At 35.0% G+C, this 72,089-nt stretch overlaps 1 pseudogene; it reads left to right on the forward strand.

Moving 5' to 3' along the window:
* The first annotated feature begins 3,126 nt into the window (after positions 1-3,126).
* LOC123591866 lies at positions 3,127-24,559 on the forward strand (annotated as a pseudogene).
* Positions 24,560-72,089: the final 47,530 nt, after the last annotated feature.

Raw genomic sequence — 72,089 nt, forward strand, 5'->3', positions numbered from 1 at the left:
AAATGTCTCTTGATAAAAATATATGCATATTATCTAATAGAAGAATTTCCCCAGTGTCCTTGTTCACAGATTATAGATTTACACTTTGAATTGCATTCAGACCAGCACTATAAAACAGAATGTTTATGGGGGGCCTGGGTGGTTCAGTCAGTTAAGCATCCAACTTTGGCTCAGGTCATGATCTCACAGTTCATGAGTTTGAGCACCGCATGGGGCTCTGTGCTGGCAGCTCAGAGCCTGGAGCCTGCTTTGGATTCTGTGTCTCCCTCTCTCTCTGCCCCTTGTCTCACTCATGCTGTGTCTTCCTCTCTCTCAAAAATGAATAAACATTAAAAAAAACAGAAAATTTAGGAAATAAAGTTAACCTCCAAGTATTTCTGCCTTTCCAGATTTTTTCTTGTGGTTGATTTTGAGTTTCATAGCGTTGTGGTCTGAAAATATGCAAGGTGTGATCTCGATCTTTTTGTATTTGTTGAGGGCAGATTTGTGTCTCAGAGTGTGATCTATTCTAGAGAATGTTCCATGTGAACTCAAGAAAAATGTTTATTCTGCTGCTTTAGGATGAAATGTTAATGTGTCTGTTAAGTCCACCTGGTGCAGTGTGTCATTCAGAGCCCTTAATTCCTTATTGATTTTCTGCTTAGATGATCTGTCCTTTGTCATAGGTCGGGTATTGAAATCCCCTACTATTATGGTATTATTATCAATGAATTTCTATATGTTTGTGATTAATTGATTTATATATTTGGGTTCACTCACGTTGGTATCATAAATGTTTACAATTATTAGATCTTCTTGGTGGCTAGACCCCTTAATTATGAGATAATGTCCTTCCTCATCTCTTATTATATATAGTCTTTATTTTAAAATCTAGTTTGTCTAATATAAGTATGGCTATTCCAGCTTTCTTTTGACAACCATTAGCATGATAGATGGTTCTCCATCCCCTTAGTTTCAATCTGAAAGTGTCTTTAGGTCTAAAATGAGTCTCTTGTAAGCAGCACATAGATTGGTCTTGTTTTCTTATCCAATCTCACACCCTATATTTTTTGATTGGAGCAGTTAGTCCATTGACATTTAGAGTGAGTACTGAAAGATGAATTTAGTGCCATTGTATTGCCTGTAGAAATGGAGTTTCTGGTGGTGTTCTCTGGTCCTTTCTAGTCTTTGTTCCTTTTGGTCTCTATTTTTTTCTTTTTCTTTTTTTTTTTTTTTTTTTCATCTTTTCTCCCCTCAGAGAGTCCCCTTTAAAATTTCTTGAAGTGCTGGTTTAGTGGTCACAAATTCCTTAGTTTTTGATTATCTGGGAAACTTTTATCTCTCCTATTTTGAATGACAGCCTTGTTGGATAGAGAATTCTTGGCTGCATGTTTTTCCAATTCAGCACACTGAACATATCCTGCCACTGCTTTCTGGCTTGCCAAGTTTCTGTGGATAGGTCTGCTGCGAACCTGATCTGTTTTCCCTTATAGGTTATGGATATTTTTTCTCTTGCTGCTTTCATAATCCTTTCTTTGTCTGTGTATTTTGTGAAATTGATTATGATATGCCTTGGTGATGGTTGTTTTTTGTTGAATCTAATTGGAGTTCTCTGTGCTTCTTGGATTTTGATGTCTGTGTCCTTCCCACATGAGGAAAGTTTTCTGCTCTAATTTGCTCACATAACACTTCTCTTTTTTATATCTCTCTTCATCTTCTGGGACTCCTGTGATTCATATGTTATTCCTTTTTAATAAGTCACTGCATACTCTAAGTCTTCTATCATGATCTTTTGGCTTTGTTTCCTTCTTTTTTTCTGCTTCAGTATTCTCCATAATTTTGTCTTCTAATTACTGATTCAGTGCTGTGCTTCATCCATCCTTGCTGTCATGAAATCTATTCTAGATTGTATCTCATAGCATTTTTAATTTCGACTAACCAGATTTTATTTCTTTTATCTCTGCAGAAATTGATTCTCTGGTGTCTTTTATGCTTTCTTCAACCCCAGCTAGTATTCTTGTTATTGTGCTTCTAAATTCTCGTTCAGACATCTTACTTATATCTGTGTTAAGTCCCTGGCTGTCATTTCTTCCTGTTCTTTCTTTTGAGGTGAATTCCTTCATTTTGTCATTTTGGAAGAAGAAAAAAAATTAATAAAATAAAAATTATAAAAATTAAAATAAAACAAAAAGGATCAAATTTGGAAGCTAGATCCTAGGTGTGTTTCAGTCTGTTTGTTGAAAGTAGCTTGACAGAATAGAGGGGAAAAAAGGAAATGAAAGAAAAAAAAATGTAAGAAAAACTTTTAAAATTAATATATATATATATAATAGAATAACATAGAAAATGAAATAGAAGTAAACATTTTAAAAAGAAAATAACAAAAAAATAAATGTTTCTCTTTCTGTGTCCAAGAAAGAGAAAGAAAAAAAGAAAATAATTTAAGCAAAAACAGAAGCAAAAAACAAAACAAACCAAACAAACAAACAAAAAACCCAACAATGAATAAATGAACCAGCAAACAGAATGACACCTGAATGAAGTTACATCCATTTTCCCTTAGAACTGAAACTATGAAGCCCTCTATAGTCCATAATGCTAAACAAGTGGAGTGACTTGTGTTGGTCTTCTGGGGGATGTGCTTGGAGTGCACAGTTGGGCAGGGCTTGGTGTAATGGCTCCACTCTCCACTAGGTGGCACTGCTTAGCTTACTGGGGTGGATCAGTGTGCTCATGTGCATGCGCATGTGTGGGAGAGGTGGAAAGGGCTTTTACCCAGCTCCCCAGTGTCCTTTGCCCTCTCACCAATCAGCAATCAAGCACACCTCGTTCATCTCAGGTCTCCATCCACTCCCTTCATTTACCCTCGGTCCAAATTTTCCACCTGCTACGTGGCACCTCTCTCCATAGTTTTGTCTCAGATGGGGTGGTGTTTCAACACCCCAGATTTCAGAGACCCTTGTGGCTTGGACCTGCACCGACTCTCTGGGGGAGGATATCATGAGCAATAACCAGGTGCCAGCTTGCCCCAGAAAGTGTTCGTGCAATCCCCCACCAGCAGAGGTTCAGAGAGTATGACAAATCACAACACACAGCCAACACCAGGTTTCACCACACTCTGGCATGTTTGTCCTAATACCCGCAAACATGGCTGCTCTCCGACCTTTACCTGTGGGCAGGCTGTATGGCCTCCGATGAGTGTTTTCATTGTTTCTCCCTCTTTCTCTCCAGCTACTTTGGGGGGAGTGCTTTTCTTGCACGATCCCAATGTGCCGCACTCTCCCCCATTCTCTTTCTCTGTCCTCTTTCCGTGAAAAGAACTCTCTACCCTCCACAGATTTTCTCTCATAGAGTTTACATCTCCATACCGCATACCTGTCATATTCTGTGGCTCAAGTTATGCGATTGTGATGTTAATCTTCAGATCAATTTCCTAGGTGCTCAAAATGGTTTGGTGCTGATCTAGCTGCATTTTAGGAATGATACAAGCTCAGGGTCTTCTTGCTGCTCTGTAATCTTAACTCCTCTCCTAGGAAATAAATTTAGAAAACATTGTTTGCCAATCTAAGTCAGGTTAATAATGGTTATTGGCAAAGAACTAAATAAAACTCCTATTTTTTATGTTTAAAAATACAACTGCTATTTTAAAATCTCTAAGTATCTGAGTGATTTATTGGATTTATTGTAATCAGCTGTTTTATTTCATCAAAACCTAACATTTCAGAAAGTTTATTTTGTTTTCCAGTAGTCACATAACACTGTTTTTTTTTGTTTTTCTTATGTTTTCCAAAACTGACCTGAAGTAGATAAATGGACAGATTATAAGACAAGTTATAATATAGCTAAATTAAAATTACCAAGTTTTCTTTCTCATGATATTGAGAAAAATATGATTCAGAAAACACAATAAATATCACCTGTTTTCTCCTAGTAAATAACTTTTATTATAAACATTAAAGACTAAAATTTAGGCTGTATCCCTATAACACAAAAATACCTTCTGCTGTCTTCAGACTAAAAATTTGGTAAAAAGCTTTTTATAAAGCTGGTTAAATTCTATAAAATGTAACACTGTTTTAATTGTTAAAATCATTGGCATTATATAAAATTTGCAGCCACAAATAGAGTGATTCAATCATAAATATAAGTTTCTCTTCTTTTAAATTGAATCTGAAATTAGAGTAGTTGCCACCAAACTAGCCTTTATTTAGATTAGTGTCCATAGTAATATACCCAGCATCTCTACTTAGTTAATAAAAAATTTAGTTAAAAAAATAAATTGATGTTAGAATATTCATAAAGGTAAGGTTGTTTAAATAAGGCTAGCCTTTCTTCAGATGATAATTTTAAAGTCTTGACAGAGTTTCACATTTGAATTTTAAACATATAGAAATACTTAAAAGTACTAAACAGTGAATAAAATTAAGCTGAAAAGGGAGGGGGTTTGACCTCTAAATGAAGGAAAATGCATTGGTTGAAATTAACATGCATATGTTTTCCCCTGAGGGTACTATCCTCTGTTTATAGCAGAGGGCAGGAAGCCACAGACTAATTGGTTTAAGTTATAATATGATGGATGATATAGCTATCAAAGCAACTGGAGATTGAGGTAGGAAATACTAGAAAGGGGCAAGTAAATAGAGAATGATGAATAAAATGTGAAAGAAAAGCCAAAGTGAGCAAAATGAAGAATGAAAAAGGGTATATTCAGAGGTAGAATGAAAGAAAGATAGGAAGGTAGAATGTGGAGGGCATATATTTAAAAAGTAGTACAAGCTGGGTGCTTGTGGCACCCAGTTGGTTGAGTGCTTGGTGGCTCAGTTGGTTGAGTGTCCAACTCTTGATTTCGGCTCAAGTCGTGATCCAATGGGTCATGGGATAGAGCCCTGCACTGGGCTCCATGCTGAACATTAAGCCTGCTTGAGATTCTTTCTCTCACTCCCTCTGCCTCTCTCCCCTTCTTACATTCTCTCTAAAATTAAATAACAATAATAACAAAAAAATAAAAATGAGTTAGAAGCAAATAAATATACACATCAAAACATGGAGTCATCTAAAGCCAGGGTTTAGTGAATCAAATTTAGAACCCAGAGGTATTCTATAGCTTAGTACTTACTAGATGGAAAACACACAGACAAGCAGTGTGGATGGATGGATGGACGGATGGATGGATGGATTTTAGGGATCATATATCAAATATATTATAGAAAATCCTTGTTTTAAAGAGCATGAAAAGAAGTAAAAGTTAAAACAAGCATAAAATAAAATCAGGAGGAGGGCTAACATGATTATAATCCCTGTGCACTGATGCATAGGAGTAGCCCAAATCCCAGATAATGAGACTATAGTATAAAATAAATGATATTTCAAATCAAATTTAAATTATTATTTCGCTGGGCAGTAACCCTATGTTTTCCCCGAACCCTTACAACCACACTGTAAGGTAATTATTGTATGTAGTCTCACCAGGGTGTTTTTTTAGACATCCATGTGTTAGAAGGTGGAGAAGGGACAGTAAAGTATTCTCCCCCACCCCCCCACCCCCTGTGCCACTGAGGAGGCATTTTAAGATTAGAAAACAAAGATGTGACTCCACACAGTTTACTCAGGGTAATTTACTGATAGGATCAGGTGGACAGTGATTCAGCTGTGCATTTATTCTTCACAAATCTAGAACACAGTCCACAGATTTTACAGAGCAAGGGGACACATGGAGGGGTACTGTAGTGAGATCAAAGGATTCACATGCATTTCAAAGGGCTTGCATGTGACTGATTGACAGCTAACCTGTAATTAGATCTTGTGGAACCACCACCTATGCATCAGGAAGGGGAAAGACTGTTTTCTCTCACAGATTTATGGGAGTCCAAAACATGCCTCCCCCCATCCTGGCCTTGGCAGGCATTTCTAAGGTATATGTATTAATGTCCACGGGGACTGGAACACATAGACCCAAGAGAGGTCATCTGCTGAACATGAGTAAGATGGAGAGCCAAAGATAGAGTCATTACTGTCAGCAGCCCTACAAATGTAACCAAGATTTAACATGCCAGAACTGGTGTTTTACTTGTTATTATTATTATATGGATAATGTGCAAATGCATGTACCATTTATGAATTTCCTAGACAAAGCTCTATTTATTATATTTAATGATTATTATATTGCTGAATATGTTTGGATAATTTAACTTTTAAGCCAGCTAGCTCTGCCTATTTTTGTTTCCGCCATAACATTTGGTAAATAAAACTTTGTAGAAGGAAAGGAAATGTTTTCTCTTTGGTGGTCAACATATTCACGATAATGTCATTTAGGAAGCAGGTTAACTTATATGAGATATGGATACTTTGAGTCCGCAGCCTAGGAGGAACTAAACTACTGGTTCATGTGATTGACACCATTAATAATTTTTATTGTGTTTCCTTATTCAGACTCTCATAATGCTACTTTGTACTGCATGCTTTCTTTCCTTTACAGTGCCCAATATAGAAAAAAATCAGGTGAGTTCAAAAGCCCAGTACTAATTAGAACAATTTCCCTATAGCATTTGTTGGCTGGAGATTCAATACTACATTTTCAAATATGTTTCCAGTCTCATGTGAAGGAATACAATAATCTAATTTTAAATTTTACATATAAAAATATACATCAATGCTTTTAATATAAAGTGTATTAGTTATAAAACAATCAGATATGTTTAAAGAATAAATGGTATATACTAATGATGATGGTATATACTAATGTGCATTGATGTACTTAATATAAATATACTTATTTTGGGTGGATATACACAGAAAACTGTATTATTTTTGTCTGTTTTCTCATATATTTCAAGCACTGTCACATTACCTACTTCTATAGACTGCAAACCTCAAGACCTAAGTGTACAAAATTCTACAATAATTCCTACAATAGTAGGGATAGTAATAAATGTATACCAGTGGTATGCACGAAAAATATAATACTCAAACTGCATGTTAAAATGCTGAAGTATGTGAAAATACTTAAAAATTAAGTACGAACATGACATACGTACCTATATTATTCAAATTAGCAAAACACATCAAAAAAGTTAAAGATATATAATTATAGTTCTAAGTATTTTGTTGGGTAGCCATTCACAAAGATCACATTCTTTTTGATATAGTAAAACAAGCAGCATTAGATCTATAAATATTCACAATTATTTTTAAAATACAGTTAATTTTTACAAAGTTTGTGTTCCTTCTTTATTTATGAAACCACTCCGTAAATTCACTTTCCACTTGCACCTTACTTGCTACTTCACTAAGGCATATTAATATGCAACTATTGTTTTTTTGTTAAGTACCTGCCTTTTTTTTAAATTAAGGCTAATTTTTAGAGCATGTTTAGGTTCTCTACAAAACTGAGAGGAAGGTACAGAGATTTCCCATATATCTCCTGTTCCCACATACGCATACTCTCCCCATATTCAACATCCCCCACGACAGTGGTACATTTTGTAAACCTACATTGACTCATCACAGTCACCCAAAGGCCAAAGCTTACATTATAGTTCACTCATGGTGGCGTATATTCTGTGGGTTTAGACAAATGAATAATGAGATATATCCATCATTATAGAATCATACAGAGTACTTCATTGCCCTAAAAATCCTCTGTGCTCTGCCTATTCATTCACCCTCCTCAAGAGCCTGCCTTTTAAAATGTTTCATTTTTTTTTTCAGAGCCAGGAATGTCCTAGTAATAAACAATATAACTACTATTTATTAGCTAGTAATTTGTCTCAAACAGTATGCTCAGTAAATTCCATGCAGTAACTTTTTTTTTCACAATATCCCTGTGAGGCCGGTTGTCATTGCCATCATCGTCGTCGTCATCGTCATCATCATCATCACCATTATCACTTACATTTATTTAATTTAAAATCAAGATAGTTAATATTCAGTGTAGTCTTGGTTTCAGGACTAGAACCTAGTGATTCATCTCTTACGTGTGACATCCAGTGTTCAGCCTCAGATATACCCTTCTTAATGACCATCACTCATTTGAAACATTCCCCTACCCATCTCCCCTCTAGCAATGCTATTCGTTCTCTGTATTTAAGAATCTATTATGGTTTGCCTCCTTCTCTTGTTTTGTATCTTATTTTTCCTTCCATTCCTCCATACTCATCTGTTGTGTTTCTCAAATTCCACATATGAATGAAATCATGTATCTGTCTTTCTCTAACTGATGAAATGGAGCCATTTGAAGATTTTTTTATAACATGCACAAAACCAAATTAGCTTAAAAGCAACTGAGCCAAGATTTGAATTAATTTTCTCAATTCCAATGTTAAGCTTTTAGCCATTACACCTACTTCCATGCCAAAGCACAGTATAAACATTTATCTTGCCTAGACAGTGAGGCAAAGTCTGATGCTGTAGTAACTACTCATCCATCTCTAAGGTTAGAAGACAAAGGGATTTATTAATTAAGAGCTTTTTACCTAGCAGGAGTACCCTATCTTCATGGAAGCCTTTGAGTTTAACTTTTGATGTAATATTCCTAACCCACTCTAGCTAATAATGCATATATTTGCCAAGTACTGTGAAGTTACATTTAAGTAAAGTACTTTCAGAAACTTTCCATCCAGTTTGTTTTATAATTTTTTTAAATATATTGAATGGACAGTGTTGGGAGAACAACCTACAGAATGGAGTTATTAGTAGCCTCTCCATCCAGTTTTTAAGAAACTGGAAAATTAAATAAACTTAATTTGAGCATAAACACATGTTCTTTTTAAAGCTATGTTACAAGAAGGTATTAATAAAACTCTCAACCAACTTAATTTCATATCTTGTAGGTTGTGATAAAGTTTGTACATTTAACACTGTTCTAGGAATAAATTAGAGATTCCACTTCTTTTGTAATTGCCGAAAAATTGAAGAGGAAACTGCAAAGAAACATCAATGCTATAACAGTATAATCTTAAGGAATCAGAGTAAAAACTAAACAAAGGAAGGGCAGTAGTTGAGGAGTTTGCATAAAGTCTGTGGGGCATTTCATATTGAAATGAATTATTAAAGATATGATGGAAATAACTTTTTTTTAATTATATAGAGATAGTATGTGTGTGTATGTATGTGTGTGTATGTATATGTGTGTGTGTGCGTGTGTGTGTGTGTGTGTGTGTGTGTGTGTGTATATATATATATATATATATATATATATATATATATATATTTCTTTATCAACCAAAGGACACTTTTGAGAATGAAAGGGGGCACTATTAAGAATTACATTGGAATGACAGGCATGCAGTGAGAGTGGTCCTAGGTAACCCTGGATCTTTGATCATTCTACTTGAATGTAAACGTACCTCTCTTGTATAGTTGGAGGTCTCTATCTGGAGTCTCTTCTATGTTCTGGTTGTGTGGAGTATTTGAAGTACACCACACCAGTGATCTTTACATTTCTGTAAATGTTTTTTTCTTTGTAATCCATGCATTGTAAGGATAAGCCTTCTAAGAATTCCCAACATAATTCCAAAATTAAGCCTCTTTGTTGTAAGTTACAGAGAAAAGCAACAATTTCATGCTCCATATAAAATCCCATGTGTTACCCTAGGAGCAGAGGAGAACTAATTAACCACTTGGTATGTCTTTTGTTGGGGTAACCAAGAGGAAGCTTATATGCATTTGCACTGAATTGTCACCTAAATAATATGCACTTGAAAGATTATTTATAGCAGTGAAAAAAAAATCAAGTCAGTAGTATCAAATGTTTATGATAAATTTTTAACAAGGGGCCTAGAATTTCAGAGTAAAAATGTATCTTAAAGCCAGGCTAACAGTATTAATTTATAAGTAAGTAAGTAAACTAAAGTGTTTTTTTTAAGTTTACTTTATTTAAGAGAGAGAAAGCAAGTGTGTGAGAGAGTGAGAGAAGGGCAGAGAGAGAGGGAGAGAGAGAATCCCAGGCAGGATCCACAATGTCAGTGTGGAGCCTGATGCAGGGCTCAATCTCACACATCGTGAGATCATGGCTTGAGTCAAAATCGAGAGATGGATGCTTGCCCAACTAGGTCACCAGGCATCCCAAACAAACTAAAGTTTTAGTCAGTTAAGCGATGTACCAAAATGAAGCAAAAAATTGGTGAAGAGCCTACTAATCTCGACATCGCACATTCAGTGCTTTTTCTACTACAGAAGATTATTCCTAATTAAGTGTATTGACTATAGTCTTAATTTGCTTTTGTCTTATTTCATCATGAGGAAGTATTAAATATCTAAGGATCTGAATGTTCCATACTGTATATTTTGTTAGTCCCTTCCATGTCCTTTTGTAAATAAAGGCATTAGCTCACTATGATCCAAAACAGAATTTCCTTCCATTTTATGGTCTCTATAAGTAGAAAGGGTTAACTTTTAAAATTCTACAAGGATCTGAATAACATTGGTATGTTTCCAGAATTAATAATTCCACAAATTATAATGATAGAATACAGAGTACAATACAGCAGAATTAAAGGTTAAAGCTCAAATGCTGTAATTTCAAGGTATTGATCAATGGTAATTTTTGGCACCTTTGGGTTGGTTCACTGGCATATGGCAAACAAGCATGGTAGGTTAAATATGAATGATTAATATTAAAGTAACTCAGTTACATAAAAAAGTAACTCAATTATTTTAATTTTCATAGATTTACTAAGCCAATATTTTCTTATTCCCCCATGGTTGGTCTACACTTCTAAGCAACCCATTCATTTGTTTGTTTTTGGAAAATGATATTGCCTCTAATTAGGGCAGAACTAGAAGACGATTTAATTAGGACAGCTAGAAAAAGAACTATCTTTAAATGAACCACTTGCTGAAAAAAAAATAGATCAAATTTCATTTTTCCAAAGGTTTGATTAACCATCAAATAATACTATTTTAATAATCTTTAATAAGACATTATAGTAAAAACAGTATATTTTGACCACTTTTCAATTCTCAAAGACAAGTATGTTGTACTTTCACCTGCCACTTTGAAACATTATAAAATAAAGTTAACAATGAATTAAAATATATTCATATTCTTTAGTTCAAATGTCATAGTCTTTTGCATGTAAAAGTCTATATTTACACTGTGTGTGTGTGTGTGTGTATGAATACAAAATAAAATGACCTAATATTTGAAAAGTGATTTGGGAGCATTTTAAAGATAATTTCCTTATAGCTTTAAAAATTGTCAGTTACATTGGTTTTTGATATATTTTTCATGATAGTTCAGCAGTATTGGATATTGCATATTTTATTTCTAACTGTAGTGAGATAAAAACGTCAGTATTGAAATTGAACTTACGGGAATACTTGGGGCACTTGGGTGGCTCAGTCAGTTAAGCATCATACTCTTGATTTTGGCTCAGGATATGGTCTCATGGTTCATGAGTTCAAGCCCTGCATAGGGCTCTGCACTGAAGGCACAGAAACTGCTTGGGATTTTCTGTCTCCCTGCCTCTCCCTCATGCTTGTGCACACTATCTCTCTCTCTCTCAAAATAAATAAATAAACTTAAAACATTTTTTTAAATAAAAAACTTAAGGGAATACAAATATGGGTTAACAAATGAATCCATTTATTTTGAAGTTGGAAATGAAGGCAAAAATCTTTTTTTTTTTTTCACCTAACCTAGCCCTGTTTATGAAGTCCAAGGTAACTTAAACAGGTTTCATGTAAGTATGAGGGACTCACCCAACTGCTACTTTATTTCAAATCCACAGTCGTGGGCCACCTAGATGGCTCAGTTGGTTGAGCATCTAACTCTTGATTTCAGCTCAGGTCATGATCCCATGATGGTGGGATCAGGTTCCTCCTGTGCTCGCTCACTCTCTCCTCTAAAAAAAAAAAAAAAACAAACGGGGGGGTGGGGGGGTGCCTGGGGGGCTCAGTAGGTTAAGCATCTGACTACAGCTCAGGTCATGATCTCGTGGTCTGTGAGTTCAAGCCCCTCATTGGGCTCTGTGCTGACAGCTCCGAGCCTGGAGCCTGCTTCTGATTCTGTGTCTCCCTCTCTCTCTGCCCCTTCCCTGCTTGCTCTCTGTATCTCTCTCTCTCTCTCAAATATAATAAACATTAAAAAATAAATTTAAAAAAAAGTGTGTTTCACATCCACAGTGGAGGCTTCACTGAAGATTTTAGTGCTTCTGTTCTTCCTTTTACTACCTTTTTTGTTGTTGTTGTTGTTGTTTTTTCCTGGAGATGTCCCTGGAGGAAAGTTATCTGCAAGAGTAGGGAATTAGACAAGCGCCTTCCAAATGGACCTCTTGGGAAACAAAGTCTTTGACCTTCAGGAATGTTCTATGATCACAAATCCACCACACTTCAAGGTAAATCTTTTTTTGCATTTGATAGATTTGTAAATTTATTGAAACAAATCACATGTTAACAAGTAATCAGACTTCATTAGGATTCTTCACTAGGATTCACAATGCTCTGAATGTGTAACCCCTTTTATAAAGATTTTGACATTTTAAACAAAGGGATAATCAGATATCTTGGCGAGAAATGTTTTCTTGTTTTATGTGTTGAATAGTTGTTACCAGTACCAATTTCCATTCTGTCATTACTTCCCTAAACCTTTACATGTAAATACATACACGCACACATACACAAATGGATAACCCGCAAACATGGTTGTGTATCATTTGACCCTTCCCTAGGTTCCTGGGAGAAAGAGTATTGACAAAGAAAAGATTTAGTTCACAGTAACTAATTTTTTTTAAAAATCTCATCATCTAAAGTTCAGCTCAAAGAAAGAACAATTACAATGATGTACTACAGGGGCCACTGTTTATATGTTGATTCCTTCTTCAGTAACTAACCAAATTCGTCCATCACCATAAATAGCACATATCCCACAAAATAAGATATTAGAAAGAATAGATTTGAATACTTATCTTTTGAAGCATATCATATTTAAATCAATATCTTCATCTTAAAGTGTTTGATTTTCCCTGATCTTCGAAAATTTCTGTTAAGAAGCACAGGTGTAAGTGTCCAGTCATTCCTGATTCAGTTGAAAAGGGGCATATATTCTTTCTCCACAGTGCCCATCTTATGTATGTCAGAGTCCCCAGAACACTCATATTGTGTTGGATAAATTTGGATAATTACAGCTTTATATTTAATTGTAAATGTGGACTATAACCTGAGAAAATGAAATTACATAGTAAGAGTGGGGGTTAATTTTTATCACAAAATGGCATGATTAGAGAAGCAGAAGTACCCAAAAAGGACTAAATACCAAAACCAAAACAAAACAAAAACAAAAACCAACCAAACAATAAAAACCCTGCCTTATTGGGTCTTGGTAAATCACTATTTATTATGCAACCCTCTGATCATTCTAAAAAGAAAATAGCTAAAATAAGAAAATTCAAAATTCAAAAGTCTTCTATATTACTTCTATATAAATTATATAGTCATAGTCTTTTGTTCTAACGTCATAGTTGAGAGAGAGAGAGAGAGAGAGAGAGAGAGAGAGAGAGAAAGAGAGAGAGAGAGAGAGAGAGAGAGAGAGAACTGTATTTCTCCTACTGATACTTGATAAATTCTCCACACATGGGAATTTTGCCACAGAATCTTCAAGTAGGTATCCTTGAGTCTCTATTTTAGCATCTGTTTTCCTAAGTGGCCATGGCTAGTAATTTTAATTCTATCCTGAAGAATGCAGGTACTATATTTTAATTTTGTTGCATCCATCTAAAAATTGTATCAAGTTTTATTCTAGCAAAAGGCAGATCAGCTGATGCCAGCAAACCTTGGTTTCAGGCAGTTAGGCAGGATCAAGTCTATTCTTTACTTAAGGGCTAGAGATGCCCTACTTCTAAAACCCCCTTCTCAGGTTCCAGTAGAATGTCCTGATGTTCAATGAGGTGTCTCCACTTTGGCTATTCCCATGTCCATAATCTCCCCACAAGATGATGCCTCCAGAATAAGCATTCATCACACTGCCCTCGTTAGCTCTTCACTGCCTAGCCTCCCAAATCTCCCTCAGTGCACGCACAGGTTAGTATCTAGGCAGTGCCTTAAAGGAGACCCTGTGCAGTGCTCTAGATCTGCTTATCTGCCCAACTCCTTCACCTCTGGTGTCCTTTCTTCCAAATTCCAGCACAGTCAGCAGCTCCAGCCCCTGAGCATCTACTAGTTAGACTTGACTTTTAGGCTCCAATCCCCATGTCACAATTTGGGTGGTGACCCCTCACAGAAAGCAAGGGTGTTGTCCAATGCCTGATAAACTGGTGGTTCATGTGTGCTTACAGTCTTTGCTTTTCAGATATTATGGCAGAAGGATATGTGTAATACCTGCCACTCTAACAAGTCTCCACCTGAAGTTGTCTGCCTTTGAGGCTTCTTTGCTTCCTTTTATCCTCCTCTGATTTGTGTCTTTAGCAAAAATTTGGAAACCATGCATGTGTTTGTATTATTAAAATCTGTGATTTTATAACCATGATTTCCCAAACCACTTTAAAAAGTGCATTACTCCTGATAACTTCCATTTTAGATAAAATATTTAACATGATTTTACTTTTTCTTTTTCTCTTCACCAATGGAAGAGTTTGTTTTACAAGCAAAACTAATATAGCTTTTATTAATGGAATTAATGGAATTTCCTCCAGGGATTATCTATAGCATTTGTATTGTCTCACTTTTTAAGAGATTTAGATATTGTTTTATCTTCATAATCAAAATCATTCCTTCCTACCATATTTTCCCATTGGTGAATGGTCTGTCACATGAGATAAAGTATGAGAAAGCCTGGCCTAGCACAAGCATTTCTTGAACAATATCCATTGTTACTGTTGTCATAATCATTGTCATCATCATTAAATGGCACCACAATCATCAGCAACATCAAACTTTCTCGAGCTGCAAATTGCCTTTTGAATTCATTTATCAATTACAAAGATGATAGATCTAACTCTTTTGGAAGAAACTGATTTTTCTCTCCCCTTGTCTTTCTGTCTCTCTGTCTCTCAGAACGTTTTGACAATTAGTTGGATATACAAATAAATAATAGTAGTAGAGGAACAGACAAGTTGTATATATATTTTTTGCAATACTGTGATTCTAAGGACTCAAAGTTTCTGTAAGGTTATCTGATTTATGACCTACTTTAGAAAATTTAAGAAGCATCAAGTGTCACTATAAAGTCACTATCTAATTCTGTTGCAGAGATAATTCACAGCATCTATAAATCACTGTGATTAGTTTAAAATAAAAACACAGGTCTTCTATTCAAAGAGAAATACTGCCTAAAATAGGAAGCAATCTTATATACTTATAGTGACTTTGACCATAACACCAAGGACTTTGAACCTAAATTATCATTAAGAACTTTTCCTGACCCAATTCTCTCAAAAAGCGTTGCAGTTATGAGTGTGTAAGTGATTTACAGCTGGATTCCAATCTGGTTTTATGTCAAATACCAACCTTAATTAATGGGAATAATGAGTTTCAAGATTCCTAGAATTGGAATGCCATGTCCTACCTACCTTTCCGTAGTACTCATTCCATGTATAGGCTGGAGGAAACAAGGAATAAGTTTTAGACTTGTTATCAGTGATATGAGGAAGACTAAGACAAAAAAGTGTGTTGATAACCATTTGTCTTTTCATTGTTCTTCTATAAAGATTTTATTATATGTCAAAGATGATTTACTAAGCTCTTTTCCCATATATGTAAGTTTCCTGGAGATGCATTTGTGTATCCAACAACAAAACTGTACCACTTATATAAAATAAGTATGGAAATTCCATAAATAAAGGTTCAAAAGAAAATAGAAACAGTTTAGAAGTCCAAGTCAGGGGTGGAATATATGTGCAGACTTAAAGTTATGAATGCATTTACATTTTTAAAGAAGCTTAAATCAATTCTCTTTATACCTACCTGTCACAATTTGGGTTTAAGGTTTCTAAAATATAGTGTGAGGAGTGCTGGCCATGTATCCCTTGTAATACATGTTGTTGTTCCCATCTTAGTGATGATATAATGAATCATGTTCATAATAAATCATTAAAATAGCTTTCTCTGGTGGAGCTCAGGTTCACACTTTAGCATTTGATTCTTTAAACAGCCTATGGATTCATGGGCGGAGAAGACCCTTTTGAGGTTGGTGTTGTAGTTCTCAATATAACCTGATAATAGAATATAAACAAATATGGACACCAAAGAAAAGTAGATTTTTGAATGTGAAAACTTATCCCAAAATCTTTCGTCAAATTGGAAAAAACTAAAGCTTACATGTACAATACAAATTGTACCCTCTGCACCCTCATATATAACTTTAAAGAGATGATTATGATTATCTTCAAGTTTGCCTCTAGCTCAAACATTCTATAATTTTATGAAAAATTTAATTATACAAAATTGAAATCCTTTTTTACTGAGATGTAAGATTTTTTTTTCTTCTTTTTTTTTAAGTTTTATTTATTTATTTTGAGAGGGAGAGAGAGAGAGAAAGAGAATGAGCGGGGGGAGGGGGGGTCAGAGAGGGAGAGAGAGAGAGATGATCCCAAGCAGGTACCACACTGTCAGTGCAGAGCCCAATGTGGAGCTCGAACTCACGAGCTGTGAGATCATGACCTGAGCCGAAATCAAGAGTCGGATGCTTAACCAACTGAGCCACCTAGGCACTCCTCTTCTTCTTTTTTAATGTTTGTTTATTTATTTTGAGAGAGAGAGAGAGAGAGAGAGAGAGAGAGAGAGAGAGAGAGAAAATCCCAAGCAGACACCACACTGTCTGCACACAGCCCCAAGTAGGCCTCAATCTCATGAACCATGAAATCATGACCTGAGCTAAAATCAAGGGTCGGAAGCTTAACCTACTGAGCCACCCAGGGGCCCCCAGACTTAAGATTTTCTAATAAGAATTTTATCTCCTAGAATATATTAGTTGACACAGAGTTGGAATCTGTTTTCCAAAGAGTCTTAAAAACCATGATGAATACTTGTCATTCTGGGATTTTTCAGATGTAACTGCCATTTTCCAGCTATGTTATATGTAAAAATCTCTCCTAACATATCTAAGATATAATACCTTACAAATAAAAGGGACACAGGGGTGCCTGGGTGGCTCAGTTGGTTAAGCGTCTGACTTTGGCTCAGGTCATGATCTCATGGTTCGTGACTTTGAGCCCCACATTGAGCTCTGTGCTGACAGCTCAAATTCTGTGTCTCCCTCTCTCTCCTCCTCCCCCACTCGCACTCTGTCTCTGTCTCTCTCCCTCTCTCTCTCTCTCTCAAAAATAAATAAACATTAAAAAAATTTAGAAGGGACACATAATTTTCTTGTGTAGGTACAGAGATTCTTTTCAAATGATGTATTAGTTTTGTGTTGCTGGCATAATAAATTATCACCAATTCAGGGGCTTAAAACAATGCAATTTTTTTTTAAATAATTGTTTAGGTCAGAAGTCAGACATGGGTTAAAAGCAAATGTGTTAGATGGCTACATTCTTTTCTGGAAGCTCTAGGGGAAGGTGTGTTTCTTTGTTCATTCAAATTATTGGCAGAATTCAGTTCTTTGCTGTTACAGAACTGAAGTCCCTGTTTCCTTGTAGAAGCATCATTCTCTGTTGTCCACCAGATGCCTTAGCTTGTGCCCTCCTTCCACCATCTTCAAGGCCATCAAACCCTGGCCAAATTCATCTCAAGCTTTGAATCTCTACAGTTTCTTGTCTTATCATCTCTTTCTGACTCTATATGTGAAAGTTTTTCTCATTTTAAGGGTTCATGAGATTAGACTGGGCACACTTGGATAATCCAGGATATATCCCTATCTCAATATCTAAATTCTTAATCACACATCTACAGCGTCCCTTTTGGCAAGTAATATAATATATTGACAGGTTCCAGGAATAAGGGCATGGGCAGCTTTTAAAGGCCATTTTTGTACCTACTACAGGTAGTCTTTCAAAGATCTTACAGTTCTAATAACTGTGATCGTACAATATTGCTCCCTTAATAATCTCTCAACTTGCTGAAGAAACTCATTCTGTACCCCAACTTCTTGAAGCTCCTTTCAGTAATGTTCAAAGAGATGTTTTCTTTTTGCTCTAAATTCCATTTGGACTAAACTTTTAATGCCTGTTTTTCATTTATTGCATTAAACTTTTTTTGTTTTTTCTTACATCTCCACACAAGTATAATAACACCTATGTTTTTTTTTTTTCACATTTCATACAGAATAAATATTGTAGCTATGTAGTGATTAAGTCTTTCAGCTGTGATATTTGTCTATGTTCAAATCTAGCTCGCTCAGGTGACTTAGTTTCCCTTGACCCCAGTTCATTCATCTGTCATATGAGGGTAATAATCATATTTATCTTATAAATTATGCTTTTGGTTAATAATAAATAAAATTAAGTGTAATAGACAATTAGCAAGATTTGGAAGAAACTTGGGGAAATCCTTATACCTAATGAGAGCAAATTAATTGTTAATTGATTAGCATATGCAATTAACTGAAAAGTTATATAAAATGTATACATTCCATTTGATAAAATAGGTTTTTATAATTTGTGGCCTAGAGAGGTCATGCTCTTTAAATTATTACATATAAAACCAGTGAAAGAGAAATAATTAAATCACAGTCCTCTTAACTTCTGTGGTGATAGAGCTTTCTATCATAAATCATCCTGCGTCTTTGATTTAAATATATATTCATGTAGTTTCAAAATGTTAATGCCTAAGGTTATGAGAAGTCTAAATTTTCAGTAGTTTTTATTTAGTTTGATTCTCCAATATTGCTCACACTGATTTTTGTTTGTATATTTTAGTTCACCATGTTTCATAAAGAATTTAAACAGTCCACAATATACAAGAAGCATTTTAAGATAATATTGCTTACAATGGTGTTAATAATAAAGAGAAATAGGAATGAAAAATATTTAGAACTAGTAGAAATATCAACTTATGTATAATAATCTGTTTTCCATAGTCGAAATGAGACAATAAATCCATAACCTTATGTAATTGTCCATGTACGTGAAAAATATAGTTATTACATCTTCTAGAATGTAACTCTCTAAAGGTAGGGTTGGGTGTCTGTTTTGCTCTTAGTTGAGCATCCTGCACTTCAAACAGTTCTTGACACATAATATGTGCTCAATATACGTTTGTTGAATAAATGTTTGAAAAGGTTTTTCTTCTCTGAAAAACACCTATAAGAAAGAACAAATCTTAAATTGATATGTGTGGCTTAGGCCAAATACACAGTGGAAAGTTTTCTAATACCTGAGAAAGTGTGTTACCTGTCATCTCTTGATAAATAACATCCACAAATGTTATTTATCTCAATTGAATTTCTGAGGAATTTTGTGTTGCAGTTAGCTTAAGTTTGTTTTCTTGGTCAGTTACATACAAGGCAGTTACTTTTTGGTGTCCTTCTCTCCCATTCTGGTTTTACTGAGCTTTATTCCCTGATGGCTCTGGAGTACAGGATTGGAAAAATTGACTGTTAAATTTAAGGTATCGTTTATGACATATGGTAATATTGTTATTAGCAGTAAAATTATATCCCTTAGGTTTATTAATAAACGATGTTGCCTCTTCACTTTAGGAATTTTCTAACCCAAAATAAAATGAGTTTTTATACACAGTTTAAAAAATTGTTTTAAAAGAGGACATACCTCTCTAGGCATAATATTTGAGTGAATTATGAGTTACTATTTACTTATTTATTTATTAACGATCTTTCTCTTCAATCATGATGGTACAATTTATTTGTTCCTACAGGTGCTAAAACTCTAGACTTGCAAAAATTTGGGAGTAAAAATAGTTGTGGTGAGGAAGGAAGATATGGTGAGAAACGTAGAACATGAGGCAATAATGTTTCAATAATTCTGAGCAAAGCCATTAACTTTTCTTTTTATTTTACCAGCCCAATTAAAGGAATCAAAGGGTTGGGCTGTCATACCAGAACTCTTACAGAAAATGGACAGTATCTTCTCTGTTGCAAGTGCAGGAAGCTTGTGTGGTTCATTTTGGTTTTCTGGTCTCTATAGATAAGTTGCCTTGTAATACTAGTTCAACTAGTGCAAAGAGAAGAAAAGAATATAAAAACAAAAGCAACAGGAAACCCTCTGTCTTGCCTGTTTAGTCTCCCAGTAAAAAATCATCACATCTATTCATAAACTAACGCCGTCCCTGGGCCTAAACGACTTGTAACTTCACCACTAGATGAGATTACAGTGTAAATCATACCAATTTGAATCCCACAATTTAATCGCAATCTCTCAGAAAGGCCCCTGTCTGAGGAGAAGGGCCTAAAATCTAGAAGTCTGAAGTAAGGGCATATTTGGAGTCTCCAGGTAGACCATGGTTAAGAAACAAACAAACTTTACTATCTCTGTTTTTCTTTTCTGAAAAGCAAGAGGCCTCCAAGGAGTACAATGGGAGTAATTCTGTCTATGATAGTTTACAGTCATCCAGAAGCCTAAGGTTTTACAATAAAAGATGACTCCCTCGCCTTCATTGATGAATGGCTATAATTTTCTATCGGACACTCTGAATCGGCTACCCTGCCAGAACAGGGAAAAAAGCTCTCTAACTCTGAATTGAAGGTATAATTCTAAAATATAAGACTTTACTGTGCAACAATAACGTATTTTCTAGGAACCCTTGACATACAAGGAGCTGTAGAGAAAAATAACAAGATAGGTATTTACAGAGCGCAGGCATTTAGATAAATTTATAAATCCCATTATAAAGAACAAAATGATAACGAGATAAGGAAATAAATATTCAAAACACAGTAGTAAGAAATTCAGTAAGAAGTGACCTCCAAACAAAGCTGTGGTGTCCTGAGACACAATCAGTCAAAGCATCTTAAGTGTCTATTGTTTTCTCAATCTTGTAATAAAAAAATATGGTGATGGAGGGCATGCTCCGACTTCTACACAGCCCCAAATCTCACATTCTATTTTAAAGAACGTACAGCATACAGTAGGTGGATATTTGATAAATGCCTAAGTATGAGCATGGTTATTTTACCATAGGATAAATAATACCTCTTATTTTGGTGCTAATAAATTGTCTTTTTTGGTTATTGTTGTTCCTTCTCCATGTCATGGTGCCCCTGAGTGTAGTTATTTCTTCCTATTTTAAGGCATCCCAACTTAATTTATTCATTCCTTTTATTCTGAGAGGTCAGCAGCAAAGCTGTTTTTTAAAGTAACATAGCATGAACATTAGTAACTGCATTGCATTTAAGAGATCTATATTAATTTTTTTAATTCAAAAGTTAGAAATTTGGTCTAATTAATGTCGTCATCTTGCAATTTGGATATGACTATTACATTGTAATGCATCAATATTGGCAGCTACTGAATAATTTGCCCATTCAGTGAACAGAAAGAAGCAATATTAACTCCATTTGATAATATACATATTTCCAAGACAGTTCTAATGCTGAATAAACAATAATGTAACTGAGATGAGTAATCAAGAAAAATGACTGAGTTTCTGTCCATAAATTGCTTTTTTAATAGTACTTTTGTGTAGAAAGTGTCAAGGCTTCTATGTTTCTGCTCAATGAATCCTTTCAACTTGGATTCCAGTAAAAAAATTTTTTTCCCAGAAAAATCGGAAGTGACGGAAACGAGCTAACACATTGAAGATACCTCTATGGTTTTCCTCCTGTGCTTGAGTTGGGAAATGGCCACTGTGTAGTTACAGTGGAGATAAGGCCCCGGGAACCGTGCTTTTGGCGTTTCAGGAATTTGAATTCAGAGTTTAATTTCTCAGAACGTTTTCTCCAGGAAGAATTTTAACATCTCAAAGACTTCACCTGAGTGCTTAATCCTGCATAAAACCCAAGAAGAAAAGAAAGTGTGGCTGCAAATCTAGATCACATTCTTTGAGATCAAAGTCTAGATCACATTCTAGTTCTCGATCAAGATCAAGATCACATTCTAGAAAGAAGAGATACAGTTCTAAGTCTCGTTCCAGGACATACTCAAGATTTCATAGTAGAGATCATATTTATTCTAGAGATTATCGTCGGGATTACAGAAATAATAGAGGAATGAGACGGCCTTATGGGTACAGAGGAAGGGGCAGAGGGTATTATCAAGGAGGAGTTAGATACCATCGAGGTGGTTATAGACCTGTCTGGAATAGAAGACACTCTAGGAGTCCTAGATGAGTTCATTCACGTTCCAGGAGTCCAAATAAAAAAGATCCATTTCTTCTCAAAGATCCTGAGCATATCTCACTAGTCATATAGATCTTCTAGGTCTCCAAGATCATCCTCTTCTTGTTCTTCATCCCCATATAGCAAATCTCCTATCTCTAAAAGACAAGGGTCTCGGGAAAAACAAACCAAAAAAGCTGAAGGGGAGCCCCAAGATGAGAATCCTTTGAAAAGTAAATCACAGGAGGAACCAAAAAATACATTTGAACATGATCCATCTGAATCTATTGATAAGTTTCGCAAATCATCAGCCACATCTGGTGATATTTGGCTTGGCCTTTCAGCTTATGATAATAGTCCCAGATCTCCTCATAGTCCTTCAACGATCACTACACCACCTAGTCAGAGTTCATCTTGCTCTGATGCTCCCATGTTCAGTACAGTTCACTCTGAAAAAAAAAAAAAAAAAAAAAAACACCCCCTCTCAGCATTCACATTCCATTCAGCATAGTCCTGAAAGGTCTGGGTCTGGTTCTGTTGGAAATGGATCTAGTTGGTACAGTCCTTCTCAGCATAGTCCAATTCATCATATCTCTTCACGAAGAAGCCCTGCAAGGACAATCACACCACAGAATGCTCTAAGAGATGAAGCTAGGGGACGTTCTTCATTTTATCCTGATGGTGTAGATCAGGAAACTGAAAAGACAGGAAAATTCTTAAAAAGGTTCACAGATGAAGAGTCTATAGTATTCCTTCTTGATAGGGGTAATACCAGGGATAAAGAGGCTCCAAAGGAGAAAGGATCAGAGAAAGGGAGGGCAGAGGGAGAATGGGAAGATCAGGAAGCTCTAGATTACTTTAGTGGTAAAGAGTCTGGAAAACAAAAGTTTAATGATTCAGAAGGGGATGACATAGAGGAGACAGAGGACTATAGACAGTTGAGGACATCAGTCCTTGCAGATCAGGGTAAAAAAATTGCTACTACATCTCACCAGAATACTGAAGAGGAAGGACCCAAGTACAAGTCCACAGTTTCACTGAAAGGCAATAGGGAAAGTGTTGGATTTACAGAAGAAAAAAAACTATAAACTTAAAGAGACTGGCTACACATTGGAAAGGCCTAGAGCTGCAAAAGATAAGCACAAGGAAGACGACAAAAATGCTGAGAGAACAACAGTAAAAGAAAGAAACTCAGTCACTTGAGCAGGTAAAGTCTGAAAAGCTCAAAGACCTCTTTGATTACAATCCCCCTGTACACAAGAATCTGGATGCATGAGAAAAGTCTACCTTCAGAGAGGAGAGCCCACTTAGGATCAAAATGATAGCCAGTGATTCTCATCGACCTGAAGTCAAACTCAAAATGGCACCCGTTCCACTTGATGATTCTAACAGACCTGCTTCCTTGACTAAAGAAAGGCTACTTGCTAGTACACTAGTGCATTCTGTCAAGAAAGAACAAGAATTCCAAACCATCTTTGACCACATTAAGTTGCCACAGGCTATCAAAAGCACTTCAGAGTCATTTATTCAACACATTGTGTCCTTGGTTCATCATGTTAAAAAGCAATACTTCAAATCAGCTGCAGTGACTCTAAACGAGAGGTTCACTTCATATCAGAAAGCCACTGAAGAATATAGTGCCAGGCAAAAGAGCCCTGAGATACACAGGAGAATTGACATCTCTCCAAGTGCCCTGAGGAAGCATACTCATTTAGCAGGAGAAGATAGAGTTTTTAAAGAAGAAAATCAAAAGGGAGATAAAAAATTAAGGTGTGATTCTACTGATCTTTGGCATGACATTGATCGTTGGAGAAAAGAAAGAAGCAAAGAACAGGGGATTCCAAGGACTCCAGGGAATCCAGTGGATCAAGAAAGCAGGAAAAAATTCCAAAAGATTACAAGGAATACAAATCTTACAAAGATGAAAGTAAACATAAAAGTAGAAAGCAATATCATTCTCGATCCTCATCATCTTCAGTATCACCTTCTCCCAGTTTTCAAGAAGAAAAGGAGAGTAAGAAGGAAAGAGAAGAAGAATATAAAACTCACCATGAACTGAAAGAATACTCAGATTTTGGAGGAGTTAGCCGACCACGAGGAACCTTTCATGATGACAGAGATGATGGTGTGGATTATTGGGCCAAAAGAGGAAGAGGTCATGGTACTTTTCAACATGGCAGAGGGTGCTTTAACTTCAAAAAATCAGGTAGCAGTCCAAAGTGGACTCATGACAAATACCAAGGGGATGGGATTGTTGAAGATGAAGAAGAGACTATGGAAAATAATGAAGAAAAGAAGGACAGATGCAAAGAAGAAAAGGAATAGTAAATCTGAAGTGAGATTGCAACAGAGAGCAGAACTTGCACCCACCATTTATTTTTACCTGATTTTTGTTTTCAAATAAGAATGTAAGCATTTTACTTAAATTTTACTGTTTGCAAGGAGTCAATAGAAATTTTGTTTTAAGTCTTCAAATATGTTGAAAAGTAGTAGACTGTATGTTGAAAGTTGTACTGAAATAAAGTAGAAAATTGTTATGTACCATAAAAAAAATTATTTTTCCCCTACACAAAAGCAGAATATTACTATACCAGTGAATAAAACACATGGTTCTCTAATAAAATAGATGAACAGTTGAGCCCATATACAGGATTTATGGGAGTTTATATGGGGCACATAGGGAGATCCTATGTTTATATAGAGAAACAGGCCGGTGATAGATAACCAGGGACACTCACTGCAATCAGAGGTATTTGCTTCGATTGTGTGCTTATGAGGAGTAGCTTGTGGTACAAGAAAGATTATTCCCAAGATGTGCTTTGATGTCCACTTACCACATCACCACATAAAGAAGGCAGGCAATTTGTTCCTAATGTAACTAATAAAAAAGGCATCAAAATTTTAAGATTTTTGAATAAGCGCTACTTAACAATGTAATAGTGCAGTGTACTTAAATTCACCTTTGAACAAATTCATTGAGAAAAATTAAGAATGTGAACCCTAACAAGGAGACATGAAAGTATAAATTCTTAGAATAGAAAATCTCTATCAAACATAGATAAAAATCATATTAACCATATTTAGTTTGCGTCTCTATTGTTGTGTTAAGAGACTATATTTTATCCTTGGGGTTAGGTGATTTACTCACTTTACCAGTCATTGACAGGAAATTAAGACCTTACAACAAAATCTTAATCTTTAGTATTTAAAAACAGATATTTATACTTAAAGTAAATTTACAATAGTTAAATGTAGTTTTCATTCAATAAAGTTAATTCATTGTCAAAAACATTTTTTTTTCATAAAATTATCACTTGATCTGACCTAAGCAAACATCTATTTCATCCTGGTTCCTATCACAGGATGGATCCTGTATGGAATATGTAACAGGAATGTCAAATTGTTCAGTAACCCAGCTTAATTAGACTCAGTTTTTAAGCCACTGTGGTGCTGTTTCACATGTCAGTGCCTTCAGTTTGCTGTTCCTTCTCTTGGAACTTTCTCCTTGTTTTTGTTCCATGTTTACAACTCAGTTCATCCTCAAAAATTTTATTAAAACTCGTGTTTATTTTTTTGCTACTCTGCTCTCCTATGTATAATTGACCAACATTCAGCCTCTGTATTTCTGTTCTTCAAAAGTGCTACCTATTATTTCAGATTTCAAGCATTAATATATGTGTGTTCGATATATAACAAATGCAATGTATGCTATATTATAATATTTGTATTATGTTTTGTATTATTTGTTGCATATTATACATTTTATGTTTAAACATCATGTATTCTATATTGCATGAACATTTACATATGAATTTCTAATATTTAGAGAGAGTCATAAGTAAATACCAGAAAGTAAACACCAGAAACAGACAATTTCAAAGTGGGACACAGTAAATTGAGTGATTTGTTTTGTCTTGCTCAGATGAAAAATTTGAAATCCAAATGTAAATGGAAGTACTAAATATGGAGAAAAAATGAATTTATCTGTTATCTTCTATGTTGAAGTTAGTATCCAGTGCTGGTCAGATGCATTTGTTTTGGAACACATGTAATGTGCACAAGAATAGAAGGAAATCACATGGAGAACTGCCACAATTACAGTGATTGTTCGTTCGCTATCGAAGCACCTTGAGAGTTTTGTGTTAAGCCCAAATACTAAAATGACTCCTGTATCCAAAATACATATCCAAAGCAAGAAGAAAGAAAACTTAAAGGCATTCTTCAATAAGGAATGAAAAATGAGGCCTGGGGCTCTCTTTGAGGGAAGGATAGTTTCTTCTCTAAAATACTGCTCAACTACCAGATAGATCACATAGTAGGATTACCTAAAAGCTACTGAAAACCGGACTCACATCAGTGAGGCTCAGGAACTAAAGCTCCTGAGATTGATAGGTAATCAAGCACAGCAAGCCTTAGACTTGGAGTGGAGGGACATTTTTCTTTTCTTGTTGTGCTAAAAATTACCCCAGGGAAGAATAGGGCCTCTTGAGAAACAGTATAGGAAAGTAAAAACAAAACACCACATTCCACAATCAAGTGGAAATATTATGTACCTAGAACTACAGAATATTTCGGGATTGTACTTTTTCTGTTGCCTTGGATTTATATAGCCACTATTTGCAGTAAATTTTTACAAAATGAATAACTTTGTTTTAATGGGAAAACTATATTCTTAAAAGTATAATGCAATGCTTGGAGCTTACTCTTTATAGCCAGTATACTTTAAAAATAAAATGTTCCTGCAAAAATAAGTTAAGTTATAAATCATTATGCAAATTTAGAGAATTCAAAGCTGTTACACCCAAAACTGCATGTGAAGAGCAATGAGTGATGGGGGGGATTTGGGGAGGAATACATAAACCTAAATTCTTCCTCTTCCCTTACCGTGTTAGAGACATACAGACTATGATAAGCCACTGGTGGAAACTGGAAAAAAAAAACAGGATAGTGCTGAAGTTCTGACTCTTTAGGTGATAAATGATGGTCTTGGGGACAAATGTGGATATAAGGGGTAGAGAGGCCAGAGAGGAGAAACAAAGCTGAATATAGATAAAAGTCCTGAATGGAGCCAGATGGGTAAAGCACTAATCCATCCATTGAGGAAATAACTCAGATGACTATGGTTATGCCCTTGGGTTGGGCTGGGCTGGCACTGCTAATTTGTTTATGTCCTCCTGTACTGTTTCTACGAATGCTGACAGGATTGGAGATGGGTATAGTTTGTACTGAGGAGTCTTCCTCCCTTCTTATTTCTGTGTATATCCATGTTGTCCCCTATGAGCCTCAAACCAGAGGTCAGAGCTTCCCAAGCTGAATTCTATAAAATTTAAGAACAAAGAAGGCTCCCTCCTCTTCTACTACTGCTTACTAATCCACAACTAACTATAGATCTCATCAGGCAGACTCACCTGATGATGGAGCAATCCCTCACTGAACTTAAATAGTCAAAAAATGAATACAAGACATTTATGAAGGAGGATCAAGAAACACAGTCCAGAGACTGAGTATCGCTGTGGTCAAGGAACACAGACTCCAAAACCTGAAAAATAACATGTTTAAATTTCTTTTCCTACTGTTTACTAATTTAGGAGCTTTAGAAAATTACTTAATGTCTCAGTGTCTCAATTTTTTATCTATAAAAAATGAATTGCTATGTCTAGCTGAGAGAGCATTTTTAAAGAATTAAATGAATTGATTTTTATAGAAAGCCTTTATAACACTCTGTGCATACAAAGTATTCTATATGCTAGATTTTGTGGTGCCCTAGCAAAATAGTTGAAGTGGAGAATCAATAAAAATAAAAGCCAAAGCCTCTAGATAGACAACAACATGATATACTCAGGAAAGAGAATTAGAAAATCATCAGTCTTTTCAGATGCAATATTGAAAATAACAAAAATCACTGAACCAATATTGGACTATTGTAACAAATTGCCATTGATTTAAAAATAAATTACCTAGCTGTGATGTCATTCAAAAGAGGGTAAAATACATTTTTGGATACTCAAGTATTCAGAAAACAAAGCATTCTTGTAGTATTTTTGGGAATAATCTCAATAAATGATTTTTTTTTCAATAAATGCTTCTTAAAAAATAAATTTAAATTTATAAAAATGTTATCCCAGAAATTGTGGAAATAAAGTAGATGAATAACATGAAAGAACAATATATAGTGGAAAATATTACAACATAGTAAAATGATGAAATTTGAACTCTAATATATGCTAAAGGTTGGATTATTAAATTTTTTTTGAAGATTCATGGAAGACACAGACACAATAACAACAACAACTCACTAAAAATATCTTGATGAGGCTAAAGATGCAAGTTAAAATATATTAGGGAGGGTCATATTCATATTTTCAATGTTATCAAGTTAATAAAAAAATATTTTCATTGACAGGAGCACCATTGACTGATAATTTCCAGCTACAGCTCCTTTTAGTCCACCATGGAGTTCTAGCTGAGACCACTCTAGCCTTGACCCAATTCTAAGAGATTAGAGACCTCTTTAGTAGGTGACTTTGCTTGGTGACTTCCAGTAGCCTTCTCCACCAAAACATGCTCAGGACTCTGAATAACTGAAGACTGGAGAAAGATAGGCATCTAGACATTTTTGGAACGTCAGCACCAGGTATTGGCACTCCCACACAAGCTAGCATCAGAGTGCAGACCTCTGAAGTTCAAATTCTGAGAAGAAATAATCGAATTACTGGGCCTGGGTGTGATGTATAACCCTAGGTCTGATATTCATCCCTGAATCAATCAGCCATGCTTGGGATGAAGCCCCTGGCAGGGGTAATGAGAAGATTATGCTTTGTTATCCACTATAAATGTGATTATCACACATCTATGTATAGAGGGTTCTTTATTTTTTAAAAAAAGGAGACTCTCATTTCTTATTATTTCTGTTTACATTTTTTTAATGGATCTTAGAGAAAAATAAGCCATACATATGAAAAATTTCAAGGGGAAGGGTAAAAGTATAATAAGCAGGGAGAGCACTGATTGAGTTTGTGGCTAATAGGTTACACAACTTCCCCAGCGATATGTTGGACTCTACAAATTTTCTGAGAAATGTACAGAAGAAGCAAGCAGAAGTCAGGTCATAGTCTTGGTAAAAATGGATCTTTAATTACATAGCTGCTGTCCCCTCTACCCTTCGGAATGGAGAATGTCTGAGTCAAAACCGTCTTTGGGTGCAGATGAGAAGAGACTTGAAGGATCAGCATTCATGTCATTTACTTTCTTTCCTTCTTTGTCCCAACATATATGCTTCCTTTACCATGGCTATTTTTTTTTAATTTTTTAACGTTTATTTATTATTGAGAGGCAGAGACAGAGCATGAGCACGGGAGGCGCAGAGAGAGAGAGGGAGTCACAGAATCCGAAGCAGGCTCCAGGCTCTGAGCTGTCAGTACAGAGCCTGATTCAGGGCTCGAACTCACAAACCATGAGATCATGACTAGAGCCAAAGTCAGATGCTTAACCGACTGAGCCACCCAGGTGCCCCACCGTTGCTATATTTATAAACTAGTATTTTAAGGTGCCATTCCAGTGAAGGGACATGAATATGTTGAAAAGAATTAGAGTAGATTTTAATTCCTCTGCCTGGTTCAGAAGCCAGATTTGATGGTCAATAGAAAACAGTTTCTAGCAAAACAAGGCAATGGGTAAAGTTTGATTTTATTACATCTTTTAAAAATCTTAATCTTTCCTTCCTATCTCCTCTCACCTCCAGGGAGCCCATCAACTCATTTTATCCACAGTGAAAATTTTCCCTGCACTGTTCTCAGAGGGGATTACTTCAAAATTGCACAATTGTCACATCAAATGATCCAATTCCCTGAAGGTCCAAGTTTCAGCTACCTGCCCCAGGAAATAATCACATGAACCATGCTGAGACCATGGCTGATACCCCTGAATGTTATGTAATTTCAGTTTGTGGTAGCTATGAGAAAGCATGTGTGTGGAGTCAGTTTTCTAATAAGTAGATAGAGCATGAGTATTATTAGATAACAAAACAATGATAAGAAACAAAAGTGTGTAATATTGTATTTTGTAAAAGGAGGGAAAAAATCCCCAGCTTCACTATTAACATTTTGTGCCACTCTTGTTTTGAACTTTTGGTTCTTAAGATTATGCTTGTCTTTTGTTTGTTTTTCAAATGTACTGTTTTCTCTCTCTGTCTCTGCCTCTGTGTGTGTGTATGTGTGTGTGTTTGTGTGTGTGTGTGTGTGTAATTTTGGATATTTTCCCAATGAAAAGTGATTAAGTGTGGTTATTTTCATATTACAAACTCCAGAGTAAATTGCTTCTTACAACCTGTTTTTTATTAATTATATCATATTTTCTTTCAGTATTACATTTCAAGCATTTTTAACATGACTGAAAACATAGTGTCTATAAAATTTTGTTATCATCTAGTGTAATTTTTATAGAGAAATAATCATACAGAGAGTGCATAACACATATATACATATAGTCAAAGAATATTTATAAAATGAACACCTAGTTAATTGCATTCAGTTACATCCCTCTGTCTTTAGTTAATCACCATCTTGACTTTGTGATGATCTTTGTCTTGATTTTTAAAAGCTTTTCCCAATAACCCCAAAATGATTTCATTTTTACCTATTTAAACTTTATATAAATGAATATCAAATTTGATTTCCTTTTTCTTTTTTTTTTGGTTTCAGGAGTAGTGATTTTAGTGATTCAATAGCTTACATGAAATACTCGGTGCTCAACACAGCAAATGTTCTCCTTAATACCCATCACCCTTTTAGTCCATCCCTCACAGCAACCCTCAGTTCCCTATAGTTAAGAGGCTTTTATGGTTTGCTTCCTTCTCTTTTTTCCCTTCTTCTATATGTTTTGCTTCTTAAATTACATATATCAGTGAAATCATACGTTATTTGTATTTCTCTTACTGACTTATTTCATAGCATAATACTCTAGATCCTTCCATGTCACTGCAAATGGCAAGATTTTGTTCTTTGTGATGGCTGAGAAATATTCCATTGTATGTATGTATGTATGTATGTAGGTATGTATGTGTGTATATGTGTATGGAAAAAACTCATAGTTTTTTTATCTGGTTTGTCCACATCTTCTTTTCAAATTATATGTGTCACTTACAGCTCTGCCCACTAGGAAACTTTTTCAAATTAGTTATCTTTTAGGGCCTCCCCTGAATATGATAGCAATACAGCTGCCATCTATTTTGGGCTTGTACCCCAGGTAATTCAACAACAAACCAATCTCGTGTTGCAGACTTTGAATCTGGAGTTCTTTCTTGTACAGCAACAAGCAGATGCAGAATTGAATACAAGAAAGGCTAATGTCTGGGAGGAGACAAGAGCCCCAAACAGGGGTTTCATTTCTTTTTATTGAGTTTGCAGGGTTTTACATACGTGGTGAATGTGCAGAAGAAAACAATAAGATAGTGGTCATTAATTTGTGTGTGTAAGAAGCAAAGGGCTTACGGAGTGAGTGGCGTTTGAAGTTGAGATTAAAGGACGATGATATACTGATGTGCCCGATGCCAGAAGGACAGTGTTTCTCTGTAGGCGATACAGCCAAGTAGCTGTTATCTCCATAGTTTAAGGTGGCTGGAGCATGCTGCCTCAAGGCTAACAAGGCACCCTTTTCACTAGCTAACCTTGGGCACTTTGCCCCCATAGTGGCTTGCCTCCTCTTTCTGTTCTGGGATGTTTCATCCTGTGGAGGCGGCTTTCTGCCCTAAGCTTTGTTTTACTTGATGACTAACCTTGGGTATTTTTGCCCTATGGCAGCTTTTGGCCTCTTTGCTTTGTCTTAATGATTGGCCTTGGGTGCTTTGGCCCTGTGGTGGCTTTCCACCCTAAGCCTTGTTAACCCATCGATGCAAGCATACAGAACTCTTAAACTTATTTCCCACAATCTTGGGCTTTTTCTCACTTTTTCCTATGGTCCTATGAGACCTCCCATTCAGCCATAGGTACAAGTGGAGGCGGGTAAAACCATGGTAGGTGCCATGGTCTTCTGGGCTATTCATGATCTACTTCTGCCTCCTACTCATAGTTTTTTTGTTTTGTTTTTATCTGGTTTGTCCCTGACCCTGGATCTATAGACTGCCATGGGGCCCTTGCAAATATGAAACTTGATAGGCCCGATAAAAACCGCCTAAAACTAGAAGTTCTGAATACAGGACCTTTTGGTGTACCATGAGTTATGCAAATAATTCTCCACTGCAGATGAAATGCCCTTGCCCTCTAACTCTAGAGGATTTAAGTATAATTCTCCCATTGGGGCTTGCTATGGAACACATTATCCTTTCCTAACTCTGTCACGTCCCACACAGCAGGGACGTGGTTAGTATGTTCCAAGTATTGTACTGTGTTCTATACTTAAATTGTACATTTTTTTTCCTATTCTAAGCCTTTCTCACATGTGGCCAACTTTTTTAGCTGGTATATTCCAAAGTGTGGACTCTATTGTGTCCAGAACCCAAAGAGTTACATAAGACACAATTATTATTTCCTTGTAATGAAGATATTAAATGAAGCAGTGCTTTGTTGTTGTTATTGTTGATGATTTTAGAAGGAATATCTAGGCATACTCCTCACCACTAAACATCTAAAAATTTGCTATAGTAGCAGGTACTTGAAACTTCATAGGATTAACCTTCCACCATCTGTTCTTAAGAAGACTTCTAGGATACTTGCCTTGCTTGCTGGACTTGCCCAGTGAGACTAACGTGTTGTTTTATTGTTATGTTGTAATCAGTGTTATGGTCTGTGAGGTTTCTAAGTGACCATTATCTCTTTGTACCATATTCAGAGAAGATGGGGTGGGGAGTAGGGAAGTGACATATCCGCACAACAGAACTGTAAGTGAAAATTGCTGTCTCTTCCAACTGAATGCACCATTTCTGATCCCCCCTCCATTTTTTGTTAGAATATAAATAATAACGTATTTGCCAAATCAGTGGCTAAATCATGTAGCTCAGGCCACATTTGTCTGCTTTGGCAAAAATGCCATTTCTTGGCACAGTGACTGAGACCAAAACTTACTATAGTCAATTCCTGATATGCATAGCAGTTAAGGTCTATAAAGTCACCATGAACACTGAATAAGTGATGCTAAACCATCACTCCTAGGAGAAATATAGGGTTAAGTTTCTGTGAGCCTCTGGTCATGACATTTTTATCAGCCAATAAATACATATATTATTTTATGTGTATTTCTTTTTAAAGATAATTTATTTAATATATACATTGACACATTTATCTTGAACTCATAGCCAACAGCACTATAGTTCATACTTGAATGAAGCTTATCTAGCACATATATCTTCTCCATAAATCATATCATTACATAGTCTTCTTTGTAGCTAGGAACACTAGACACTACTTTACCCCTGTGCTTAGGGATTATTTTAAACAATGAAATCAAAAATTAAAAATATATATACAATACTAAATAAACCACAAAAAGAATACTTATTACAGTATGAAAGCTAAAACAAGATAGTGTCATCTTATTAATTTTTTTTAGGTTGATTAATTTATTTTGAAAGAGAGCACACATGTGCAAACAGGGGAGGGGCACAGAGTGAGGTAGAGAAGGAATCCCAAGCAGACTCCATGCTGTCAGTGCAGGATCCAACACGGGGCTCGATCTCACAAACTCTGAAATCATGACCTGAGCTGAAATCAGGATTTGGACACTTAACTGACTGAGCCACCCAGGTGCCCTGAGTGTCATCTTGCTTAAACTCAGTAACACATTTGTTGGCTGACACAAATTTTTCACCATTCTGTGCATGTCCATAAATGACTACAAAAATGCCACAAGTATGAATTTTGGGGTTACAAATACATTTTAATGAAAAGACAAATTGGCAAATATGGAATGAATCCATGAATAATAAGAATCAACTGCCCCTTATTGAGCTAAAAATATTCTTTATGAGGTAGGAGCCAACCCTTTTTTCAGGGACCAGAAAGCCAAGTTAAACAGATATACAATAGGAACCACCTTTTCTCCATTCTTCAAATCAGTAATAATAGCAGTACTCTTGTCACTCATCTGATAGAATGTTAGTTTTTTATTTATTAATGAAAATGGATTCTCAGATCTGAAAGTGGGCTTAGGTTGAGGAATTGAGAAACAGATTTTCACTTTTTACAAGAATGATTTCTCACATTTCTTTTGTAATTCCATTCTTGCTTTGTATGGTTTATAGATTTTAGGCAATAACCTGGTTGCTTGCTTATCTATTTTCCCTCTCTGAACTTCAAGCTATTCTAACCATCTCTACAACTCTTTGTGAGTCAGGCCTCTTGGGTGTTGTTCTGATCATGCTCATTGTTACAGTCATTTTAGTCCCCTGACTTGTGGAAGTAAAATGCCGCCACCTGGACCAAAACTTTGGAGTCTCATTATCCTTGTGACTTCCATTATGTTAAGCTCAATCAATGTGTATTATTAGCTCTGGTTTTACTGAAGAGCCATCACTGGTATTCTTAGTGATGTGCTGTTCCTCTGATTAGCATATTCCTGATATCCTTGAAGAATAGTTTGACTCCTGGTCCCTCCTGTGGATCATAATCTGGTTAATCTACTGGCCTCACACATTATTAAAAACAAACAAACAAAACCTAATCATATAATAAAATTGAGTCTTTTAAAATGTAAAACCTCTGAAGTTTATTTGTATTGAATGTCAGGAGAAAATAGTATTGGTCTTATAAACATTTAAATACATTTATTCTCCTCTAAAGAACATAAGTAATAAAACTCAAAACAAAAATGTATCTGGGTTAAGTGCAAATTTTCCTAGAAGCCAGGATTTGTGGTTCACAACAGATTGCATGAGAAATGCCTTGATCCTGTTCTTCACCCTTAGAAAGACCTTGGGAACGGGCAAAGGAGACCAGCTCTTTGATCTGGCTGAAAGCTCCATGGAGAAGCTGCTATGAAGTGACCACCTCCCACACTGATGAACCATAAAGTAATCACCTGTGATGTGGCTTGACCTAGGAAGAAGTTAGAGATTGATACACAGAGAGCAGAGCATCTTGGGCAACCAGTGAAGGACTCCTAGTGGTCACTAGAGTGGAACCCCCCTTCTGGGTACATCAGAAGGGTAGACACGGAATGAGGCAGGGATGGGCTTTAGTTGAGGGGTGAAAGAAGAGAAGATGTTTTGTCTCATATAATAATCCTACATTTCTTTTATGGTGACCACCACCAGTCAATAGATATGGTTCCTTTGAGGAAAGACATTGTTCTCTAGTAACTTCCTGTTAAATTACAAATATCTCTTTAAAAGGAACTATTCCATTAGCAACTTCACATGAGAAAGTTTAAAAAAAACTATTTCCCAAAAGAATTTGCCTGAGTATTAATAAAGCAGCCATGCATTTTGGGGTAGTAATGGAAAAAAAAAAGACATTTATATTGTCAACCCCCTTCAAATATTACAATACGATATACCATCATCTGCAACACAATAAGTAGATATCCTTGTCATGGAATCTAAAATATTCCCTAATCTAGACCTTGCTTACTCGTATGTTCTTTTATTTTATCACCTGTTTCCCATTTATATGTAATTTAATTTTTATTTTTACTGTTTCCATTGCTTCAATCTGTCCCATCAGTTAACTGATATTGAGAGTCCTAATACTGCAAAAGAGATGCAAAATTACAGGGGCTGCCTCCATCAGATATTTTGCTGAGAATCACCCTAACAAAAATATATATATTATTTACAGTTAATGTCATGTAAATAATAAATAAGTATACACATACACACTCATCTATATATTGCTGCATAGACCCTGCACCCCATAGGAAAATGAAGTTAGCTCTAGAGTTCTCTTGGAAAATTACTTTTATAAATCATCAGAGAAAAAGATCCAGAAATTTTAACTGTTTGAGGTATTAACAATAAGCAGTAATACAAAAATAGAGTAAACTAAGTGATACACATTGTTAAAAATATTTTTTTTCTCTTTTAAATTTTAAATTCTTTAATTGCATGTAAATATTTAAAGATTAGACTGGAGGAAATGGAGGCACCATTGATGTCTCCAGTGATGCTTCCTTCCAGTGCTCCTGAACAAACGTCAATATTTAAATGTTTGAAAAGTCATCTTTGAACAGAAGAAATTCTTCATCTTAAAATAGTTTGCCTTTGGTGCAGCCTAAGAAACTACAGATATTTATTTCAGAATCTGCATACTAAAAACACCTCTTCATTTATAATGCAAGTTAATTTGCCACAAAGTCACTTAAGTAAAATTCAACTTCCATTTTCCACATACTTTGCTTCTAATAATTGAGATAGTAACTATTTATTGAATGCCTTCTTTATTCTGAGACTTTATGTAAATTATCCCTAATTTTCACCTCTAGTTAAATATGATATCTTTTTAAAAGAGGTGAGGGAACCCATGATAAAAAAGGCTAACTGACTCAGTTAGTAGCTACAAATATCTTCGGGTATATTGTTACAGGAAGAAGCTTTTCGGAGGAGTCAGTTGTCAAAGACTATAGTAAAAGTAAACTTTAAGTATTTGCAAGGCATAAAACTTAAAAGCAAAGTTAAAAAAAAAGACCTAAAAATAAACACACAATTCCAGTAAAAGAGTACTGAACAAGAATGTGTGTGATATGTAGGAAAGGATGAACAAAAAGCAGATGTTAAAAGATACTATTGTGAAACATGTTATTCTCTTATCCCAAGAATTTTCACACTTTCCTTTCTGAGAAAAACTAGAAATTTATATCAAAATCTCACATTACATTAATCATTAATTTTCCTCTTTAGTTTATTTGCTTTCGAGAAAGAGAATGATTATCAAGCAGTTTTACAGATTTTAAATTAAAGGTACAAAAATACTTTAGACCATATAGGAATAAGTTAGATTATGGTGCGAATACTATAATCATATCTTAGTTTATTTATTGTTTCAGCTGAATCACTGTACAGGAGAACAATGAAGGTATGACTATAAAAGGAATGTTACTTTAAAAATTAATAGTTAATCTGAGTGCTTATATATTTATGAGACATATTTGGGAAATCAGCTTATTCCACCAATAATAACTTTATAAATTATCATTTATAATACTAGGTTTAGAAATGTAAATGGATTGCCTTGACCCCCAAATACACTGTTAAATTAATGTGTCATAGAAAAATAAAACATAAAATGTTACCTAGAAAGCTAATACACCCTTGCCAAGGCTAATAAACGGAATACTTTATCATGAGTGTAACTATCACTGGCCAAGAAATGATCTGCAGGTGAAAGATGCATCACCATTAGTAGTTTGCTGTTTGAAGTTGTATTAATGCCACAGAGAAGTTTCATCCATGATTCTCATGTAGCATATACCACATTACACAGTCAGTTAAAGCTCTCAAAATTATAAATACTACAACCTGGCCCACTGGAGTGGTTATTTTGAAAAGCATAGATGTTAAGAAAAAAAAATTAGGTGCTCAATAATGTCTTATGAGACTCTCATAGTGCTGGTCAAAGAAATAACTTTGCTCTGTCCCCGGAGGATAATTCCTTTTGTAAATGTCCACGTTCTGCAGGGGTTTTTGAGAGAAAAACTATACGAAGCATATAATGTGAAACAAAAGAAACAACAACAACAAAAAAATCTATTGCAAAGAGCTGAGATTGGAGAACCAAGGTCATTAGCACATAATTGTGGAAATCTAAAATAAATCCTTTCACATGAGCAGAAATAGTAATGGCCTCCTTGCCAGAGCATTCTGTGGTTGCAAAATACTGCTTATTCCAAATTATGACTTACCAACACTTTGGGGCTTAAATGGCCACTATAATTTTCATTCTATTCTATATCAGTGAATAACCATCTGTAATAAAAAATTACAGTAATGGTAGTAATGCCACAGATCTTGACATCACCATTAAAGTCTCACTTCAAATGTCACCATATCAAAGATGCCTTCTAAGATTGCTTAAACATAAATAGTTCTCATTATTTTTAGTTTTTGTCTAGCTCATTAGTCTCAGTGATTCACCACATAGTACCTAATCCTCTCTGAAATTACTATATTAATTTGATTATTTATTATCTAATCTCTGCTCTTAAATGCAAGATTAATGGGTACCTAGGGCTTTTAGTTCCAGTGTTTATAGGGGTTAATAAAGGCAGGTGCTCAAGAAATTGTTCAATCAATAAATTACTCTTCATATTTATTTAGGTTGTGCTGTACTATAAATGCAAAGTTAAGCATGTTACATAGCTTCTGTATTTCATCAGAGACCATTTTAGAATGCAAAAGTACCTTGCATAAGACAATATTTTAGTTAAATCAGCTAATATCTTTCATGATAGCAAAGAGAAATTTGAAAAAAAATTACACTTAGCACTCATTCAATGACTGTATGACAAAATGTGTTAATTGTCTTCTACATACTAGCTATACAAAGTTTTCATTTTACAGGTATTTTCCCACTCAATCCTCAGAACATCCGTGTAAGGTCATTATTATGTCATTAATGTAGGGTAAGGGAAACAGAATTTAAAAAAAGATGCAACTAGTGAATGTACCAGTACAAGGCAAGAATCAATACTTAACAATTGTGAGACATCGTTCTATGTTTTGCTCTATATTTTGTTTATTTATTTTTAATCCCTGTATAATCAACGTACATGGTTGTATTACCTTCAGGCATATAATATAGTGATTCAACAGTTGTATACATTACTCAGTGCTCATCACAGTAAGTGTGCTCTTAATTGCCTTAACCTATTTTACCCATCACTCCAACCACCTCCCATCTGGTAACCACCAATTTGTTCTCAATAGTTAAGATCTGTTTTTGTTTTATGGGTTTATCTCTTTTCTTCATTGTTTGTTTTGTTTCTTAAATTCCAAATATGAGTGAGATCTTTTGGTATTTGTCTTTCTCTGACTGATTTCACACAGCATTTACTCTCTAGATTCATTCATGTTGCTGCAAATGGAACAATTCCATTCTTTTTCATAGCTGAATAATATTCCAGTATGTCCACACGTGTGTGTGTGTGTGTGTGTGTGTGTGTGTGTGTGTGTGTATCACATCTTATTTAAACATTCATCTATTTGTGGACTTTTAGGTTGCTTCCATATTTTCATGGTTATAAATAATGCTACAATAAACATAGGCTTGTATATATCTTCTCAAATTAGTGTTTTCATATTCTTTGGATAAATACCCAGTAGTGGAATTACTGGATCATATGGTAATTCTTGTTTTAATTTTTGAGGAACCTCCATACTGTTTTCTGCAGTGGCTGCATAAGTTTTTATTCCCACCAACAGGGCACAAGGGTTGCTTTTTCTCCACATCCTCACCAACACTTGTTTCTTATGTTTTGATTTTAGCCATTCTGACAGGTGTGAGGTAATAATGTCAATGTAGTTTTGTTTGCATTTTCCTGATAATCAGTGATGTTGAGCATGTTTTCATGTCTGCTGGCCATCTGTGTGTTTTCTTTGGAGAAACGTCTATTCATGTCTTCTGCCCATTTTTCTAATTGGATTATTCAGGGGGTAGGGTTGAGTTGTGTAAGTTCTTTATATATTTTGGATACTAATCCCTTATCAGATATATTATTTGCAAATAACTTCTCCCATTCGGTAAGTTGTCTTTTAGCTTTGTTGATTGTTTCCTTTGCTGTACAGAATCTTTACTTTGATGTAGTCCCAATAGCTTCTTTTTGCTTGTGATTCCCTTGCCTTAGGAGACATATCTAGAAAAATGTTGCTATGGCTGAAGTCAGAAAAATTACTGCCTGTGCCGTCTTCTAGGATTTTAATGATTTTATTTGTCACATTTAGGTCTTTAATCTATTTGAATTTATTTTTGTGTATGGCATAAGGAAGTGTTCTCATTTCATTCTTTTGCTTGTTGCCATCCATTTTCTCAAACTTACTCAAACTTGTTGAAGAGACTGTCATTTTCTCAGTGCATATTCTTGCCTCCTTTGTCATAGATTAATTGACCATATAATTGTAGGTTTATTTCTGGGCACCTTCTGTTGATCTAGGTGTCCATTTTTTGTCAGTACCATACTGTTTTGATTACTAGAGCTTTGTGGTATATTCTGAAATCTGGATTGTGATAGCTCCACTTTGGTTCTTCTGTTTCAAGATTGCTTTGGCTATTGGTATCTTGTGTGGTTCCATACAAATGTTAGGGTTATTCCAATTCTATAAAAAATGCTATTGGTATTTGATAGGGAATTCATGAAATCTGTGGATTGCTTTGAGTAGTATGGACATTTTAACAATATTGGTTCTCCCAGTCCGTGAGCATTTGTTTTTATCATCTTCAATTTATTTCATCACTGTTTGATAGTTTTCAGAGTGCAGGTCTTTAACCTCCTTGGTTAAGTTTATTCCTCAGTATTTTGTTATTGTTGATGCAATTGTAAATGGGGTTATTATCTTAATTTCTCTTTCTGATAATTAATTATTACAGTATAGAAATGCAACAGATTTCTGTATACTGATTTTGTATCCTGAGACTTTACTGAATTAATTTATCAGTTGTAGTAGTTTTTGGTGGAATCTTAGGGTTTTCTCTATATAATATTTTTTCATCTACAAATAGTGAATGTTTTACTTCTTACCAATTTGGATGTCTTATCTTTCATTTTGTTTGATTGCTCTGTGTAGAACTCCCACTACTATGTTGAATAAAGGTGGGGTGAGTGAACATCTTTGTCTTATTCCTGATCTTAGGGGAAAGGCTCTCAGTTTTCTACCATTGAATATGATGTCAGCTATGGGTAATATGGTCTTTATTATGTTGAGGTATGCTCCTTCTAAACCTACTTTTTTGATGGTTTTTATCATGAATAGATGGTTGTACTTTGTCAAATGTTTTTTTCTGCATGTGTTGATGATCATATGGTTTCTATCCTTTCTCTTATTGATGTGTTGTACAATGTTGATTGATTTACAAATACTGAGTCATCCATGCATCCTGGGAAAAATCCCACTTGATTATGGTGAATGATTTTTTTAATGTATTATTGGGTTTAATTTGCTAATATTTATTGAGGTATTTTACATGTATGCTAATCAGAGATATTAGCCTATAATTCTTTCTTGTAGTGTCTTCATCTGGTTTTGGTATCAGAATAATGCTGCCCTCATAGAATGAATTTGGAAGCTTTTCTTTCTCTTCTTTTTTTTGGAATAGTTTGAGAAGAATAGGTATTAACTGCACTTTAAATGTTTGGTAGAATTCACCTGTGAAGCCATGTGGTCCTGGACTTTTTCTTTTCCTTTTTTTTTCTTTTATTTTTTTGATTGCTGACTCTATTTCATTCCTGGTAATCCTTCTACTCAAATTTTCTATTCCTGATTTCATTTTGGGAGGTTATATGTTTCTCGGAATCTATCCCCTTCTTCTAGGTTGTCCAATTTGTTGGCACATAATTTTTCATAATATTCTCTTATAACTCCTTGCATTTCTGTGCGTCAGTAGTTATTTCCCCTCTTTTATGTATGATTTTCTTTGTCTCAGCCCTGTCTTTCTCTCTTTTTCTTTCTTCCTTTCTCCCTTTCTTTTTGATGATTCTGGGTAAATGTTTATCAATTTTGTGGAACTTTTCAAAGAACCAGCTCCTGCTCTCATTGATCTGTTCTGATGATTTTTTTTTCTTTTTTAGTTTGTCTTTCATTTATTTCTGCTCTAATCTTTATTATTTCCTTTATTCTACTGGTTTGGAGTTTTGTTTATTCTGTTTCTCCTAGTTCCATTAGGTATCAGATTAACTTGTTTATTTGATGTTTCTTACTTCTTGAGGTAGGCCTGTATTGCTGTGATAAATTCCTCTCTTAGAAGAGCTTTTTCTGCATCCCAAAGATTTTGGACTGTTGTTTTTTCATTTTCATTTGTCTCCAGGTATTTTTTTATTTTCCTTTTGATTTATTGGTTGACCCATTCATTGTTTATTGGCATGTTATTTAACCTCCATATATTTGTGTTCTTTACAGATTATTTCTTCTGGTTGATTTCTGTTTTCATGTTGTGTCCTAACCTATGCTTTGTTTTGGACAGTGTTTGATGTGCCCTTGAGAAGAATGTGTATTCCCCTATTTTAGGATGGAATATTGTGATTATATCTGTTAGATCCACCTTCTCCAATGTGCCAATCAAACAACTGTTTGCTTCTTGATTTTCTGTTTGGATGATCTATCCATTGATGTAAGTAGGGTGCTAAGGTCCCCTACCATTATTGTATTAGTATTGATTATTTTTTATGTTTGTTATTAGCTGCTTTATGTATTTGGGTGCTTTCAAGTTAGGTGCATAGATATCTACAATTATTATATTTCTTGTTGGATTATTCCCTTTATGATTACATAGTGTCTTTTATCTTTTGCTACAGCCTTTGTTTTAAAGTCTATTTTGTCTGATACAATTATTGATACCCTGGCTTTCTTTTCAGTTCCTTTGGCATGTGGAATGTTATACCATCCCTTCGCTTTCAATCTGCATATGTCTTTAGTTCTGAAATGAGCCTCTTGTAGGCAGCATATATATGAGTTCTTGCTTTTTTATCCATTTTGTCACCCTAAGTCTTTTGATTAGAGCATATAGTCCATTTATATGCAAAGTGATTATGGATAGGCATATACTTATTCCCATTATTGTTTTATGGTTGTTTTTGTAGTTCTCTGTTCCTTTATTCTCTTGTTCTTTTTCTTGTGTTTATGGCTTTTGTGACATACTTGGATTCTTTACTCTTTATGTTTTGCACATCTATTAATTGTTTTTGATTTGTGGTTACCATACAATGTCATATGTATATAGCAATCAATATTAAGTTGATGGTCACTTAAGTTTGAACCCATTCTTAAATTCTCTCCCCTCCACATTTTAGGCATATGGTGCCATACTTTTCATCATTTCATTTTGTGAATCCCTTGACTGATTTTTATAGATATACTTCATTGTACTGATTTTGTGCTTTCTACTTTTCTTACTCCTATATATGTTCTTTCCTTTTCACTCAGACAGTCCCCTTTAACATTCCTTATAGGGCTGGTTTAGTGGTCATTAATTCCTTTATCTTTTGTTTCAGAAACTCTTTATCTTGCCTTCTATTATGAATGATTGTCTTGCTGGATAGAATGTTCTTGGTAATAGATTAGTTTTTCTTTCAGCACTTTCTTTTTTTTAATTTTTTTAAATGTTTATTCGTTTTTCAGAGAGAGAGAGAAACAGAGTGAGAGCAGGGGGAGGGGAAGAGAGAGAGGGAGACACAGAATTTGAAGCAGGCTCCAAATGGCACAGAGCCTGACACAGGGCTCAAACCCACGAAATGTGAGATTATGACCTGAGCCAAAGTCAGAGGCTTAACTGAGCCATCCAGGCATACCTCTTTCAGCATTTTCAGTATATCAACACACTCCCTTATGGTCTACCAAATTTCTGCTGAAAAATCAGCTGATAGGCTTATGGTTTGCCTCATATATTACTGTTTTCTTTCCTCTTGGTGTTTTTAAAACTCTTTATCACTACTTTGTGCCATTTTAATTATTATGAGTCTTGTTGTGGACCTCCTTGAGTTGACTTTGTTGGGGGCTCACTATGCCTCCTGGTTCTGGATTTCCGTTTCCTTCTCCAGATTCAGGAAGTTTTTAACTATTATTTCTTTAACTACATTTCTGCCCCTTTTTTTCCCCTCTTCTCCTTCTGGGATCCCTATAATAAGAATGTTTTTATGCTTGATGGTGTCACTAAGTTCCCTTAATCTATTTTCATATTTTATTTTTTGTCTCTACTATCGGTTGTTTTCTATTCCTTTATTTCAGGTTTCTGACCCATTCTTCTGCTTCCTCTAGTCTACTATTTATTGCCTCTGGTATACTTTTAATTTCAGTTATTGAGTTCTTCATGTCTGGTTGTTTTCCATCTCCTTGTTGAGGGTCTCAGTGAGATCCTCCACTCTTTTCTTAAATTGAGTCAGTATCTTTATGACCACTACTTTAAATTCTCTATGAGGCACATTACTTATCTCCAATTCATTTAGATCTCTTGCTGTTCTTTCATTTGGAACATATTCCTTTGTCTCCTCATTTTGTCTGACTCTCGTGTCTGTTTCTGTTTATCAGGAAATTCAACTATGTCTCCTACTTCTGAAAGTAGTGGCCTTATATAGAAGAGGTCCTACAGTACCTTGCAGTGCACTATCCCCTATTCACCAGAATCTAGTGCTTCAGGGGTATCTTCTATGTGCCTTGTGTGCATCCTGGTGCTGTTGCCGAGCCATGTTTGCCTTCATTCCAGTCATCTGCAATGTCTTTCTTTGCCTGTTGTGGGTGGGGATTGGTCCCTATGGTGTTAGTGAGCCAGTCTGGGGCTGACATGGGCTTGAGTTGAGCTGAGGCATTTTCCAGAGCTGTGGTCACACAGAATTGCAGAACACTCTCCTTGCATTGTCCCCTGAGAAACTTCTGCTGGTGAGTGGGTTCTATAGTCAGACTACCCATCTATCCCCAGTGCACTGCTAGAGTTGAAACAGAAATGGTGTGTGTGATTATCTTTAGAGCATTGTTGGCTTTTGTCAGTGCTGCTTGCTCACTGCTATGCTTGTGGTGCTGCTTTGGATGGATTCCTACTTAGGACATGTTGGAGGAGGTGGGTCTACAGGAGTACACAGGGAAGCACAGTGTTAGCAAAATTTGTCCTGGTATGCTATGGTCAGGACCTGTTGCTGTTTGAAGAAGTATTGAGAGTGGATTGGAGGGGATGGGTCCTCAGGAGAGTGTGGAGTGGGGCACACTGTTAGCAAGCTAGGTCAAAAATGTGCTGGTTCCCACAGGTGGGGAAGGGAAATGGCACCTGCCAGCTCTTTTGTTCTTAGAGAATTGTCTTAAAGAAACCTGCTCCTCCAACACATGTTCCGAGATTAGTACATAATTCTCCATTCCTTATACCCCAGGCATTTTTCAAACTGCTCCTTCTATGCTGTATCTCAATGGGTCTGTTTATTATGCTGTCTCTTTAAGGGTGGAGACTCAGTTTCCTATCACCCTCTGGCTTTCCTAGATCAGAGCCCACAGATTTTAAATTCCTAGGTGTTAAGCCTCACTGATTGTAAGAACTCAGGAAGATAAGCTCCTCTGTTTTTTGTTTTTGTTTTTTAATGTTTACTTATTTTTTAGAAAGAGAGCATGAACAGGGGAGCGACAGGGGTAGAGGTAGAGGATCTGAATGGGCTCTGTGCTGGCAGCAGAGAGCCCGATGCAGGGCTCAAACTCACAAACCATGAGATCATGACCTGAGCTGAAGTCAGACACTTAACCACCTTAGTCACCCAGATGCCCCAAGACCATTTGGTTTTTAAAGCCAAATGTTATGGGTATTTGTCTTCCCAGTTCAGGTCCCCCATGCCTGGCATGCCTGATGGGGGCATCTGTTCCTCTTCCCTTCCTTGTGCTAGCAGTGTCTTTCCCTCGTGGGGACAGTCTTTTGGGTTATTTTGGTTCCCAACCATGTCCCTGACCTTCCTACGGTTTTTGGTGTGGCTCTCTTCTCTTGACCAGCTGTGGAAAGTCTTTTCTGCCAGTCTGCTGGTTGTTTTCTGTGTTACTTACACTTATGTGTGTGTTAATCTGGGTGGACATGAGACCAGGTAAGCTGAGAATCTTCCTACTCTGCCATCTTCCCCAGAAGTTGCAAGACACTGTTCTTTGTACCAGCCACAGGTGGATAACTAGGCATTTAGGGTATCTGGAAGGTCAGAGCTGATAATTTAATCTTATATTTATATTGACTTATATTTGTATTTTAGAGTCAAACTAAAAAGAAATCGCTGTCCCATAAATATCTCAAAAGTTTTGAAGTGCTTCAGAACTCTTAATGTGTTTTGAAACATAATGAGCTAATCTCTTATTTGGATTGAACAGGATTTCTCAGTATCTTAACAAGAGATTGACTAAGTATCATAAAGAACATCTTTGTTGATATTAAATAGCTCTTTTTTCTAGAAATCTTGCTTCATTTCTAGCATTCTAGCATACTCATTATGATTCCATGAGCAGATTTAGTCTAGATTTAGTAAGATTCAGATGCAAGAATGTAGAAAACAATCTTCTTAATTCAAAATTTGTTTTAAGAGAACCAGTAGAGCAAGAAGAAGGGTAAAAGAAGAATTGTTTTTATATTTACATACTTGCATGCACTATTTACATTGTTCAGAAGTGCTGTAATCTATGCTGGAGACAGGGGGAGGCAACGAGGTATATGCAAACATGAAAATCGGCTGAAATGATAACTTTTTTAATATTCTTTATGCTCCATGGGTTTGAAGAGGTAGAAAAAAGGAAGCGTCTCTTTAAAGATATAAAAATCAACATTTGTCTTTATATGGGTATGCCTGATGTAAGCAGAGTATCCAGAAGATTCTGAATTTGTATTTTCTCTCATTGCACTATCATTTTTTTTAACTTTTAAAAATCAAAACAACAGCCCTACAAACTTTGAAAAAGTAGGGGAAACTTGCCTTCCTCAAGGGAAGTATTTGAACTCTATGGGGAATAAGGTTATCACGACACCACGCCAGCCCACAGACCAGAGAATGTTACAACAATTCAGAAAGGAAACTTCTGCATGAGTAGCTCAAAGCCACTCAGATTTAGCCACATCCAGGGCTACGTCTCTCCAAAGGGAGGGATAAGATTAAAATAGGGAAAGGACATCACTGTGAGTTGACAAAGTGAAGTTATTTTCATAAGTCCTCACTCCCCCCCACCAATATTATTTATTTAGTAATTTAACAAATATGTGCTTACTTTTGTTAAGTATCTAACAAATTATGGTTTTAAATTTGCTTATCAATAAAAAAGCTAGAAAGTTATAATTGTCTGTATAAGGCAGACAGTATTAGGAGGATGCTGATTACTTCCAAGATCATATATTATAAATACCTGCCATATTTCAAAGAAAGCAAGAAAAAATATGAATTGAATTATTTTTCTCATTCTGGGAGAAAGCCAGATTCTAGACATTTCCAATGTCCTAATATATCCCAGAATCACATAATATTATTTATTTTATATATATATATATATATATACACATACACGCACACACACACACACACACACACACATATATATTTTTATATATGTATATATATAATCCCGGTCATTAAACTTTGGAACATAGACTGAAGGATGTTTGTCAAAGGTAAATGACCTCATACTTGTAACACCCCAGAAAACAACCAAATCCTAGCATTTACAGAATGCACTAGTGCTTTAGAATTAAGTTTCTGTTGACATAGCATAAATATCTATAGAGAAGAGGAAATATATCTATTCTGCATATAAAATGCTATTTTCTAGAGGTGTTTTTATATCATGTAATACAACTGTATTTGTTTTAATGGAAATATTTTGTCATCTTCGCATTTTCACCTCCTCATGTGTATGATGGTGATGAATCTCGAGCTACTTAGTTGTGTTATTCCAATGATCATTCATGATTCTTACGTGGATGATATATAATTATTATATAATATGTAATTATTATAAAATATTCAAATTTCTATGATCTTCATATTAATTAAACATAAAATAGCTTATCTTTCTCTTCGACAAGAGAAAAAATTGTTATGTAATTTTTACCCTCCCCATTACCTTTAGCAAAGTTAAAGTGTATCTGTCAGTAGGTTCCGATTCTTAAGCAGGTGTAAGTGTGTGCCTGTATGTATAACATATAATATTTTTGAAGGACTTATAAGGACTACATTAGTTATAAGAAGACAACTTCAATATTCCTGAGAATGGGAGAAAAGAATAAGTTAATAAAATTCAGTCAGATAAGTACAGGTATCACAGTGCACAAAGGGAAAATGTTTTATTAGTACATGTCTCAAAAGCCAAGTCATTGTTCTCTGGTCTGTTTCAACACCATCTTTGTTACAGACTATTTCCTTCCTGGATTTGTAAGCACACCATCCCTCTGCCAGCTTCGTTGGCACTATCTCCCCCACCTTAATCACAAGGGAAAGCTGTGTTTATGTGATTCCTCACAGTGTTGTCCAGCTCTTCCTACAAAATTCTGCTATGTCACAGCAAGCTGCAAGGACTGCTTTAACAAACAACCTTCTTTTTGCAATATAGAAGACTCACCTATATTTTCTGGAACAAAATATTAGCCCTAGCATTCAATAGCTCAATCTCCCATTCTTCCTAAAACACTTTCTTCATCTGGATCTAGGAGCAGCTCTTTGATTCTTCTCAGTTTTCTCTGAGGTTCCTCCTCCCAAGTCCATGACCTTAAGAGTGCCTCGGGATTCAGACCTTGTATTCCCCTTCTCTGTCTATACTTATTTCTGGGAGGATGGGAGGAGGGAGAGCTCATCCATCTAATGGCTTTAAATACTGTGTACTTGCCAGTGATGCCCAGATTCATGTCTGTAGCACAAATTTCACTCAAACCAACAGACTCAACCATGACAACTCAGCACCTCCGTTTTGGTCCTTTATATACAATTTATACTTAATATGTTCTAAACTGAACTGTTTTTTTGTTTCTGATATCTTTTCCCCTGTCCATCTTCCTTATCTCTGTAATTGACATCACATCCTTCCATATGTGTTTAGGAGAAAAATCCTTGGAGCCATCCTTCATACTCCTCTTTATCTGATATTATACAGACAATCCCTCAGAAATTCTTCTTAACCTTAAAGAATATGTTGATTTCAATATTTCCTACCACAAGGTTTTTTTTTTTTTACCATCATAGTCGAAGTCACCACTCTCTTACAAATTAATGTAACAAGTATCTACTATAATGTTCTAAAGAAAAATGTTCAAATTGTTTAATGCAGTATTTAAATTACTTGACCACGAAGCTACTTTCATACCATCTCTATTTTCATTGGAAATAGAGTATATTTTGGAAGACACTGCTATTAAAAACACTAATCTCTCTTCTTTACTTCCCTTTAAGTAACTTATCTTTCACAGTTTTCAGTTTAGCTAAATTTTGCTTTTAATGCCCCTCCTTCCTGCTATAACTCAACAACTCAAAAATCAGATATTACCCCTGTGTGGACATACAAGATTAGTGGCTACATATACTTATCAACCTGAAACCTAAGTAGTTCTCTTGGTTAGCTCCTCTGTCAACAATCATGATGATGCTTTTAACATGTAAGATTGAGTTTGAGGCTTTTTATATTTAGCTCATATGATTGCCATTGCCAGCCAGCCTAAGCTCTAAATATTACTTTAATATGAATAATATTGAAAAATCATATTTGAGTTCTTCACCACAAAATTCAAGTAACATTATAGCATTATAAAAGGAGAAAGGGGGAACTATCTTAATTTCTTTTATTCTAATGGAAGAAAATAGAAATGCATGTGAATCCAAACAAATTGTTGAAGCAGATGAAACAAATGGTATGTTATACCCTGCCACTCATATTATTTTATTGAAGTAATGAAATATTTTATTTCATTATATATATTTATCACATAATATTATATATAACATATTAAATATATATTAAATATATTACATTAATAATAAAATATAAATATAAAATAAAATATATATTTAACATATAATATTTTTGAAGTTGTCTTCTTATAACTAATGTAGTTCTTATAACACATCTAATACAATGGATCCTTTACCAGAGAATTTTTTTGGATTTAGGTGCTCAGTGGCATTATTCAATGAAATTTAAGTTTGATTTCTTTGGGGGAAGAAAGAAAACAATGATAGATCATTGGGAATATAAGCATCATTTTTATCATTTTTATTTTATGATCCCTCACTGTTTATTAAAGCAGTTGAGATTTTGACCACTTATCTACATGTTTCTCTCTCTAATCAGACTATTCTTTCCTGGAATATAGTGATCATAACTTAGTAGTAGTTGCAACTCTATTGCATAGCTCAGTTCATGAAAAAGTATAATCACTGAATGAAATGTTACTGAAGGAGAGATTCAGACTTAAGAATTTACAAAGGAGTAAGAATAGAATAGAGAAATAGAATAGAGAAAGCTTCTAAAATTGCAACAAAAAAAACAAAATTTACCATCAAGTTAATGATGTATTTTATCTATATGTTTAGGAAAAATAAAATATTTCATTCTATTTAAAATGAAATGTTACCATTCTTTTAAAAATCCCTACATAGTGGGGCGCCTAGGTAGCTCAGTTGGTTGAGCGTCCGACTTTGGCTCAGGTCATGATCTCACAGTTTGTGGGTTCGAGCCCCGCATTAGGCTCTGTGCTGACTGCTCAGAGCCTGGAGCCTGCTTCAGATTCTGTGTCTCCTTCTGTCTCTGCCCTTCCCCCGCTCACGCTTTGTCTCACTCTTTCTCAAAAATAAATAAATGTAAAAAAAATTTTTTTAATAAAAATCACTACATAGTATCTAAATGTCAACTATGTTAGTGATGCTTTTTTTAATAAATTACAAATATTTTATGAATTATTCTACAGTTTTAGAGACTCATTTAGAAAATATATTTGATCAAAGAATCCAATCCTGGAATACTGATTGATTGGGAGAAATATGTTATAATTAATTACATTACATTACATACATTAATATATAATTAAATACATTATAATTAAGAAGGTCAATTTCTTGAGCAAGAATAAGAAAGTCTCTCCTATTTATAAGAAATCAGAATGACTATTTACAAAGCCAAAGAATATAGCCAAGTAAATTTGAAACTAGTGTGATATTTACCTTCATATCTTAAAATACAAATTAGAATGTGATTGAACTGAACGGCTTTTTAAATCTTCTAGTTTGTTGATTTTTACATATGAGAGTATTTCTTTTCACTCATCATAGTACTGGAGGTATGCTGCCTTAGAGCTTTAGTCACTCATGGATATAATCCTGAGTCCGAGAGGTCAATGGTTCATAAAAGAGCCTCTATCTAGTCTGGCACAGTTCTGAGTATTTGGCAGGATTTATTTAAAATAGGTCCAAAATGGGAATAGCAGAGGCATTGCTGGCAGGAACATATATAGGGATGCTTGCCTTCTCTGTTCTTGGCTCTAGCTGGTGCTATTTAGCTATCATTTTATAAAAACACGAACACAAAGCTCAATCATGGCTTTGTAAATGGAGAAAAAAGCTAAGCTAAAAATAGGCCATCATTTCATTGAGCCTCAGTCATGCAGTCTTACCTGGTGTGCATTTGTTGTTGACTGGCAGACTTCCTCAAAGTAAATGGTGGAGTTTTCCCAGCTTATCCTTTCATGTATAGATATCACTCAGACTATGATGTTTTATTCAATTCTAAGTGCTATGGCCCAAAAATTTGCCTTGTAGCAGCACACTGAATGTCTCTCAACTCTGGCCATGGAATGCTTCACTCATGTCTAGGTAAAAAGAGAGTGAAATTTGTTTCCTTTCTTACATTTAATATATAAATAATATTGTTGAATTTGTCTTTTTGTGACTAATGTAGTTCTTGTGATACATCTAATACAATGGATTCTTTACCAAAAAATCCTGTTGGATCTAGGTGCTCAGTGGGCATTATTCAATGAAATATAAGTTTTATTTCTTTGGGGGAAGAAAGAAAACAATTATAGATAATTGGGAATATAACTATCTTTTTTTGCACCTAAACATGTTGAATACATAATCCATTTCGCTTCTAGTAACTAACATATTTTTGGAAGTGAGTTTTGCTAGTCACATGAATTACAAGCAATATTTTAGTATTGTTTTGTTTGCAATTTATTTCAATTATATTCTAGTCAAGGGGAGCAGTAGGAGTGCTCGGATGGTTAACCATCCAACTCTTGGTTTAGGCTCAGGTCATGATCTTGTGGTTCCTGAGTTTGAGCCCCACATCAGGCTCTGGACTGGTGGTGTAGAGCCTGCTTGGGATTCTCTCTCTCCCTCTCTCTCTCTGCCCCTCCCCTGCTTGCTCTCTCTTTCTCTCTCAAAATAAATAAATAAACTTTTTAAAAAGGGGGGAGCACAACACATATAAATTATTTTAATTTTTTATGTGATTATGTTACAAATACAGGGTTTTTAAATCTACCTTCTTATCCAAATTGTTCCTAAACGATGAACAACTATTCTATTAATGTAGTCACAGACCAAATTAAAAAAAATTGTCTTACTGTCTCCAATTCCATGACTCTACCATCTTGAAGTAACCAATAATGTACATTTCATGTACATTCTTTGAAACATTTCTTTTTGCTCAAATAAATGTACTTGAAAATAAATTTTTGCATTTCTCTTTATAAAAATGGTATCAGCTAATTTGATATAATTAAGGATTGAATTTTTTTCACATTTGAAAAGTTTTTCCTTTTCAACTTTGCCCCTGTTTAATTTTTATTTTATTATATTTCAGCCAAAAGAATGGAATTCTTGATCATGAAGAGCAAGTTGGGAACTATTGGATTTTCTTTTTTTCAGTTCTCTAGAATGGAAATGATATCTCATTGATATTTTAATTGGGCTTCATCTTCACCGATTTGTCTAATTATCATTTTGCCTGCTCAAAGTTTCTACTTGAGTGTCCCACAGACATGGTAATACTAAAATGCCCCAAACTGACTTTCTGTTATTTATTCCCTAAGCTGTTCTTCCTGTGGATTTTTCAATTTCAGTTAGTATCAATTCTATCTTTCCTGTTCTTCAGGGCCAAACTCTTGGAATCATCTTCTACACCTCACACAGCAAATGATGCCATCACTACTTGAAAGATGTACCCAGTCTGTATTCAGATTTTCTCACCTCTAGCACTGCCACTACCTGATTCCCAGCCATCATCTTTTTCTCTACCTGGAAGGTAACAGGTGTCACATAACTGGTCTCCTTCTTCGGCCTTTCCTTCTACAATTTATTCTGAAGGGTGAAATAATGATATTCACTTTTAAAACCTTTCCCCCATTATAGTCTCATGTAAAAAGTAAATCTTTACTTTGGTCTATAAGCTCCTACAGGATCTGGCATGTTTTTCCTTCTCTTCTGTCATTTTCCAGTATTCCTCTCCCAATTTACTTACATCTTCTGTTTTCTTGGATGTCCAAGGACATACTGTAGATACCTCTGCTTTAGGGCTTTCTCCCTGCTCTGCCTAATCCTCTCTACTTAGAATGCTCATTCCTAAGTTATCATTGGTTCTTCATTCTGTTGTTGTTATTGATTATTATTATTATTATTATTATTACTATTATTATTATATTTTGGTCTTTTCTTAAACATCACCATCAAAGTGAAACCTTATCTGTACATTTTACTTAAATTGCAAAATACCCTTTGGTATGTTTGGTATGTTCTTGATCTGTTTATTTTCCTCCATAGAACTTATCATCAGCTAACACATTACATATTTGACTGACTGACTGACTGATATATTTATTTATCTTTCATCCTAACATATTGTCTTGCATCACATTCCTCCAGGGTTCACATTACTTATCCCTTCATGGCAAACTCATCTTTCTCCATCTAAATTTTTCCCCTCTCTCTTCTGATAATAATATGTTAGTAGTTACTTTACTGTTCAGTAAGAATTTGTTTGGGTATGGGACAAATCCCACATGAATAGGACACAGTGTGGTGTAGTCGAAAAAGCACAGGATTGGGAGTCAGATGACATACATTCATTTCTGGCCTTCACTATTCAATAAATTAATTGCGGGATTATAAACCAATATTTTGATCTCTAGGCTAAGTCCAAATATGAGAGAAAAAGACAACATGACCTTTAATGTCTTTTCTGGTGCCAATACTTTACAATTTTAAACTGTATCAGTTAAATAATGTGGTATCAATTGAGACTTGGATGCTATGTCATGAGATACAATGATGTAGACACATCAGGATGACTCATAAAAACTTCACTAATGTGGCAAGCCCCTAACTATCCATAGAGTTTATCTACCACCCTCTAAAGTATATATCCTTACCAAGGCCTCCAATATGTTTGCCAATTCCTAATTATTCAGTGTGTTTAACATAGTGTCATTAATACAATTGACAATTTTGATATTCAGTAGAGTGTTCTGGTTGTCCAGATACCTTGGAATTACATTAGAGGAGAGGAAGATAGAGTGGATATATGGCTCTGGAACCACTAATTGTTTAAGTTTGTGGTAGTTCACTGTTCAGCCACGATGATTTATTTGTTTTCTGGTGGAGTCTAGATAGCGAATTACAGGGCAGGAACCATCATCCTTCAGTTTTTAAGTCTTTGAGAGATTGTAATTCCTGCCATTTACCTCCCGCCTCCCAGCATAACTATCATCCTAAGGTAAGCAGTATCATTTCGCAAAAAGGCAAAAAGAGGGGAAGGGGAGTAGTTTCAGAGGTTTTTGCCTGGCCTTTCCACTTACAGTGTCTATTACACCACTGCTCAAGGAGTGAATATGAACGTTCTGCCAACAAGCAAGTATGTTCATAATAATCATGTATCATGGGCCTGAGGAAACAACCACTGGTTAGGTCCATGGACCTAATAGACAAACTCTAAGACAAATCTTGATCCCAAGATTTCATGTATTACCTTGTCTACTAATTATTTCTGCTTTAATGAAAGGTCATGGTGGAACTTTTGGTCCTTCAGTATCAATTCAGACCTCATGTCCAATAATCATTGAAAGGTTTGGTACTCTGTTCTCCCAGTGGACAATTTTCCAAATATATTAATCAGGATTCTCCAGTTTCCCAAATGTATTCATGAGAGAGAGAGAGAGAGAGAGAGAGAGAGAGAGAGAGAGAGACAGAGAGACAGAGAGACAGAGAGAGAGAGAGAGAGAGAGAGAAACTGATTTAAAGGAATGGCAATTGGTGTATGTGATTATGGAGGCTGGCAAGTCCAAAATCTGCAGGGTAGGCTGGCAAGCTGACAACTCAGAGAAGAGCTAGTGTTGCAGTTCAAGTCCAAAGACTGTCTGCTGGCAGAATTCCCTCTTCTTCCAGGAGATCAGTCTTTTTCTGTCAAGACATTTGACTGATTCTTTTGGGCTGCAACTAATCTACCCAAATTATGGAGGATAATCTGCTTTCCTCAAAGTCTACTGATTTAAATGTTAATCTCATCTAAAAAACAACTTCGCAGAAACATTTAGAGTAATGTTGTACCATATATCTGGCTACTGTGGCCTAACCAAGTAAACTCATAGAATTAACCATCTCATCAAGTAAATAGGTCCCATTTGGAAATGACTGAGAGATTACTATTGAATATACTTACTGTTAAATTGTAGGGTACTTCCTTATCAAGATATGCTCTCCCATTTAAAGACTTTATGGTTTGAGAACTGGCTCAGCTTCCTGGTCATGCATCCCTGATTTCTTTTGATTGCATGCATTTAGCAATACAGTTGGCAGCTGCACATCTCTCTTGCCTCTAGGAATACGTTGTGCAATTAAGCAGTGCCGTTATTGTCTACAGATCACACATCCATGACAGCCCCTCTGATCTTGCTGCTCATTACAATAAATGTACCAACTGTAATTCTGATGTTTAAGCAATAGCACCTGGATTCTATAACTTTGAGATTCTACCATTATAATCAGAGAGCCTATTGTAATCTCCTACTGTTAACCCTGGCATGCAGAATATAGCCATCCCTGAGCTTCTGAATTTTGCTAGTGCCATCTTACCATATCATCCCATATTGCGTTGGTACACCAACTTTCCTTCAGAATTTCTGCAGAACATAGCTGGTTGATTTTCAGGCGTCCTATTTACAATTTTACCCACCTCTCGACCTTTTGACTTGCTTTCTCTGCTACTTAATATTGTATTTCTAGACTTGTTCATTCATTTAGTGCAGGCCATCAGTTTTCCCAATCTTTATAGAGACATCCTATCAGTATGTTAACATTTTCTCTCATGGTCCTTTCCAAGGACCATGTCAAGGAATTCTAAGTTGGCAGAATTTTTCATTGATCATTTTAACAACATTCTTCCACTGTCTTCTTGCTTCTATCACTTCATGTAAGTCAGCTATCAGTCTTATATTTTCCCTATAAAAGTATTTTTTTCCTTTTCCTAGCTACTTTTAATTTGTTGTTTGTAATGTCTTTCAATCTTCTTAAATATTCCCTCAGATTTTAAAATGATCAAAATATGGATAATATGGAAAGTTTTTCTTCTAACTCACTAATTTTAATTTTGATTTGGGGAAGATTCCTTTTTAATATTTATTTTTAATTTTTTTAATGTTTACTTTTGAGAGAGAAATAGAGACAGAGTGTGAGCGGGGGAGGGGCAGAGAGAGGAGGAGACACAGAATCCCAAGTAGGCTCCAGGCTCTGAACTGTCATCACAGAGCCCAACACAAGGCTCAAACTCACCAACCGTGAGTTTATGACCCAAGCCCAAGTTGGATGCTTAACCAACTGAGCCACCCAGGTGCCCCTCTTTTGTATTGTTTAAGACCTGTTTGTCTGTTTTTTGGTAGTGGCTTATTCTAATTTTTCAATTCAATATTTTAAATACCTTAATGTAGTTATTTTACAGATTATTAATTACATTATCTGAAGTTCTTGAAATTCTAATCTTGCTGTTTTTAGTGTCTGATCATTCTCATTGTATCTACAATATCTAAAATCTCAGTTTCTTCTTTATTAGACTAATACATCCCTTTGGACACCAGCTCCTTCTTAACTTCTTATGATTTTTATTTCACTCATTGTTTTGATTCCCGGGGAGTTCTATATTATTGCTAACTCAGCTAAATTTTTTAAAAAATAAGCATTTATGCCTTATCCAAAATTTTGTCATGTTTTGACATGGAAGATTTTTTTTTTTTAAATCCTAATTTAATTTATTCAACGTTTATTTTTATTTTTGGGACAGAGAGAGACAGAGCATGACCGGGGGAGGGGCAGAGAGAGAGGGAGACACAGAATCGGAAACAGGCTCCAGGCTCTGAGCCATCAGCCCAGAGCCCGATGCAGGGCTCGAACTCACGGACTGCGAGATCGTGACCTGGCTGAAGTCGGACGCTTAACCGACTGCGCCACCCAGGCGCCCCGACATGGAAGATTTTTGAAATAGGAAGCTTTTAATTTTAGATAGCCTTTTATAACTTCTGAGAATAATGCAAGTTGTTTTTTCTTAACTCTTCAATAAAATTTTTATATATTTCCATTTCAACCCATATAGGTCTATTCTATTTGAAAACTACACTATTTTTCATTTTTAGTGTACTTTGTTCCACGATATCCACTACTTAGGCAGTCTTCATTTATCATTTTCCTATAATAAACATTGCTGCAATAAATCCCATTAATATATCTTTATGGATTAGAACTTTTATGTTCTTTATGAATCTCTAAAAATAGGATTTCTGGATTATAGAAAGTGGGCATTTTAAATTTAATATACTAAATGATTAAATGGATATTATTATTTTTTTTCAACGTTTATTTTTTTTTTTGGGACAGAGAGAGACAGAGAATGAACGGGGGAGGGGCAGAGAGAGAGGGAGACACAGAATCGGAAACAGGCTCCAGGCTCTGAGCCATCAGCCCAGAGCCTGACGCGGGGCTCGAACTCACGGACTGCGAGATCGTGACCTGGCTGAAGTCGGACGCTTAACCGACTGCGCCACCCAGGCACCCCTATATTATTTTATTAATCTTCTCTTGGTTTCAGCTTTAGGATTCTGTCATAATTGCTTCTTTCCAGAAACAGTGTATCAGTACAGTCATAGACACAGAGAAAAACATACTATGGAATACAGAGCATGAATCAGCCATGCTGTTTTATACAGAAGAAGAAGGAGAAGGAGAGGGAGGAGGAATATTCCAGCAATTTTAGTACGATAGAGTTGTATAAAATATTGAATTTGTCAATTAAGTCTTAGACATGACACAAAAGCATGAGAAAAAAATGAATCAGTAAATTGGACTTCATCAAAATAAAAAAACTATGTGCATCACAGGATCGCACTATCACAAATGTGACTTGACAGTTCATAGAACTGCAAAAATATTTGCAAGTCATGTATCTGATAGGGATTGAGTATCCAAAATATATGATGAACATTTACAACTCAATAACAAAAAGACAACCCACATTAAAGATGAACAAAGAATTGAGTGGAAATTTCCCCCAAGAAGATGTACAAGTGCCAACAGGATATCAGAAGATGATTAGTCCTTAGAGAAATACAAATCAAAACCCACAATAAGATACTATTTCATATTTCCTAGAATGGCTATAATAATAATTTTAAGAAATGGATAATAACAGATATTTATATGAAAGTATAGAAATTTGAACTCTTGTGCATTGCTGATGGAAATGTATAATGGTACAGCCATTGTGGAAACAGATTGGTGGTTCCTCAGGCAGCTAAGCATAAAATAAACTTATGACCCAGAAATTCTACTTTTTAGCTATATACCTAAAAGAATTTAAACCAGGTGCAAGTACTTATACATGCATGGAAATAGCAGCACTATTCACACATAGCCAAAAAGTGGAAAGAACCCCAATTCTCTATCATTGGAGAAATGCATAAACAAAATATGATATATTTACACAATGGAATATTATTCAGCCATAAAGAGGAATGAAGTACTGACACATGTTTTATGAACTCGAAAATATGCTAAGTGAAATAAGCCAGACAAAAGGCCGTGTATTATATAGCTGCATGAATATAAAATATGCAGGATATTTAGGTCCGTAAAGACAGAAAGCAGGAGGGAGGGTGAGTATGAAAAACTAATGAAATCAAAAACAGGTGGTTTGAGAACATCAATAAAATTGATAACATCTAGGCAGATAGATCAGGAAAACATTAGGCAAAACACAAAATACCAGTCTCTTTAATTAGAGGTGATAGCATTACAGATTCTGTAGATATTAAAAGTATAAGAAGATATTAAGAACAACTTCATGCCAATAAATTTGACAACTGAAATGAAATCAATAAATCCCCAAAAGGATGTAAACTAGCAACAGTCATTCAAAAACAAATAATCTGGGCTTAATCTCTATGAAATAATTTACTTCATTGTACATTTTTTTTAACGTCTATTTATTTTTGAGACAGCGAGAGACAGAGCATGAACAGGGGAGGGTCAGAGAGAGAGGGAGACCCAGAATCTGAAACAGGCTCCAGGCTCTGAGCTGTCAGCACAGAGTCCAATGCGGGGCTCGAACTCACAGACCGCAAGATCATGACCTGAGCTGAAGTTGGACGCTTAACTAACTGACTGAGCCACCCAGGTGCTCCTGAAATAATTTATTTCATTTTAAAAACCTCCCCACAAGGAAAACTCTAGGTACAGATGGTTTCCACAATTTTTAAGGCAACTAAAAAAGAGAGAATAATTCCCATGTTATTCTGTGAGACCATAATACCAAAACCAGATAAAGATACTACAAGAAAATATTTTTCAAAAGTTTAGCAAATGGAACTCAACATTATATAAAAAGAATACTATAAATACAATTAAGTGTAGTTTATCCCAGAAATGAAAGTTTGATTTGAAGTCCAAAAAAAATCTTATAGCAAGATACATTTACAAATTACAAAAGCAAAGCTATATAACCATGTTAATTTATGTAGAAAAAGCATGTAAAAAAATCCAAAGTCCATTCCTGATTTAAAAACAAAAACAAAAACAAAAACAAAAAAACATTTAGCCAAGTAAGAAGAGTGGAGAACTTCCTTCTCTGCTAAATGACTTCTATAAACAAACAAACAAATAAAACTTATAGTTAACATCATACTTAATGGTGCAACAATGAATATTCCCACCCAGAAACAAATCAAAGATGTCTGTTCCTACCATTGCTATTCAACATTATACTGGCTGGCTTTGTCAGTGCTATCAGGCAACAAAATGAATTTTAAAATATCCATATTGAAAAGAAGGAAATGTGTTTATTCATGTGCAAAATGATCATTAAAATCTGTTGGAAATCTATAAAAGATTACTAGAATTAGTAAGTGAATATATAAAAATTATACAAGTTAATATATAAAATCCATTATGTCTTTATACTTTAGCAACAGCAAAAGATTCATATTAAAAGTAATTACATTTACAAGAGTACAAAAGTATATGGAGTATTTAGAACTCCATTATGACAAAAGATATGAAAGACTGAATGCTGAAAATTATAAAACCATTGCTGAAGGAAATTAAAGACCTAAATAAATAGTGATATATACATATTTATGGATGAGAGGACACAGTAACTAAGATGTAAATTCTCCTGAGATTGGTCTATAGATTCAATGCAATTTCACTCAAATTAAGAGACTTTTTGTTGTAAACCTTTAAACTGAATCTAAAATTAATACAGAGAAGCTAAGTATACATAGTAGTTAAAACAACTTTAGGGGCGCCTGGGTGGCGCAGTCGGTTAAGCGTCCGACTTCAGCCAGGTCACGATCTCGTGGTCCGTGAGTTCGAGCCCCGCGTCAGGCTCTGGGCTGATGGCTCAGAGCCTGGAGCCTGTTTCCGATTCTGTGTCTCCCTCTCTCTCTGCCCCTCCCCCGGTCATGCTCTGTCTCTCTCTGTCCCAAAAATAAATAAACGTTGAAAAAAAAAAAAAAAAAAAAAAAAAAAAACTTTGAAAATTAAAAAAAAACAAAGGTGGAGAACTAGTATTACCTGCTTTAAAGATTTAATGTAAAGCTGCAGTATTTAAGATAGCGTGATGCTGGTACAAAGATAGATACATGATAGATAGATAGATATAGATGGATAAATAGAACAGAATCATATGCATATATGATCAACTGAATTTAAGCAAAGGAATAAAGGCAATTTGATAGAGAAATGAATCTTAAAATATATTGCTGAAATAATTGGTTTATGCAATTGAATATACAAGAAAAAAAGACACTTGGTATATTCCTGACATCATATTCATCAATTAATATATCTCAAAATAAATCTTATACCTAAATGGAAAACTAAAGTTATAGGAGTAAAATAAAAGCGTATATGGAATGTTCACAACACAACAAACCCTGAGAACATCCCATGTCTACCAGTAGCTAAATAGATAAATGAACTATCATATATGTACACAATGGAATGCTAGTCAGTAATAAAAATAATGAACTATTGATACAATCTACAACATGGATCTATTTCTCAAGTTAATTATGCTGATTGAAAGAAGCAAGACAAAAGAATGCATATGTATGATTCTATTAAATCAGTGTCTAGGAAATGTAAAATAATCTATAGGAACAGAAAACAAATCAGAAATTGCCTAGGAATGGGGTGGGATACGATTCTAGGGAAGGATTGTAGAGGTTCATGAGGAAACTTTGGAGTAATGGATATGTTCATTCTCTTAATTGTGGTGATGTTTTTATGGTTAGATGTACTTGTCAATACTTAACAAATTTTATACTTTAAGTATGTAGAATTTATGTAAATTAAATCTCCATAGACTATTAAAATTGGAATAAATTTGATGTTTGGAGTCTCACAGGTTTTGAACTTTAGATTTTGGTATGTAAAGAAAGATGATAAGGCTATGATTACAGGGTGGGGAATGGTACATGTAAATAAATGCTTGAGGAATTTTTACCAAATTGGGTCATATAAGGCATATTGTGTTTTAACTGTGAGCACTTCTAAATAGGTCATTTGTTAGAAAAAAATACAGATATCAGATATGCTATAGATTTTGGCTTATGTAGTATAGGTTGATCAGTTTGGAGAAAATAGGGGATGGATGGATAGATGGATGGATGGATGGATGGATGGATAAATCCATAGCTGAATATAGGAATGGGGGAAATATGTTATAAGTAGCTAGATAAATGAATCAATAAATGCACACTTTAGTCTAACCTTGAAGTTTACATTTTTGGGTATTTATGTAATCCAAGTTAAACTGAATACTTTTTCAAATTCTTTTGTCATGCCAGCAGGAAAAAAAAAAATCACCATATGGATGGATTCTTAAGCACAGGGGAGTCTCATTTGCAACTGATAACCCACAAGAGAAATGAAAATGTGATTAAGCTAACCATGTACAACACCATTCTGTTTTTATCTTCCTACACATTACCTTTCCTGCAAAAAGATTTTTTTTAAATGACGCTATTACTTTAATAGCTTCTATTTGCATTCTGAATTTTCATTGTGCCAGTTATCCGATTCCACTTATATGATGAAATTTGTGGGCCTCATGGCTATTTTAATGTGATGCCTTTTATAATGTAATTGAGAGAAGTCTCCAATGAATAAAATAAATGGTTTCAGAGGGTTCTTAAGCCCTCAACAGACATCAGCTAAAATGTTAAGAGTGCCTCCAAATCCCAATGGTGTTATATTTTCTAACCATGAAAGAAATGTCATTATTGTAAATTCCCAGCTTTTGTCTGAAAATCTTGTACTAGATCCCTTGAGCACCAGTTCAGTTAATTAATTCAAACAATTTCGTCTCTAATCTCTAAAACATTTTCATATTTAAGACAATAAATGAGGTACTTAAAGGGTTCACTCATTGTTGGTCATTAATATGCCAGGGAATTAGAAAAATTACGCTAGTCTTTAGTGACATGAATAATGTCTTTTTTTTTTTCTTCCAATGGTTCTGACCTGGACAAGGTTAAAAGCATGGTTTCTCTGCAACTGAATTTAAGATAATCCTATTTTCCACTTGCTTTGGTTTTAACACATATATCCAAATTCTCTTCCTTTTCTTTCAGCAATAAATTTAATACAGAGTTGGATAGGTTATACCAATTTAAAGATTAAATTAGTTAATAATAACTTTGAAATTAGTGATTAGTTTAGAAGAAGAATAATTGCATTTTCCTTGAACCAGTACATAAGGTTAATGTAGTTGATAATGTGATGGCTCCAGTAACTTTGACACTAATTGGCGATTGTGTTACATGTTAAGATAAGGAGTCAGCATGAACAAATTCTCATGAGATTTGCAGGAAACCAAAGCTATTTGTTCAGAAACCTACTTTTTTTCCATTTGAACGATTGGTTTAATTTCATAAAAGGTTGGAATGTGACCTTCAGGATAAAATTTCATAGCATTTTATGTCATTGACTCTGGATTATCAAGCTGAAACAAGGCATAGAAAACAACTTTTCTGCAAGGTACAACCAGCTATCTAATTTGTCAGTATGTGAGTCTAATTGTTCAATTTCCTAAATTGACTGTCTCTAGCAGGGGGAAAGTGTTAGATGAAAAGAATACCAGGCTTGTAATTGTTTACAGTGTTTTGTGTTTATATAGCTCTTACCCCCCAAATCTTCTAAATAATTTTAGAACCATTATAAATTTAATTTCTTAATGTAAACACACACACAGTTAGCACATACATTCTTCTATGTGTGATTTTCAAGAGTTGAAGAAGATTCTAGATGTTTGAAGGTAAGGTAGCAGAATTATGCATAGCAAATTGCCCATAAGATAATAAGGCAGAGGGGCACCTGGGTGGCTCCGTCAGTTGAGCAACTGACTTTGGCTTGGGTCATGATCTCGCGGTTTGTAAGTTGGAGCCCCACATCGTGTTCACTGCTGTCAGTGCGGAACTTGCTTTGGGTCCTCTGTTCCATTCCCTCTCTGCCTGCCCCCCCCCCCCATCACACTCTCTCCCTCAAAAATAAACATCAAAAAAAAAAAAAGATAATCAGGCAAAGACCCAATTTCTACAAATTCTAACGTAAGAATGTATCTATTGTGCCATCAGTCTTGTCTTTGGCAGTCAGTTGAAAGCAACAATGTTTCAACTCAAACACAAGGTCCCTATTGTATATATATTTTTAATTTTTTAATGTTTATTTATTTTGATAGAGCACAGTGGGGGAGGGTGAGACAAAAAGGGACACACAAAATCCAAAGCAGGCTCCAGGATCCAAACTGTCAGACCAGAGCCCTACTACACAGGGCTGTAACTCACGAACCGTAACACCATGACCAGAGCCAAAGTTGGACGCCTAACCGACTGAGCCACCCAGGTGCCCCCCTATCGTATTTTTTATTTGTAATTTTTTATTTTATTTTTTAAATTTATTTATTTATTTAGAGAAAGGTAAATAGAAAGAGAGAGAGAGAGAGTGCACAGGCAAGCAGGGAAGGGGCAGAGAGAGGGAGAAAGAAATTTCCAAGCAGGATCTGTGAGCTGTTAGCACAGAGCCTGATATGGGGCTTGATCTATTGAACCATGAGTTCATGACCTGAGCCGAAAGCAAGAGTTGGATGATTAACCAACTGAGCCACCCAGGCACCCTCAGGTATGTTTTTTTTTAAAGGTTTATTCATTTATGTTAGGCACAGATCAGTGTTTTCCTAATCGAACTGTTAACATATGACATCGAAAATGTATAATTTATTTCTTTATTTGAAACATTCACTCCCCTATATATCATCTATATAATAATCAACATTTTCATAGTGAAAAGCATCTTTAGGCAAAACAGTGATATAGGCGGATGCTATAAATATATTGTTTAACCTGTTACTAATTACATAATTGAACCGTCTTATTTAACAATATTACATTATAAGTCACAACTTTTCAAAAATTATTTGAAGTGTTAAGGAGGAAAATTTTTTTCCTTATTCTTCTTCACTCTTTGGCTGGTATAATAATCAAATTAACAAAGGACACAGTTACAGAAGAAAAAAACAAATTTAATTACATTCATATGGGGCCCCAAAGAATATTAGATACCCAGGCATTGAAGGTCTATGTGCAATTCTTTTTCTAATGTGATATTCTGAGCTAAGGAGGTGGCAGGTAGTAGGGTCTGAGACTTGGAAGGGGAGGATAATAATTCTCAGGAAAACTAGAAGAACAAATGTTTGGTAAACAAATATTTGTCATGCTATACAAAGACAATGTGAAACAAAAAGGAATTTGGTCTCCAGGCCCTGCTGAGCCTCCCTACCCCCACCCCAGTTTATCACACCTAGCCCATATTCTTTGTACTTACCTCTGGTGATATTTTTCTTCCTGGGTTAGGCCCTCCATCTAAATTCTTTTTTTGTTGTTGTTTTTAAGTTATTTATTTATTTGAGAGAGACAGAGACAGTAGCGCAGGGGAGGTGCAGAGGCAGGGAGAGAGAGAGAGAATCCTAAGCAGGCTTCTTACAGTGCAGAGCCTGATGTGGGGCTAACCCCACAAACTATGAGAACATGACTTGAACCAAAACCAAGAGTTGGGTGCTTAACCAACTGAGCCACCCACATGCCACCCCCCCCATCTAAATTCTTGTAAGCAGTTAATGGAGAGGTAAAGGTGTCACTTGAATCTGCTGGGTCTTGATTGCCTTCAGCACAAAATATCTTACATGCTAGGGCACGTGGGTGGCTCGGTTGGTTGAGTGGGGACTTTGGCTCAGGTCATGATCTCACAGTTCCTGAGTTTGAGCCCTGCATCAGGCTTGCTGCTGTCAGCATGGAGCCTGCTTCAGATCCTCTGTCCCCTTTTCTCTCTTCTCCTCCCCCCAACACTCTCTCTCTCTCAAAAAATAATAATAATAAAAAAAGTAGTCCACATGCCAAAATGGTACTTTTTTGGGAAGACTTGTTCTGAATCCCTTTACATTGTTTATCTTCACTATGTATAATTTTTTTTTATAACTTTCAGAGCTGAGACAAATGAAAGGATATTGTTCATATTTTCCATTTTCAAACAGGTTTTTACATTTAAATAATTATTTTAGAGGGATTCTTTTCTTTTAGTCACTAAAATGAAGATCAGGGCTAATACGGTTTCAATATTAAAAACTAGAGATGTTTTCCCGATAACTGAAATAAATTGAATATATACAAATTAAAACATACTTAAAGGAAATCTACTGAAAGGTAATCTTTAAGGGAATCTACTTAAAGGAAATATTTGAATAACTTTAAAAATAATGCATCTAATTATTCTTTGTTCAAGCTCCTATGTAAATCCAGGTATTTAAAATAAATATTTTCTTAAATATTATTCAAATAGGTTTAGCAAAAAAATTTGCATTAAGATGGATGAGCATTGAAGACGATGTTTATGACAGCTTAAAATGTTTTGTGTTGATTTAGAGAAAACAGAACACATCTGAATTATAAGGTGCCTGTTGGTAGCTGTGTTACCCAATCTGAGCAAACTGTAATTTTTCATCTTATTTCTGCTTTTTTCTCCTCAGTTCAGAGACTGTTTTATTCTAAAATTGACAATAAAAGAGAACAATGGGATGTTCAGGGGGACTAACAACTTTTAAATAATGTAAAGAGACTCTTAAAAACTGAGAACAAACTGAAGGTTGATGGGGGGCAGGAGGGAGGGGAGGGTGGGTGATAGGTATTAAGGAGGGCACCTTTTGGGATGAGCACTGGGTGTTGTATGGAAACCAATTTGACAATAAACTTCATATATGGAAAAAAAATAAAAAAATTAAATTAAAAAAAATGTAAAGAGAAAAATAAAAATATAAAAAATAAATAAAAATATGGTATATGGGAATACTTTCTAAAGGTTTTATTGGTAGGGGAGATCATCAAAATTTAGTTGAACAGATTTGAATATATTATTATTCAATAACAAATTAATAGTTAATTAGACTAATTTCCTTAAATATTGAGTTTATATATTTTAGTAATTCTGTATATAATTCTTATTACTTTTAATTTCAAGTTAATTCTTAGTGCCACTTGTCTAAAACACACAAATGTGGGGCGCCTGTGGCTCGGTCGGTTGAGCGTCCAACTTCGGCTCAGGTCATGATCTCACAGTCCATGAGTTCAAGCCCCGCGTCAGGCTCTGTGCTGACAGCTCAGAGCCTGGAGCCTGTTTCGGATTCTGTGTCTCCCTCTCTCTCTGCCCCTCCCCTGTTCATGCTCTGTCTCTCTCTGTCTCAAAAATAAATAAACGTTAAAATAAATAAATAAATAAATAAATAAATAAATAAATCACAAATGTATAAGAAAACCATAAATAATCCTGCTACTACCTCCCTTACCATCCTAACCCCCACTTTTTAAGTGATTTTAACTTAATATAACAGAGCAGATAAAGTAAATATATTGTATTCAACCATTGTCTTGTTTTTTATTTTAATAGATTTTCAGGAGTTGAGTTGTTAGCTCAAAATATAAGATGGTTTCTAATGTTAATAGATGATGCCAGAATCATTCTCAATAAAATTGTAATAATTCACAGTATGCCTTGCAATGGTCAGAACTATTTCTTTTCTCCATTTTCCTGTTTATAACACTAGTAAATGGTATTGAACATCATGTTTTGTTTGTGTGGAGTTTTTTGTAGTTGTTTTAGTTGTGTTTTGTTTTACTCTTGTGTGAGAAAATAGTGTTCTTTTATTGTTAGATTTATCTCCTTTTTTAACAAAAAAAAAAAAACCTAGTGAGGTATTTTTTCTTAAATTTATCAGTCATTTGCATTTCTTCTTTTGTGAGTCATCAGATTCTTTCCTTTTACTCATAAATATTATATTTCTAAGATTTATTACATATATTTTTCAATGTTCTCCAGAGAAACAGAACCAATAGGATATATTAAGAGGGAGGGAGAGATTTATTTTAAGGAATTGGCTCATGTGATTATGGGGACAGACAAATCAGAAATTTGTAAGGCAGGCTGGCTGGCTGGAAATTGAGATAAGAGTTGAATTTGTAGTATTGACTCTGAAATCCATAGGGCAGGGGCAGGCTGAACTCAGGCAGGATTTCTATTTTATAATCTTGAGGCATAAGCTTTTCTTCTCTGGGAAATCTCAGTTTTTTGCTTTTTAGGGCTTTAACTTATTGGATGAGGCATACCCACCTTGTGGAAGGTAATCTGATTTACTTAAAGTGATTGTAAATTCTAATCATACCTACAGAACACCTTCACAGTAACATCTAGCATAGCGTTTGTTGACAAAACCAGTGGGCAACATAGCCTAGTCACGTTGATACATAAAATTAACCATTGTATTTGCATATGTCTCTAATTCATTCATTCTGACTACTGTATAATAGTCCACTGACTGAGTCTTCCAGTTTACTCTTCATGAATTTTTGTGCATTTAGGTTGTTTCTTGGTTTTTGCTGTTGGGCATAGTGTTTCTGTAGATACTCTGGTACATGTATTCTTTAATAAGTATTATAGTTTTTCTTGGGTAACTAGTACACTTCTAAAATGAAGAGTAGGGAGTTAGAGCTTATAACATGTCAAGACCGGTTATGAACCTATTCTAAGTAGCACAGTTTGGTAACACCCAGGGATAGACAAACTGATCCACAGAATAGAAATGAGAGCCTATACATGTATGATATTTGAATGACATGTCGGACAAGTTGGGAATATAAGGACTTTTCAATAAATGGAAACAGATAAAATATCCATATAAAGAAATTTGAATTGAATTTCAACTTTATATTGTAAGGGAAAACACTCTAAATAAAATTAGAAGATTAGTTACAAATGGGAGTAGATCATCATAATACCAAATTGAAAATATACTAACAACATATGTAAAAATACCCTTTCCAAATTAGTGACAAGAACACAAACAACTCAAAAGTACCATGAGTAAGGGACATAATCCAAAGAAAACATATGTAAAGCAATGCTAAACATTATTGTGATTCACGAAAATTAGGCTAAAGTCTCAAAATCACTCACACAAACACAAATCCTGTAATCATTAAATTACTCAGTTTTATAATGTGATATTCCTTCGCCTCAAAAATTTATAGAAATTTACTGTATATATAGGGATGCTGTTCTTTGCCTGCTATATATGTTAAATACATATTTCTAGTGTATTATTTGTCTTTTTAAAAATTGTTTCTTGGGCACCTGGGTGGCTCAGTCAGTTGAGCGTCCAACTTTGGCTTAGTTCGTGGTCTCACAGTTCGTAAATTCACTCTCTGCTTCATACTCGCTGCTATCAGTACAGAACCCACTTTGGATCCTCTCTCCCCCTCTCTCTCTTCCTCCCTCCTGATCACTCTCTCTCTTTCTCAAAAATAAATAGCCATTAAAAAAAGATTTAAAAGCTGTTTCTTATATTTTATACTTTTAGCAACCAGTATAATTGAGCTTTTATATTTAATCTAGTCAACATGTCTACATTTTTCTTGCAACCTAATATTACACAAATAGTATCCTAATTATTATAACAAAAAAAATCACTCAAAACCACCGTGGAAATATCTTACTAAGTAATGAAATTTTGAAAATCTGTTCAATAAAACCTGGCAAAAGTGTTCAGGATTACGATTTTCCCAGAATTATTCAAAATTCACTTTATGTTCTTTGTAAGTGAAGACATACATAGAGTAGTAGATGAAGATAAGCTCCCTTCTCACTGAGTTTTTAGAAAACATCATTTGACAGATGATGTAATTACTAAGTGCAAGGCACTATTTTAATTATAGCTTTTCTTTCATTTGGGCTTTATCATCCCAAAATACTGACTCATTTTGATGGATCAATTGGAAATTCCAAATATACCCCAGATATCACCTAAACTGAATCTCTTCGAAATAGAAATAAAGTGTCCTAAGACTTTTATTACAGCAATATTAAAAAATACATTGCCCTCCACAGGATTTCTGAGAATTCCTAAGAGGCATATGTTCTTATAATTACGTATGGCTCATAAATCCTGCTTCTGTTAAACTAGTTCAGTTTAGCAATCATATGCCATTACATTTGGGCTGTTTTTGTTCCCCACCACATGTGCCCAGCTATAAAACTTTGGCCTTTAATTTCTCTTTACACACACACACATCTCCTGCCTAAATCACCTGTATATACAATGACTCTAGTGAATTCAGGAGACAAGGAGAGATGCAGAGTGTATCTCAATTTAAAATGCCATATTCTGATCATTACCTCCCATTTTCCAGCTCATATCCTCTAAATACTCCAACTTAATCCTTAAAATGAATCTGGACCTTCTTCAATCCTTAAATCCTTTCTAGTTTTCACTGTCTATGACCTACTTCATACTCTTACTTCCTTCCTTACCTATCTTACACCACATGGAAAATCATAATCACCTCCTTACAGAAAGCTCTCAAATTCTTTCTAGCTTCATAGTACTGACAAGGTTAAAACAAAGTCCTGGTTAAACCTAAAATTCTACTCTTCATATGTACCTAACGCAGGTTAACATAGCTGAGAAAAATATGTGGACGGCTTTCATCTTAAATTCGCAATCAAAACCAGTTGAGCCCATAAGTTGCTGGCAGTTAGACTGCATTGAATTTGGGCACTCACATTTTCACTTTTTAGTTAATTATTTTATAATTTATTCTCTTTCATCAAACTACAGCACTTCCTTCCCATTATCACATCAAACTTGTGACATTACTGCTTATTTCACTGAGAAAATCTCTCACTACAACGTGTATCTACTTTCAGTCCATTTACCCTCTTTAATTATGCTTTCTTATAACTAAGGCCAACTACTTTACTTATACATTGCATCTCAGTGTTTCTTTTTTTTTTTTTTTTTTTTTTTTTTTTTAATTTTTTTTTTTCAACGTTTATTCACCTTTGGGACAGAGAGAGACAGAGCATGAACGGGGGAGGGGCAGAGAGAGAGGGAGACACAGAATCCGAAACAGGCTCCAGGCTCTGAGCCATCAGCCCAGAGCCCGACGCGGGGCTCGAACTCACGGACCGCGAGATCGTGACCTGGCTGAAGTCGGACGCCCAACCGACTGCGCCACCCAGGCGCCCCTCAGTGTTTCTTACTTATTCAAATAGTTTGCTCCAAAAAACTTTTACTTCTCCCTGTATCATTCATATATATGACTCTGTTGGATTATTTCTGTAAAGCATATAAAATGCTATTATTTTCCTACCTTAAAAATTTTGAAAATATTTTTAGTTACGACCAATATGGAATAACTGGAATCATACTGAATGTCTTTATGTTATTAATTATAAAAGATCATCATAATATAGAAATAATTATTTACATAATTTGGACAATTGGCAAGTCTACGATTAGTGGAGCAAAGGAAGAAGAACAGTCAGTGATTCCCTCTAATAACTTAGGCTTTCTTCAGGAGAGCATTTGTCCAGATTATTATGAAACAGGAAATAAGGGTACAGCAGAGATTTCAAGTTATAGCAGTCTTTCTGAATAGAGAAAACACAGATTGGAGGCCAGAGCTGCTTTGATGCTTTGGAATCTTTCTGGGGTGAGGATCCATTAAAGGGAAATTTGCAGGAAAGTAACCCCATAAGTCTGTGTGAGATTTGGCCTAGCTTCTTGGCTGGCCCCTGTTCTTGTATATATAAGTTGTGATTCTAAGAGACTGAACAGAGAACAACCACTATGTGTTTGGAATAGCTACCAGAGATTTCAAAAGTTGCACAAGGCTGGGAAAATATTAAAGTTCACACACATCTAGAATGGAGAAAACGTCTTCAAATGCACAAGGAACATTTTGCAAAACAGACCATATGCTGGCCATAAACATAGTTTTGAGAATTCTGAAAGAATTCAGTTCATACAGGGTATGTTCTCTGATCATGGTAGAATTTAATTAGAATTCAATTACAGAATATGTCTTAGAATATATTTTTAAATTAAGCAATATTTTTTCTACATAATCTATGTTTTGAAGAAGAAATCAGAAGATATTAGAAAGCACTGATCGATAAGTGAACCATAATGAAAATAGAACGTTAGAACTTGTAGAATACAGTTGAAGTAGTGTTAAGTGGGAATTTATAGCTTTAAATGCATATATCAGAGAAGTAAATTTTTAAATAAATATCTAAGTCACCAATTCAAAGTGCTAAAAAAATAAAAGAAATTAAACCTGAAATAAATAGAAGGCAATAAATAGAAATAACAAATAAAGGAATGAATACATTTAAAAACAGAAATAAATAAAGTTAAATTTGTTCTTTGAAAAGTTATCAAAGTTGATATATTCATAACATCCAATTATAGGAAAAAAGGAAAATATAAATTGTA

This window comes from Leopardus geoffroyi, chromosome B4 (genome assembly GCF_018350155.1).
Source record: "Leopardus geoffroyi isolate Oge1 chromosome B4, O.geoffroyi_Oge1_pat1.0, whole genome shotgun sequence".
In the NCBI taxonomy this organism is placed as follows: domain Eukaryota; kingdom Metazoa; phylum Chordata; class Mammalia; order Carnivora; family Felidae; genus Leopardus; species Leopardus geoffroyi.